The 72,089-nt window shown below is 39.1% G+C and overlaps 5 protein-coding genes across 5 annotated transcripts in view; all 5 read left to right on the forward strand.

Moving 5' to 3' along the window:
- Nucleotides 1–2,705: 2,705 nt before the first annotated feature.
- On the forward strand, nucleotides 2,706–8,100 carry LOC142106571 (cysteine-rich venom protein 1-like). The gene is made up of 4 exons (XM_075189555.1): nucleotides 2,706–2,740; nucleotides 3,359–3,424; nucleotides 4,323–4,367; nucleotides 7,709–8,100. The coding sequence occupies exons 2-4, from the start codon at nucleotides 3,388–3,390 to the stop codon at nucleotides 8,080–8,082; spliced, it is 456 nt and encodes a 151-aa protein (XP_075045656.1). The 5' UTR covers nucleotides 2,706–2,740; nucleotides 3,359–3,387; the 3' UTR covers nucleotides 8,083–8,100.
- A 13,823-nt stretch (nucleotides 8,101–21,923) lies between these two features.
- On the forward strand, nucleotides 21,924–25,435 carry LOC142106879 (serine protease inhibitor swm-1-like). Its single transcript, XM_075189919.1, has 4 exons — nucleotides 21,924–21,989; nucleotides 22,608–22,673; nucleotides 23,537–23,581; nucleotides 25,044–25,435. Exons 2-4 carry the CDS (start codon nucleotides 22,637–22,639, stop codon nucleotides 25,415–25,417), a joined length of 456 nt encoding a protein of 151 aa, XP_075046020.1. The 5' UTR covers nucleotides 21,924–21,989; nucleotides 22,608–22,636; the 3' UTR covers nucleotides 25,418–25,435.
- A 15,105-nt stretch (nucleotides 25,436–40,540) lies between these two features.
- LOC142107845 (serine protease inhibitor swm-1-like) lies at nucleotides 40,541–43,348 on the forward strand. The gene is made up of 4 exons (XM_075191479.1): nucleotides 40,541–40,629; nucleotides 41,249–41,312; nucleotides 42,223–42,267; nucleotides 42,957–43,348. The coding sequence occupies exons 2-4, from the start codon at nucleotides 41,276–41,278 to the stop codon at nucleotides 43,328–43,330; spliced, it is 456 nt and encodes a 151-aa protein (XP_075047580.1). The 5' UTR covers nucleotides 40,541–40,629; nucleotides 41,249–41,275; the 3' UTR covers nucleotides 43,331–43,348.
- A 10,759-nt stretch (nucleotides 43,349–54,107) lies between these two features.
- On the forward strand, nucleotides 54,108–58,951 carry LOC142107843 (cysteine-rich venom protein 1-like). The gene is made up of 4 exons (XM_075191477.1): nucleotides 54,108–54,179; nucleotides 55,177–55,242; nucleotides 57,822–57,866; nucleotides 58,545–58,951. Exons 2-4 carry the CDS (start codon nucleotides 55,206–55,208, stop codon nucleotides 58,931–58,933), a joined length of 471 nt encoding a protein of 156 aa, XP_075047578.1. The 5' UTR covers nucleotides 54,108–54,179; nucleotides 55,177–55,205; the 3' UTR covers nucleotides 58,934–58,951.
- An 8,621-nt stretch (nucleotides 58,952–67,572) lies between these two features.
- LOC142107844 (serine protease inhibitor swm-1-like) overlaps nucleotides 67,573–72,089 on the forward strand; it is a 4,624-nt gene continuing 107 nt past the window's right edge. The window contains exons 1-4 of the mRNA XM_075191478.1: nucleotides 67,573–67,721; nucleotides 68,387–68,450; nucleotides 69,365–69,412; nucleotides 71,796–72,089. The exon at nucleotides 71,796–72,089 is cut by the window's right edge and continues 107 nt beyond it. Coding sequence (XP_075047579.1) covers nucleotides 68,414–68,450; nucleotides 69,365–69,412; nucleotides 71,796–72,089 — 379 coding nt within the window. The 5' untranslated portion in view covers nucleotides 67,573–67,721; nucleotides 68,387–68,413. The remainder of the gene's footprint in view (nucleotides 67,722–68,386; nucleotides 68,451–69,364; nucleotides 69,413–71,795) is intronic.

Here is a 72,089-nt window from a genome sequence, read left to right on the forward strand (position 1 = left end):
TATGAAAGTTTTGCAAACAGGTGTCTCTTGCTTCCTGATTTAAATGCAAAGTACATACTACTGTTCCAAGCGGAGACACATTTGTTCCAAATCCATCAGGTAAATAATTTGTTCCGTATTACAGGTTACAACATTAGGGGGAAGCAGCAGCTGCTGTTGCAAACAGATTATCACTGGATGGGGTCATACATTTAACTGATAGGTGGGAGCTGTTGCACTGATTTTGTAAAGAAAATAATGGGGTAGTCAATTAATTTGATTAGTTTCTGCATTTCTTAGTGAATGACAATTACAATGATATAGCTTGTTTGAAAATAAATTAATTGCAGTGAGTAATTCTTTTAGACATAACCCTTCTCTGCATCTCGCACCCCCATCATACAGTGAGGGGAGAGCCTTATAAATCTTCTCTACACACTAATATTACATGATCTGGTGCTATATGTACCCAATAGCCGCTTGCATGCAATTTCACTTTGAACACTGTGCTGGTGAGCGAAGCACCAAGAATGAAATCATTCAGTGACTGCGTCAATTAACAGTGGCGCGCACTGGAGCGTGCAATGCAAAAGCCTTGGCGGTCTGCTTACTGCACATCTAAGTTGCACGTCTACTGCCCGCTCTTGGAGAAGTAGTCACAAACTGCACCTGCATCTTTGTATGGTGAGAGGTGGAAAAATCTGAGGAGGCTCATTTTGCAAAAGTGTAAATGTCACAGCAAACTCCAACCTCCAAGATTTGTGATTTGAGATTCACAGAGCATGCAGGAGAAGGGGTCATAATTATTTGCTATACATTTAGGGACTCTCCCAGCTACTCCCCGCCTATGCCACCCTGTCTGTTGTTGCTGGTAACCGGCTGGGCTTACTCAGCCACAGTCTCCTTTCGATATTCAGTATATGCCCCTTCTGCCGCAGTGGGAGGAGCCTGCTGCCACCACTGAGCTCCTTTAGGGCCCTCAGAACCACGTTCCTTCTGGGTAACTGACGCTGCTAGCGTACCTCGTTGCTGGTGTACCTGGGCTGGTACTCCTGACCTCTTACTATACTCTTACTGCTTTAGAACATTCCCCAATGTGTATTGTTGGTGTGCACCTCCACTTTCCCATGGCATTGTAGGGTGAAGCCGCGTACCACCACAGTATTTGTTCTGTTACCGCCATCTCAGGGTGCTGATGACTAATCAAATCATTGCTCAGAACACTCCCATTTCCCAGCTACATATTGCTCCGATGCTCCATCTGCCAGACATTTATTTTTAAGAGCCCCCTCCCAGTTGCCCCTCTGCAGCACACTGTCCAATCAGCTAAACCAGTTACTGTCGGTCCTCTTCTGATACTCCTGGTGCCTTCACTTTGCTGACCTGAAGTTCAGAGGTTATTCAGAGTTATGATTGAGTGTTCATTGGTTCTTATTGATCCTGGGCATGATGTACATCAGCCTGGAGAAAATGCCATGAGGTGAAGGCAAATGCTCCAATCCCTCTGCTGAACCTTTGGATCTGAGCATTGAGATCCTAAAAATATGGCCCCATACCTTAGTGGCAGTGTTATAGGCCACTTGTGCACAAAGGAAACATTTTATTACATAGGCCAACAAAATTGTTCCTAGACTGAGTTTTTAGCTTTTAATTAGCACCGTAGAGTAGGGAAAACAGTACATATATAAAACAGAGACATACAAGGTAGACAACATAATTGCAGATATGAAAACAAAGGGTATAAAGGACCCTAGTCATTAGAGAACTTACATTATAAATGGAAGAGGGCACAGTTGAAACAAGAGGAACAAATGTGGTTCAAAGTGGAGGTTGGGACAGTTGTGGGGGTGCATTAGTGTGTATACTATTATCTGGGATAAGGTCACCCCTAAAATAAAATATGGGTTTTCAAAAGCGTCTAAAGATTTGAAGGCTGTAGGAAAGTCTGATTGAGCGTGGTAGGGAATTCCATAAGTGGGGAGCAGCACGAGAGAAGTCTTGTAGGTGAGAGTGAGAGGTGGTTACCAGAGACTAGACAAGGCGCAGGTCAGAGGTAGATCTAAGAGGGTGGGAGGGGAAGTATTTTGATCTCAGATTTGAGATGTATGCAAGGGTAGCGATGTTGATGGTTTGAGGGTAAGGGTGAGTAATTTGAATCTAATTCTGGAGTACACAGGGTGCCCGTGTAGGGATTTACAAAGTGGTGCAGCAGATGTGGAACGGTGAGAGAGGAAGATCCGTCTTGCAGCAGCATTTAGGATGGGTTGAAGTCTGGATATATGAGTGTCAGGAATGCCGGATAGCAGGAGGTTGCAGTAGTCAAGACGGGAGATGATGAGAGAATGGATAAGAGTTTTGGTGGCATGTTTAGTTAGAAATCGGTGTTTTTAATAAAAATAGTATAAAACTATTAATCTTTATCAAATTGTGCATGTTCTGCATTGTGTGGGGTTTAGTTTTTAGGTGCAGAGTTGGCCCCATGAATTGTTATGGTGGTCCTGAGTATAACTGTACAAGTAGTCACTAGTGTAACTATAGAGCTAGTGCGTATTTTTCATTTTTCTGGGTGATGTGATTTATTAATTTCACAACGTGACATAATCATAAAACTGGCACCAGCATCTTTTTTGCAATACACGGAAATACCATCGGCAAGTTACACAGCGGAAACTAAACACAGGACCGAACACATCCTCCTTCCTACATCCTATATAGTTCTGTACACTTAGCAGCAGAAGAACACACAGGATTTATCACACAGGTATGTGCTGCATTGCAGAGCTACAAACTTCATTTATTTCATTTAAACACAAATATTATCAAAAATATTTCTGATAAGTTTGTTTTTAATGATTTATGTTAATGTAAATCAAATGGACCATTAAAATGGATGAATGCTCTAGATGTTTATATTAACACAAGGTTTATTGTTTAAAAACAAATTGTACTTTGCTGCAAACATTTTTATTTCTAGACATACACACAAGTATATTATATATGATTTATATAACAATGACTCCTGTCTTCCTTTACTTCCCAGTTTCCTATTTGTTCATAATTTTCCTGATATTCTCTCCATTGCCTTCTAACAGTATCTGTCTGCTTCCTTAATTAAATAAATTCAATTTACCTAGGTCTTAATGTTTGTTTTATAGCCTTGTGCTGTTTTCAGTTGTATATTTTACGCTATGTCTAATGCTTCTTTGCATTTGGAAACCTGACAAGTGTGCATCTATATACAATGGTGTTATGTCTCCCTCGACTGGTCACTTTGTGGGAGCTCTGTGTCGTTATGATGTCTGGGTGATATTTTCAATATCTAAATACATTTTGCAGTTTCTCAAACACTAACTCTCACAATTTCTCACTCCCTATGCAGTAAACGGATCAAGAAAACATCTTTTAAAGATGGCAATGACATTTATGCACCAACTGATGACTCTTGGTGAGTTCATATGTGTGATAATACCTTTCAGTTATGTGGTTTAAAAGTGGACATTTGAAATAGAGAGAGATTTAGGTGCCTTATTTTCACTTAATGCATATAGTATATATATCTGCCCAATGTCTGTATACACATATATATATATATATATATATATATATATATATATATATATATTACTATTAAGCATTGAGTAGAAGTCTGAAGACGCTGCAAATTAACGGTTGGGAAATGCTGCAGGTAAGTTTGATTTCTATTGATCATAGTAAAATTGATGATTTCGACTTTTCTTTTCTCTACACTGCTCCCTAGTGTCAGCTCACAGGCACTGCATGTCAATTAGCATATTGTTATTATTTGTTTCCGAAAACATTATGCCATCTGGCTATTTTTTAACAGGGGTCTTAAATCTATTACTTGGCTATTAATTTTTACATCAGTGTCTATCCTCCAAGGAAAGCATATTTATGTTTTTACTTTAGCAATGTAATGTTGGAAGTATATCTTTGATAAGAATAATTCTATTTTTTTATAATTTACTGTATTGTATGTGTTATAATAACTTTGATTACATGTTCATGTATTGGGAACGTTGTATATATTATTATTATTGGCCTTCCCTTCTCTATCCTCTCACTGTCTGTGTCCCCTCTATTTTCTCTTTTGTTAAAGCTATTTGTGGCTTTGTATTCCCATGTGGGTGACTGCAGAGTGTGAAGTGTATTGAAGGACGACTAACATTATGCAAAAGAGCCTGAATATTATGTTTGCTGTAGATCACTTTTTATTTCATTGGTGATGGTGGTAGGACTTAATTTTAAATCAGTTATTATAATTAACAGCCTGTTCATTGTCCTCATTCTGTAACCAAATATCTTATAAAATTTATGTTTTGCAGGTGTGACCTTCGTGCTGTTAAATGCAGTAACAGCTAATTCAGAAAGTAAGGATTGTGCCCTATAATGCTACGTTAACGTATTTTCTAGTCTTTGCAATAACATAAAACATGTTAAAATAGTGTTATATTCTTTCACAGACTCTGTATATATTTTTTTAATTATTCAATTTCTATTTGACTCATTTAAATATAACGGGATATATCTATAAACATTTTCTTGTTAGATCTCTCTTCAGTGAGCGGTCCTGTTAATCTTACTGAGTATGGTGATTTTCTCACAATTACAATAACTTGAGGGAGTGATCTAATGACAGAATATTTGTATATAATAATATTTGCAAATTCGATGGTAATTGGGGAAATGGACAGGTCGTGAAATGTTCAATAATGTTCAAGAGAACCTGCAAAGAGGAAGCAGATACAACTTATTAATTTGTCAGAGATAACAAAAAAATATGTCTATCCTATACAGTAGATTCCTCCATACTAGACACATTTAGCAAAGGGAAATTTTAAACCTACAATTCAATTAAGTATGAGATAATTTATCCACCTTTTCAGTAATAAGTGGCATTTGAAACCATAGATAACATAGATATAGTACATGCGTGATGGGAAACAGACAGTTTATAAAATAAAACAGTGATTAGCCTCTCAAGGGTAAATTACCCCAAGATTAAAATTGCTACTTAAACATAAGCTGCACAGCTAGACTTAATATAGATAGAGACAGGCTTATTAAAGGATAAAATCCGTTTTAATTACAGCCTAAATCCATAGAAAGCAATAAAATGCCCGTACATCGGGTAAAATAAAAACAAGCTTATCTGTATAGAAAAGCGTTTGCAGGGGTCCCCTCAGGATAACTCTCTGGAGCTGGCACACAGGAACCTCCTTGCCTCCGCTTCCACCAAAGTACTGGACCTCCTTCCGAACCTCCTTAATGCGTTTCGTCTCAGCCGAGACTTTATCAAAAGGATATAAGTTCATAGGTGGACACTTCAGCCTTTTATAATCCACATTAACATTCATAGACCATCAGTAGCCGTCTCACCGGAAATCACGTGACAGCAAGTATGGGCACGAGCTCCGTATCCGTACTTCCGCCCGTAGCAACCATCCGCATCACTTCCTGTTCACGGAAGGTGACATCACCTCCGCTGTAAGCTCCGAAACAGATACCAGATAGAGAGCTCAACAAGAGTTATACTGTGATGCATATCACTAATACATACACACTACAATAGCAGTATATGCAGACATCAATAAAATTGTACATCTCCGCCCAAAAGATAGGGAGTCAATTAACCGGATGGGACATACCAAAGAAGACCCTTTAAGCATAAATACAAATACCCAATTTAGGCCAATAAGCCACAGGCTAATATATATGCAATAAAGCCCAATATGAGCTATGGAGATTAATAACGGAGATATACAATACAAGCCACTTCCCCAGCAACAGAACATCCCAGCACTCACCCAAGGTAAGTATCTTAACATTACATACATTAATCGAATGGTTCTATAATTAGGAACAATAGACATGACAAAAGTATACAAAACCCCCAGATGAAAAATGGGGACATAGTGCATGACCCAATCAGATAGATACAACATGGGTTCTAGCAACAAAGGCCAGACAGTTAGATTAACATAATAAAGCCAAACATCTTAGGACGCATATAACGCCTCACAAGCGATGAAAGGACATATAGCATAGAAAGAGAGGGAGACAAAAAAAAGGAAAACAAAGAATTAATTAATAAATTCATATAAAAAGGGGCTATTTCAAAAGCCTCATTAAGACCCAGAGGTGCAAGTGTACCTAGTTTAAAGATCCAGCACATTTCTCTACAAGCCAGTTTCCTGGCAAGATCTCCTCCCCTGGATCCTAACACCACGTGTTCTATAGCTTTAAATCTCATACAGCAGGGATCACCATTATGAAAAAGTGCAAAGTGTTTAGAAACTGCATGTATATCCAATTTACTCTTAATTGCCCTCACATGCTCTTGTATCCGAATTTTTAGCATCCTCTTGGTTTTACCAATATATTTCAGCTTACATGGGCATTCTATCATATAAATCACTGAAGTGGTTAGGCAGTTAATTTTCCCTTTTATCTTGTACTCCTTAATGTTAGTGAAGTCAAAAAAGACTCTATTACACGGATCAGTCCATTTACAAACATTACATCTTGCGCATTTCCCAAAACCATTACTAAAATTTGACCAAAAAGTCTCCTCTCTCCCCAGTTCCACCTTATTCACTAATAGACTAGGCGCCAGCATTGTTTTCAGATTCCTCGTCCTTCTAAATACAATATCCGGTTTATCAGCAAGTTCTGCCCCTAAAATCGGGTCCATTTTAATAACATTCCAATGCTTACTCATAATATGTCTAATCCTTTTCTCATCTATACTAAATTCAGTTATAAATGGAACCATGTTTCTCTTATCTGAATCCTTAGGCTTATATAGTAGGATCTCTTCTCTACTTTTTCCCCCAACTTTCTCAGAAGCAACATCCAATAGGTTCTCAGGGTACCCACGTTCCCTGAATCTATTTAGATATATTTCCGATTGCAATTTACAAGTTTCTTCTTTAGAGCAATTTCTCTTTATTCTGGTTAGCTGGGAGACCGGTATATTGTCTTTCCATTTTTTCAGGTGGCAGCTGTCATAATGGACATAGCTATTACTATCCACTTCCTTAATGTGTGTACTTGTTTCAATCACTCCATCCTCAATCTCCAAATCAAGATCCAAAAAATCTATATATTTAGTGTCTGTCTTGTGTGTGAAGTTCAAATTGAGATCATTATCATCTATATATTCAAAGAAGGCATCAAGGCTCTCATTTGAACCCTCCCATATTAGAATGATGTCATCAATATAGTGCTTATAGAAAATTAGGTTGGCCCTGAAAGGATTATTAGAATGTATAACCTCAGACTCCCATTTCCCCATGAACATATTAGCGAAGCTGGGAGCAAAGATTGTACCCATTGCCGTACCGCACAATTGGATATAGAACTCATCCAGAAATTTTAAATAATTATGTTCAAGAATAAATCTCATAAGATGACATATACAAATATATATATATATATATATATATATATATATATATATATATATATATATATAATATTGCCTATGTCATTGTAAATGCTACAATTTAATATCCTTAACAGGTGGTGTGTATATATATATATATATATATATATATATATATATATATATATATATATATATATATATATATATATATATATCTATATCTATATATGTTCTGTTGGTCCCCATTGGAGACAAGCTGAATTTTTGCTCTACAATGCCTTGTTATTTGACTACTGCCCTTTTGCTATTTTATTTTTATAGGCCCAACTAACTGTGGAGAGAACAAAGAATTTAAAGAGTGTGGAAGTGCCTGTCCCACAAACTGTAGCCACTACGACGTACCTCCTGGCTGTACCAAGCAGTGTGTCTGTGGCTGTTTCTGCACGGAGGACTACCTACCGAATGAGTCAGGAGACTGTGTGCTGAAGAAGCTGTGTGAGTCCTGTAAAGGGAACACAGTATACTCAGGCTGTGCCACTGCTTGCCCTACGACATGTGACAATATGTTTGATACCGGAGAGAGAATTTGCATGGAAATGTGCAAAGCAGGCTGTGCCTGTAAGCCAGGGTACGTTCTGAATGGGGAAGAATGTGTGCTTCCTAAGGATTGCCCATGCAGGAAGCCAGAGCAATAAAGAATTTTGAAAAACTGAGTCTGAGGACTGAGTTTTGTTTCTTTCTAATCTCTGTATTCTACTAACACTTTTTCTTATAAAGTGACCTTATAAATGAATAATTATATTGGTTAGGATTTAGAACCATTACTAGTCAGTATTAGAGAGTATTTGCCTATTTCCCAACATCCCAGAAATTGGCATACACTTGCCTGCACCACCAATCTCCCCAGACCAATCAACATGCCACCCAACAAATCCTTATTTTACAAGGGATGCTGGACTGAGTTTAAAAGGAAGGAGTTCCTTACTTTGGTGCATTATGGATGTTACATGAGCCAATAGACCCGAGTACCGGTCTAAAATAAATTCCCAATGAGCATGTTCAGACATCAGCCTACATGAAGTGTAGGGAAAATTTTGTCAATGAAGCCTACAAATTAACAAAAATAAAATCTAACAAAGGTGTTAGAAGTTAGGAACACTGACTTTGTAGAGATGGGAAAATGTGCAAGTGACTCTTTGGCAGAGTGGAGGAACTTGAAAGAAGTGCAGGAGAGGTGGGAACATTAAAAAATGCAATCCTAAAACAAACAGACCTTTGTATCAAAAGGATTAGGAAAAGCACATGGAATAGGAAGCCAGTGTGGTTTGCAAAATAAGCAGCAAGTTTTTTGAAAGCAAAACAGATGGTCTTAAGGAAATATAAGAAGATTCAGAATAATGAAGAAAAGGAGGTGGATATTGTTAGAAGGAGGCTAAGAAGGTAATCAGATGCGCAGAGGCACAAGCTGAAGAGAAAATGGCCCAGTCAGTAGGTAAAGGGGGGAAACTTGTTTTTAGGTATATAAGTGAAAGGAGAAAAACAAAAGGAGGAATTATAAGACTAACGATAGAGAGTGAGAGACATGTTGATTAAGATAATCTTAATAATTATTTTGCTCAGTGTTCACTACAGAAAGAGAGATGAAGGGGCCACAGTTAAGTTGCAAATATACATTTATAAAAATGAGGTAGATACAAGTGTGCTCCCAGGTGAGGTGCAGTGTGATTTAGGGTGGTGTAAGTTGCACCTTACCAAGCCACGGTGAGTATAGACCCTGGTTCGATTCTTGATATCGGAGAGTTAAGGAGGTTTATCCACAACTCACGAATGACAACGGTGTTTTCTAAGAATTATGATTTATTCTGGGGGAAGTTTCCAGGTATGAAGTTGGAGAATTTCAATCTTGTAACAACTACTTAATTAAAGCCTAAACTTAAAAAACAAACAAAAACATTAAAACTATATATAATATATCTGATCACATCAATAACATTTGTATGCAGGAACTGAACATAAAGTCAACATAGAATTATTAAGACAATTATAAACACTGTTTGTAAGAAAATGACTGCTCAGTAAATAATATACTGTTAAACCACTACTGATTGGTTTTAGGACCCTGCAGTACAGGTGGTGCACATGGAAGTTATTTTCTGATTATTCAGTACTGCTGTCTGTTGCCAATACGGAGTTATCAACCAAGGGTGTAAATGTAAAGGTCAGAGTCTGTGAAAAAGGTTTGTTAACTGACCTACTGTACCTCTTTCAGCAAGGAATTCTCCCCTCACTCTCTGCAGACACATGCAGCCTTCATTAGCAAACAGCTACTTGTGCTCTCCTCCTCGTTGCTGATGAAAACGTTTCTCTCTCTGCCGGTCACTTCAGTTCCCAGCAAAAACAAATCGGTTCCTCCTCAGAGACTCCACACTTTTTCCCAGAACAGCTCCTTCCAATGACCTCAGGGGTCATCAGTTCAGTTTTAAACCTCTCCCCTTTTATTTCTATGTACCATTTAGCAGTATGGTCCGGCTCGAATATCACCACTGTATATGTGAAAGGATCAAACGTCACTCAAAAATGTATATGAGCAGTGGCAACACACATCAGTTTCTTTAATGTATACACATATATTTACATAGGCTTACATATAGATATACTCTGGGGTAGTCGGGTTATGGGGTATCACACAAGTACATTTACAGAGGAGAAGGTCCCAACAGAACTCTAAAAACTGACAGTGGATAAATCAATGGGGCAGATGGGAAACATTCAAGGATACTAAAAGAGCTTGAGAATTATTAAACTAGTCACTAGCTATAGGAGTAATTCCAGAGGACTGGAACAGATCGAATATAGTCCCACCATACAAAAGTGGAAGCAAGGAAGAGGCAACTACTGACCAGTGAGCGTTACATCCGTAGTGGGGAAATGGATGGAAAAAGTCTTAAAAGAAAGAGTTGTAGAATATCTAAGTTCCAATAACTTACAGGATCCCATACAGCATGGATTTACTGGGGGGAGGTCGTGTCAAACAAATCTTATTCTCTAAAACCCAAAGGCTAAATATAGCATATGGCACTATAATGGAAACTACTGGGGAGGAAAGGGACCTAGTAGTCACTATTTCAGGTGACTTACAGGCAGGTAAACAATGTAACAAAGCAACGAGGAAGGCAAGTCAGATGCTTGGTTGTATAGGGAGAGGAATCCGTAGCAGAAAGAAGTAATAATACCACTGTATAGGTCATTGGTACGGCCTCATCTAGATACTGTGTTCAGTTCTGGAGGCCATATCTCCAGAAGGATATAAATACATTAGCAACTGTACAAAGAAGGGTAACTAAAATGATGCATGGCCTACAGCACAAAACTTACCCGGAAAGACTAAAAGATCTTATTATGTATAGTTTGGAGAAGAGAAGGGAAAGGGGGACATGATAGAAATTTTCATATATATCATAGGTATAACAAGGTGCAGGAGGGAAACATTCTTCAAAGGAAGAGAAGTATTAGAACACGAGGACATGTACGGACACTGGAGGGAAGTAGGTGCAGAGACAGAAAGGGTAGTGGATAAGTGGAATAGCCTCCCATCAGAGGTGGTAGATAATACAGTAGAGCAATTTAAACATGCTTGGGATAGACATAAGGATATCCTTACAAAGAACAAAGGATCCAATAGGGTTTGAGGTTAACATAGGTGATGACATTGGCAGACTAGATGGGCCAAGTGGTTCTTATCATAAAATTCTATGTATCTATGTTTATTGACATCAAAAAGGCACTTCCCAAATATTTTGGTTTTACCTGCAATATGACATCCTACAGTGTTCATAAGTAAGTGGACTAATGTAAGGAAGAGCATGCTTGACATGTTTCTTATCAGCCTCTACAAAAGTATTGCTGTTCCATTTCTGAAGAGTGTCCTCTAAATTTACATTTGTGATGTTGGTACAGGTACTGCAATTTACAGCTTGTGAATGGTACTGCACCTCATATCATGTTAAAAGCCTTAGATTATTTAAGTGCCAGAGAATGGGATAGACTCACTTTCCTATGTTCAGAAGGTCCCAGAAATATGTAGATTTAAAAATAAAAAAATTACACTATACATTTTAGTAATAATAATAATAGTTGTACTAATAATTAGTGCTAAAGTTGAGCTCCTAGTAACTTAGCAAAATCTTTATACCAATGCTATGAACAACTTCTACTTCTGAGGTGCAAAATAAAAAAGATAAAATAATAAAAACTTTAGAAAAAGTAGAGCAGTTCAATGAAAATACATCAATTAAAAGCAACTGTTCATTTTCTTGGCATATAAATACTACTAAGTTACTGGCTCATAGGAACACTATGTTATGATTTATTATTTGTGATCATTTTGATAACCTGTTGACTCTTGCTATTAAGTATTACTACAACTGTAGGCTTTCCGCCATCTCCTGGATGTCTACACATTTTCTCAAAATCACCATAACTAAAACTGAACTCATTGTTTTCCTTCTTTCTAAATCTTCACCCCACCTTGATTTCTCCATCACCGCTAATAACACCACCATCTCTCCTGTTCCCTAACTCCGCTGCCTGGGTATCACCTCGACTCCTCCCTCTCTTTTGTCACCCACATTCAATCACTTGCCCAATCCTGTCACTTCCAACTACAGAATATGGCCCACATCCAGCCCTTCCATTCTCAGGATACCGCCAAAACCGTTATCCATCCACTCATCATTTCCCATCTCGATTACTGTAACCTTCTCTTCACCAGCCTCCCTCACTCGCATCTTGTCCCTCTTTGCTCTATTCTCATTATGGCTGCGGGGCCAGTTTATTATTAAAGCAGTTCTTATGGTTTTTATTTGGGGAGTAATTCTGGCACACCATGAGCAGAAGGACTTTCGGGATATGTACAGTTGATCCTGCAACCAAGGACACTGTTTAGTCCATTTAAGTCTAACTCTCCCATGTTCTTGGCTCTAACCTGGCCCGGGCCTATGCTAGTGTCACACGCCGCTCACCCACGGCTGCCACCCGGTAACATGAATATCATTCAATCATCATTTCCTGCTTCTTCCCCAGCTGTCAGGCCAGCAATCAGCTCTGCACATGCGCATGTGATCATCTCACCTGTGTTCACCTGTCCCGCTCATCCATTGGTTACCTCTCGTTTATAAGGCTCCTCCCAGCACCTCTCAGTGCTGGTTCTTCTCGTCAGACTCCTGGCCTGGAATCAGCTCTGCTGCTGCAATCACCTATTACCTGCTCCACTCGTTAGTGGTAATTACTGTAGATCATCGCAGTCATCTCTCCAAGTATATTGCTGCAAATCACATATTTCCTGCTCCACTCATTAGTCGTCACTTCTGCAGATCATCGCTATCATCTCTCCAAGTGTTCTGCTGCAAATCACCTACTATCTCTCTGTGGACTATCACTGAACATCACTCATTACTCCTACTCATTTGTGGCTATCTAGTGCCTACATTCTTCTCTGTACTAGGTTCTCTATCAACGCTCATTGGGAACTCCCCTAGAGGGGCAGCGACCTTCAGGGTGGAAGCTGCCAAGCCCAAATTCCCTTGCGGGAACCCCTGGTGAAAACCTTCCACTTTGTTAGATTCCACGCCTCTGGGTAAAATACCACCAATCCCAGGCAGAACAGAAGGAACCCACTCATCCTAGTGAGTTCTGACAGCTAGTTTCTCTCCTGCTGGTGGAATCCCGGTCTTGTATCTTGCCTACCCTGGACTTGGATGTCTGCCACCTGCCTTGTGACCTCTGTCTGGGTCTGGAAGATTCTCCTGTTCTGGTGCCTTGAACTTTGCTTTTAGATTTTTTTCTGTGTTTTTGCCTTGCACTGCAAGTAACTTATGTTCAGTTCAATTTTAGTCATACTCCCTTGCATTGTGAGTCATAATTTACATTGATTTTATTCCGATATATGCAAATAAACACTTTTATTTGGCATTTTGTGTAAAACATTACAAATACATTAAAACAAAACTGCACCAACATTCATCTCCTCCCTTGTCTGAAAAGATCTCCCAACTCAACCCTTCTTCTCTCCCCAAGATCTGCACCTTTCATCCAAACTCATTACTTGCTTCCGTCCATTCCTCCCATTCCTGCTCACTGGTCTTTTTCTGGCTGTACCCAGCATCATACAAGAGATTCCCCATGTCTGCAAACCTTCAAGTTGTCCCTGAAAACTCTCCTCTTTAATAAAGCTTATAAAAGGATATAAAAAGGTCATGAAGAAATCTGGCATCAAGTATGTTGTGGCAGAGGCACTATTGGCATCGGGAATGACTATTTCAAAACATATCGAAAAGTGAAATTGGACGGTAATTTTTAATAGGAAAATAAATTAGCAAGCAAATCACAGAAAGTTCAAGTGTTACTTCTGCCAGGCACTTTGTTTTTTTTAAAAAAAACAATGCACATTCTGTCTGGTGATATTATTGAAACAAAGAAGAGATGCAGAGAGGGTAAAAAACAAAAAACTTAAAGAGAACCATTATCTCCATCTGGGGCATACTGGCTTTATTTACATAACAATCTTCATAAGCATCTACAGGTGCACCTCCCTCGCACCATCCATCTGTCTCCTAATCTGAGCACCTTCAAAGAGGCACTCAAAACCCATCTGTACCTCAAAGCCTACCAGCTAACCTTCTCCATGCTTCTCCTCTTCCCTATTTCCTGTTCGCGCTCTTCTTGAGTTCCTCTCCACTTACTTCTCTCGTGCCTAATGTTAGTTTCCCCTACCTTCGTATGTAAGCTCTTAGAAGGGAAGGGGGCCCTGTTCATGTCTCAATTCAATTTCTTCTTCTCCAACGTCATTGTACTAGCTATGCTTAGAGCTATTGGAGTCTTGGTTCAACTCGTCTTCTTCTGTACTGTTGTACCCTTTATGGTCCACTGTTTGTTTGTATTTTGTATGGGGCTGAGGAAACCTTGTGGGACCATATAAATAAATAATAATAATAATAATAATAATAATAATAATAATATGGCTTTCACTGGTGACCTTTTACTCCTTGGTTTTGAGCTGATCTTTACTTTTTTTTAACCTGACCTTTCCATTCTCTAATATAATCTCCTCTTCACCTTCCTCCTCATCTTCTAAATCAGCAGAAAAGGAGAACCTATTACTTAGGACTTTGTCATCAGCTTTCATTTTTGTTTTAATCTTCATCTTTCTTCCGCCCCACCCCCCTCCCCCACCTTGAACTAATACCCAATCGTCCACGACTGCTGTCTGAACTGGGGTTACAATCTTTTTGTGGACAGATTTGGCCTCTAATGCTGGAGGCTTTGATGTGGGAACCAGCACTGAGGGCTTCGGAACAACTACCTCCTGCTGTAGGTTGGAAGTACTCTGTGCAGCCGAATAACCTGATTGCAATATAGAATCCTCCACTGAATTGCTCACTGTGACGTTTCCTCATCTGATACCTTATTATGTTCTGGGGATGGGCACTTGCTGTAAGGATGATCCTTTTTGACCACAAAGGCTGCATATAATCTGGCTACATTCACCAGCCATATGCCCTGGCTGCTGACACATCGATCCCTTTTTCTCTGTACATGAAATGCTGAGGTGTCTAAATGAACCACATTTGTGACACTGGTGATGCTGTCCTGCACAAAATCATTGTAATCTTGCCCAATATAAGCAGCAGAGACCACGTGGACAGGTCGGGTGTCAAATGGTGAAATCTTACCCAGGATGCCCATGCTTCTGTCCATACCCTTTTTCTCCTCATCTGGCACTTTTGTTAGAGGGGTAACTACATCTGCAAATCTATTTAGCCAATAATTAATATCAACTGGAGACATTAGTTCATTGCTTACCAGCACTGTAACATTTACTAATTTTCTACATTTATTGGTCCTTTAAAAAAAAAAATGTGTGCGGTGGTAGAATTAGTTGTGGCCAAGATTGTAGACCTTGTCCATTATCTCATTTACCCTTAGGCTCATAACAGTTATGAAAGTTTTGCAAACAGGTGTCTCTTGCTTCCTGATTTAAATGCAAAGTACATACTACTGTTCCAAGCGGAGACACATTTGTTCCAAATCCATCAGGTAAATACTTTGTTCCGCATTACAGGTTACAACATTACGGGGAAGCAGCAGCTGCTGTTGCACGCAGATTATCACTGAATGGGGTCATACATTTAACTGATAGGTGGGAGCTGTTGCACTGATTTTGTAAAGAAAATAACGGGGTAGTCAATTAATTCGATTAGTTTCTGCATTTCTTAGTTAATGACAATTACAATGATATAGTCTGTTTGAAAATAAATTCATTGCAGTGAGTAAATCTTTTAGACATAACCCTTCTCTGCATCTCGCACCCCCCCCCATCATACAGTGAGGGGAGAGCCTTATAAATCTTCTCTACACACTAATATTACATGATCTGGTGCTATATGTACCCAATAGGAGCTTGCATACAATTTCATTTTGAACACCGTGCTGGTGAGGAAAGGACCAAGAATGAAATCATTCAGTGACAGCCTGGGTCAATTAACAGTGGCTCGCACTGGAGTGTGCAGTGCAAAAGCCTTGGCGGTCTGCCCACTGCACATCTAAGTTGCACGTCTACTCCCCGCTCTTGGAGACGTAGTCACAAACTGAACCTGCATCTTTGAATGGGGAGAGGTGGAAAAATCTGAGGAGGCTCATTTTGCAAAAGATTAAATGTCATGGCAAACTCCAACCTCCAACATTTGTGATTTGAGATTTACAGAGAATGCAGTAGAAGGGGGCATAATTATTCGCTATACATTTAGGGACTCTCCCAGCTACTCCTCCCTTTCTTTCCTCCAGGATCGTTGAGCGGAAAATTTGCAACTGCCCAATTAGCAGGTGTAACAGGATGGGCCGCGTATGCCACCTTGTCTGTTGTTGATGGGAACCGGCTGGGCTTACTCTGCCGCAGTCTCCTTTAGTTATTCCGAATACGCCCCTCCTGCCGCAGTGGGAGGAGCCTGCTGTCACCTGAACAATGGTACCGTCAACCAGTGTTTCAGCAAATAAACATCACTTGCTTCATAGACCTGTTTGTTAATATCTTTCATGCTGAAATCCTGTGACCTACAGATTAGACCCTGTGAAGGAGCTCCTATATCGCTGCTGATGACGCAGTCGCGGTGGCCGGAGCTTGAGCCGCGTATAATGGCCGCTAGCATTCCACTGCTGTTTACATGTGTAGAACTTATGCGCAGATTAAGATATGAACTAGCTGAAAGCCAGAGCATTTCAACCAAAGAAATTGTCTCATATATGGCTCCACAGTAAGTTAGGTTCAAACAAAGGAAAAACATGTGCTCACAGGACGGGAAGTCATAGCTAAGGAACACAGAGCAGTGAGTCATCATTGTAGGCAGTGTCCAGTTGCGTGGGTGTGACAGAGGTCACAAGCCCCACCTGAAGCAATGCATTCTGGGTAAAGGTTTATAAGCCATTGCTTATAAGTTTATAAGGTTTATAAGGCAATAGAATTCTCTTTTGATCACACCACATACACACTTGGAAGTTGGGGACTTCTGTTCCACCTGGAACCCACAGGACACACACTCTCCACAGTAAGATCTGTCTGTAACTTTTACCTTCTTATATCTTTTTGTATATCTTCTTATTATATGTCCATCTATTTCCATTAACTTTCCTTACCTTATATGCATTTTGCCTGCAACTTTTAATTACTTTGCTTGCACATATATGTAAATTTTTCCATTTAACTCTCTGAATCTTTAAGTAACCTTTTCACACATACTTTACAAAGGCTATCTTCTCGGGAATGCTTGCTATCTACACTACAATGGATTCCCATCCTTCATCTTTCTCTCTAGGCAGCATCACATGGTCACTCTCTCATTTATCTCATATCTTTCTCTCTCTCTCTTGCTTATACATTTAAACATGCACGAACATGTGATTTTTTTCATAGACAAGCTGGCTTTGGCATTTTTTTACTTCATCTACCATTATCTACCTCCAGGTCATCCAAGCCAGCATGATTGCCCCTAAGTTCTCCTACAGAAATTGCTCTGTCTTTTCTCTGTTAAGTGCCAGTTTGCCGAGGAGATTAGAGTAGAAGGATTTAACAACACACAAGATGACCAACCGTTTGCTGTGGAAGACACCCTGCTCGTCATACAATCCTCTCACTCTCTCGTCAAAAGAGTTCCTGCAGTTCTTGTAAGAACCATATTTTCTCTCCAGAACCAAAAACACATATCGGTCATACTGATACTCCAAAGATTTAACTGGGGATATTTCCCCATCATCTGTACCCTCAAAGATCAGGAAACCAAGAGCATTGTAGGCATGACATTTTAATTGTTTTTTTGCTACGAGACACTGGAAACATAGCCCAAGGTTGTCCTCAAGCCTCCCCTGTTTTCGAACCCAGTGATGGTGTTGAAATCGCCTCAAAAGACCACCTGACGGGCTAAAAGAAAGGAAAGACTTCATGTCCCTGAAGACATTTTCTATCTCACTTTGTTTAGAGCCCATAAATATTAATAAGCTGCAGATCTTGCCTGTTTAGTTAGATATCCAAAATCGTACAAATACCAATTTGTATCCCACTGAGTGGTTGCCATTCCAATAAAAATCACTGCCAACTCACCGTTTGACTCAGCCGCAAGATACCAATAGGAGAGACTACTTCTCCACTGACTTTTTGCTTTGTGATGTTTAGCAAAGCGCCCTACCCTAGTCTTCTGCAAAGATGCAAAATCAGCCTCAATGGTGCTGAAAGAAATTGAAGGCCATGTAGCAAGCTCGTTCGGAAAGAACAGATTAATGGTGGCCAATTTAATGGCCTGGGGATCCATCAATCAGAGTGATAGCAGTGGGACCAGTTCATCCCTTCTTTTTTTTTCTGTTTATGGGATTCCTCACCTGAGGAACTTTTCCTTTTTAACGACAATACCGGAACTATCTGAAAGGATTACCTACTCGTAATCTTTCTCTCCCTTACTTAACCTTTTGTCTAGATCTTTGTTTTTGATGCCTGTATCAAGGCTAGCCAAGCTTTTCCCTTCACTATACCTTTAGGGGTTCTCCCAGCTACTCCCCTTTCTTCCCTCCTGCATCGTCGAGAGGCAAATTAACAACTGTCCAATTAGCGGGTATTGCTAAATCTTGTTTTTATGTGATATTAATTTGTGCATCCCCATCTGCCCCCTCCATTTGGGACCCACCTTTTCTACCACTTCCCTTCTCTTCTCAACCACTTCCTACATATCGCCACACCCGCTGCCCCCTTCCCTCTCTCTTCCCTAACTCTCACTGTTTTTGGTGTTTTTTCCCTTACTCTTACCCCTACTGCACTAGACACTATCATTATTTACTATACATTATCCTCGCTCTCATCATTTCCCGTCTTGATTACTGTAACCTTCTCACCAGCCTCACCCCACACCAGAAATCAAGGTTTCTCCCGTGCTGCCCCCCTCTACTGGAACAACCTCCCTCGCACCATTCATCTGTCTCCTATTCTAAGCACATTCAAAGAGACACTCAAAACCCATCTGTTCCTCAAAGCCTACCAGCAACCCAGCTAACCTCCATGCTTCTCCTCCTCCCTATTTCCTGTTCACGCTCCTCTTGAGCTCCCCTCCACTTACTCCTCTTGTGCCTGATGTTAGTTTCCCCTACCTTTAGAATGTAAGCTCTTATGAACAGGGCCCTCTTCCCTTCTGACTCCATTCCATTTCTTCTTCTCCAACGTCATTGTACTAGCTATGCTTGGAGCTATTAGAGTCTTGGTTCTACTTATCTTGTTCTGTACTGTTGTACCATTTTTGGTCCACTGTTCGTTTGTATGGCTTTGAGGAATCCTTGTGGGACCATATAAATTAAGAATTATAATAATAATAATCTGGCTTTCACTTGGGCCCTTTTCCTTCTTGGTTTAGAGCTGATCTTTATTTTTTTTTTTAACCTGACCCTTCCATTCTCTAATATAATCTCTTTACCTTCCTCTTCATCTTCTAAATCAGCTGAAAAGAGGAGCCTATTAGTTAGGACATTGTCATCAGCTTTCACTTTTGTTTTAATCTTCATCGTTCTTCCGCTCCCTCCCCCCTTGCACTAATACCCAATTTTCTGTGACTGCTATCTGATCCAGGGTTTCAAACTTTTTGTGGACGGATTTGGCCTCTAATGCTGGAGGCTTTGATGTGGGAACCAGCACTGAGGGCTTTGGAACAACTACCTCCTGCTGTAGGTTGGCAGTACTCTGTGCAGCCGAATCACCCGATTGCAATATAGAATCCTCCACTGATTTGCTCACTGTGATCACCTCCTCATGTGATACCTTATTATGTTCTGTGAATGTGCACTTGCTGTAAGGGGGACCCTTTTGACCACAAAGGTTGCATATAATCTGGCCACATTCACCAGTCATATGCTGCTGACATCAAACTCTGTATATGTAATGCTGAGGTGTCTAAATCATTTAACTTTAGGCTAATATCCGTTATGAAAGTTTTGCAAACAGATGTCTCCAGCTTCCTGATTTAAATGCAAAGTACATACTACTGTTCCAAGCGGAGATACATTTGTTCCAAATCCATCAGGTAAATAATTTGTTCTGCATTACAGGTTACAACATTACGGGGAAGTATCTGCTGTTGCACGCAAATTATCACTGGATGGGGTCATACATTTAACTGATAGGTGGGAGCTGTTGCACTGATTTTGTAAATAAAATCTGAGGAGGCTCATTTTGCAAAAGTGTAAATGTAACAGCAAACTCCAACCTCTAACATTTGTGATATGAGATTCACAGAGCATGCAGGAGAAGGGGGCATAATTATTTGCTATACATTTAGGGACTCTCCCAGCTACTCCCCAATTTCTTTCCTCCAGGATCGTTGAGAGGAAAATTAGCAACTGCCCAATTAGCGGGTGTGACAGGATGGACCGCCTATGCCACCTTGTCTGTTGTTGCTGGTAAGCAGCTGGGCTTACTCAGCCACAGTCCCCTTTCGATATTCCGAATACACCCCTCCTGCCGCAGTGGGAGGAGCCTGCTGCCACCACTGAGCTCTTTTAGGGCACTCAGAACCACATTTCTTCTGGGTAACTGACGCTGCTAGCGTACCTCGTTGCTGGTGTACCTGGGCTGGTACTCCTGATCTCTTACTATACTCTTACTGCATCAGAACATTCCCCAATGTGTATTGTTGGTGTGCACCTCCACTTTCTCACGCCATTGTAGGGTGAAGCCGTGTACCACCACAGTATTAGTTCTGTTACCGCCAGCTCAGGGTGCTGATGACTGATGAAATCATTGCTCTGAAACCTCCCATTTCCCAGCTACATGTTGCTCCGATACTCCATCTGCCAGACATTTATTTTTAAGAGCCCCCTCCCAGTTGCCCCTCTGCAGCACACTGTCCAATCAGCTAAACCAGTTACTGTCGGTCCCCTTCTGATACTCCTGGTGCCTTCACTTTGCTGACCTGAAGTTCAGAGGTTATTCAGAGTTATGATTGAGTGTTCATTGGTTCTTATTGATCCTGGGCATGATGTACATCAGCCTGGAGAAAATGCCATGAGGTGAAGGCAAATGCTCCAATCCCTCTGCTGAACCTTTGGATCTGAGCATTGAGATCCTAAAAATATGGTTCAAAGTGGAGGTTGGGACAGTTGTGGGGGTGCATTAGTGGGAATACTATTATCTGGGATAAGGTCACCCCTAAAATAATATATGGGTTTTCAAAAGCGTCTAAAGATTTGAAGGCTGTAGGAAAGTCTGATTGAGCGTGGTAGGGAATTCCATAAGTGGGGAGCAGCACGGGAGAAGTCTTGTAGGTGAGAGTGAGAGGTGGTTATCAGAGACTAGACAAGGCGCAGGTCAGAGGTAGATCTAAGAGGGTGGGAGGGGAAGTATTTTGATCTCAGATTTGAGATGTATGCAAGGGTAGCGATGTTGATGGTTTGAGGGTAAGGGTGAGTAATTTGAATCTAATTCTGGAGTACACAGGGTGCCCGTGTAGGGATTTACAAAGTGGTGCAGCAGATGTGGAACGGTGAGAGAGGAAGATCCATCTTGCAGCAGCATTTAGGATGGGTTGAAGTCTGGCTATATGAGTGTCAGGAATGCCGGATAGCAGGAGGTTGCAGTAGTCAAGACGGGAGATGTTGAGAGAATGGATAAGAGTTTTGGTGGCATGTTTAGTTAGAAATCTGTGTTTTTAGTAAAAATAGTATAAAACTATTAATCTTTATCAAATTGTGCATGTTCTGCATTGTGTGGGGTTTAGTTTTTAGGTGCAGAGTTGGCCCCATGAATTGTTATGGTGGTCCTGAGTATAACCGTACAAGTAGTCACTAGTGTAACTATAGAGCTAGTGCGTATTTTTCATATTTCTGGGTGATGTGATTTATTAATTTCACAACGTGACATAATCATAAAATTGGCACCAGCATCTTTTTTGCAATACACGGAAATACCATCGGCAAGTTACACAGCGGTACCTAAACACAGGACCGAACACATCCTCCTTCCTACATCCTATATAATTCTGTACACTTAGCAGCAGAAGAACACACAGGATTTATCACACAGGTATGTGCTGCATTGCAGAACTACTAACTTCATTTATTTAATTTAAATACAAATATTATCAAAAATATTTCTGATAAGTTTGTTTTTAATGATTCATGTTAATGTAAAGCAAATGGACCATTAAAATGGATGAATGCTCTAGATGTTTATATTTACACAAGGTTTATTGTTTAAAAACAAATTGTACTTTGCTGCAAACATTTTTATTTCTAGACATACACACAAGTATATTATATATGATTTATATAACAATGACTCCTGTCTTCCTTTACTTCCCGGTTTCCTATTTGTTCATAATTTTCCTGATATTCTCTCCATTGCCTTCTAACGGTATCTGTCTGCTTCCTTAATTAAATAAATTCAATTTACCTAGGTCTTAATGTTTGTTTTATAGCCTTGTGCTGTTTTCAGTTGTATATTTTACGCTATGTCTAATGCTTCTTTGCATTTGGAAATCTGTTAAGTGTGCATCTATATACAATGGTGTTATGTCTCCCTCGACTGGTCACTTTGTGGGAGCTCTGTGTTGTTATGATGTCTGGGTGATGTTTTCAATATCTAAATACATTGTACAGTTTCTCAAACACTAACTCTTACAATCTCTCACTCCCTATGAAGTAAACGGATCAAGCAAATATCTTTTAAAGATGGCAACGACATTTATGCACCAACTGATGACTCTTGGTGAGTTCATATGTGTGATAATACCTTTCAGTTATGTGGTTTAAAAGGGGACATTTGAAATAGAGAGAGATTTAGGTGCCTTATTTTCACTTAATGCATATAGTATATATATCTGCCCAATGTCTGTATACACACACACACATATATATATATATATATATATATATATATATATATATATATATTACTATTAAGCATTGAGTAGAAGTCTGAAGACGCTGCAAATTAACGGCTGGGAAATGCTGCAGGTAAGTTTGATTTCTATTGATCATAGTAAAATTGATGATTTCGACTTTTCTTTTCTCTACACTGCTCCCTAGTGTCAGCTCACAGGCATTATGCCATCTGGCTATTTTTTTACAGGGGTCTTAAATCTATTACTTGGCTATTAATTTTTACATCAGTGTCTATCCTCCAAGGAAAGCATATTTATGTTTTTACTTTAGCAATGTAATGTTGGAAGTATATCTTTGATAAGAATAATTCTATTTTTTTATAATTTACTGTATTGTATGTGTTGTAATAACTTTGATTACATGTTCATGTATTGGGAACGTTGTATATATTATTATTATTGGCCTTCCCTTCTCTATCCTCTCACTGTCTGCGCCCCCTCTATTTTCTCTTTTGTTAAAGTTATTTGTGGCTTTGTATTCCCATGTGGGTGACTGCACAGGGTGGAGCGTATTGAAGGACGACTAACATTATGCAAAAGAGCCTGAATGTTATGTTTGCTGTAGATCACTTTTTATTTCATTGGTGATGGTGGTAGGACTTAATTTTAAATCAGTTATCATAATTAACAGCCTGTTCATTGTCCTCATTCTGTAACCAAATATCTTATAAAAGTTTCTGTTTTGCAGGTGTGACCTTCGTGCTGTTAAATGCAGTAACAGCTAATTCAGAATGTAAGGATTGTGCCCTATAATGCTACGTTAACGTATTTTCTAGTCTTTGCAATAACATAAAACATTTAAAATAGTGTTATATTCTTTCACAGACTCTGTATATATTTTTGTAATTATTCAATTTCTATTTGACTCATTTAAATACAACGGGATATATCTATAAACATTTTCTTGTTAGATCTCTCTTCTCTGAGCGGTCCTGTTAATCTTACGGAGTATGGTTATTTTCTCACAATTACAATAACTTGAGGGAGTGATCTAATCACAGAAGATTTGCAAATTCGATGGTAATTGGGGAAATAAACAGGTCGTGAAATGTTCAATAATGTACAAGAGAACCTGCAAAGAGGAAGCAGATACAACCTATTAGCTTGTCAGAGATAACAAAAAACTATGTCTATCCTATACAGTAGATTCCTCCATACTAGACACATTTAGCAAAGGGAAATTTTAAACCTACAATTCAATTAAGTATGAGATAATATACATACATATATGTAATATTGCCTATGTCATTGTAAATGTTACAATTTAATATCCTTAACAGGTGGTGTGTAGTGTATTTGTGTATATATATATATATATATATATATACACACACACACACACACACACACAAGTTAACCTGTGCATGATACTCATGCATTCTAGTCAAATCAAGCTACTTAAGGTCTTAAAAAGGTTCTTGTCATGCATTTGGGCCTAGCCCAGGCCTCCTCAGGGGAAGAGCGTTACTTCCCGATGCAAGCGGCCTTTTTAATGTGTGTTCATGAGGTAAAATGACCTCACGAAAATGAGTTTGACCCCTCAACGCGTAAATTTAGCCTTTACTACCCCTCCCACGGGGGGAAGGGGGGAATGATGGACGTTAACTGACTTAACTATTCTAATTTTTTTGTCAAATAATGTCAGTATACCAAATTTCAGGTCAATTGGATGAGTCCTTTCTGAGAAAATAGTTTTTTCCCCACACACACCCACCCACACACACCCACACACACACACACACACACACTAACGCACGCCTCTACACATGTGTGTTCATGAGGTAAAATTACCTCACGAAAATGAGTTTGAGCCCTACCAAATTTCAGCCCTTTTTGAATTTTTTTCCCCACACACACTAAGAATTTAGTAGGTCAGTGTATAACTCCGCCCAGCAGGTGGCGCTGCAACTTGGGTTTTTTTTTCCACACACACACAGACAGACAGACGCCACTAAGCATTTATATATTAGATATTAGATAATGCTAAGAATTTAGTAGGTCAGTGTATAACTCCGCCCAGCAGGAGGCGCTGCAGCTTGTTTTTTTTTTCACACACAGACTAACACACGCCACTAGGCTTTTATATTATAGATATGTGTGTGTGTTCTCTTGGTCCCCATTGGAGAGAAATTGAATTTTTGGTCTACAATGCCTTTTTGTTTGACTACAGCCCTTTTGTTATTTTATTTTTATAGGCCCAATTACGTGTGAAGAGAACAAAGAATATCTTACATGTGGAAGTGGCTGTCCTACAAACTGTAGCCACCACGACGTACCTTCTATCTGTACCGATCAGTGTGTCCCTGGCTGTTTCTGCACGAAGGACTACCTACCGGATGATTCAGGACGGTGTGTGTCGAAGGAGCTGTGTGAGTCCTGTAAAGGAAACACAGTATACTCAGGCTGTGGCACCGCTTGCCCTACGACATGTGACAATATGTTTGATACCGGAGTGAAACCTTGCCCATTAATGTGCAAAATAGGCTGTGTCTGTAAGCCAGGGTACGTTCTGAATGGGGAAGAATGTGTGCTTCCTAAGGATTGCCCATGCAGGAAGCCAGAGCAATAAAGAATTTTGAAAAGCTGAGTCTGGGGACTGAGTTTTTTTTCTTTCTAATCTCTGTATTCTACTAACACTTTTTCTTATAAAGTGACCTTATAAATGAGTAATTTTATTGGTTAGGAATCAGGATTCAGAACCATTACTAGTCAGTATTAGATAGTATTTGCCTATTTCCCAACATCCCCAAAATTGGCATACACTTGCCTGCCCCACCAATCTCCCCAGACCAATCAACATGCCACCCAACAAATCCTTATTTTACAAGGGATGCTAGACTGAGTTTAAAAGGAAGGAATCCTTTAATTTGGTGCATTATGGATGTTACATGGGCCAATAGACCCGAGTACCGATCTAAAATAAATTCCCAATGAGCATGTTCAGAGATCAGCCTACATGAAGTGTAGGGAAAATTTTGTCAATGAAGCCTACAAATTGACAAAAAAAATTTAAAAAAAATCTAACAAAGGTGTTAGAATTTAGGAACACTGACTTTGTTGAGAAGGGAAAAATGTGCAAGTGACTCTTTGGCAGAGTGGAGGAACTTGAAAGGAGTGCAGGAGAGGTGGGAAAATTAAAAAAAATGCAATCCTAAAACAAACAGACCTTTGTATCAAAAGGATTAGGAAAAGGTAAAGCACAAGGAAAAGGAATCCAGTGTGGTTTGCAAAATAAGTAGCAAGTTTTGTGAAAGCAAAACAGATGGTCTTAAGGAAATAGAAGAAGATTCAGAATAATGAAGAAAAGGAGGTGGATCTTGTTAGACAGAAGGAGGCTAAGAAGGTAATCAGATGTGCAGAGGCACAAGCTGAAGAGAAAATGGCCCAGTCAGTAGGTAAAGGGGGGGGGGGGGACTTGTTTTTAGGTATATAAGTGAAAGGAGAAAAACAAAAGGAGGAATTATAAGACTAACGACAGAGAGTGAGAGACATGTTGATTAAGATAATCTTAATAATTATTTTGCTCAGTGTTCACTACAGAAAGAGAGGTGAAGGGGCCACAGTTAAGTTACAAGTATATATATAAAAATGAGGTAGATACAAGTGTGCTCCCAGGTGAGGTGTAGTGTGATTTAGGGTGGTGTAAGTCGCACCTTACCAAGCCACGGTGAGTATCTACACTGGTTCCATTCTTGATATCAGAGAGTTAAGGAGGTTTATCCACAACTCACGAATGACAACGGTATTTTCAAAGAATTATGATTTATTCTGGGGGAAGTTCCCAGGTATGAAGTTGGAGAATTTCAATCTTGTAACAACTACTTAATTAAAGCCTAAACTTAAAAAACAAACAAAAACATTAAAACTATATATAATACATCTGATCACATCAATAACATTTGTATGCAGGAACTGGACATAAAATCAACAAAGACTTATTAAGACAATTGTAAACACTGTTTCTAAGAAAATGACTGCACAGTAAATAATATACTGTTAAACCACTACTGATTGGTTTTAGGACCCTGCAGTACGGGTGGTGCACATGGAAGTTATTTTCTGATTATTCAGTACTGCTGTCTGTTGCCAATACGGAGTTATCAACCAAGGGTGTAAATGTAAAGGTCAGAGTTTGTGAAAAAGGTTTGTTAACTTACCTACTGTACCTCTTTCAGCAAGGATTTCTCCCCTCACTCTCTCACTCTCTGCAGACACATGCAGCCTACATCAGCAAACAGCTACTTGTGCTCTCCTCCTGGTTGCTGAGGAAACGTTTCTCTCTCTGCCGGTCACTTCAGTTCCCAGCAAAAACAAATCAGTTCCTCCTCAGAGACTCCACACTTTCTCCCAGAACAGCTCCTTCCAACTACCTGAGGGGTCATCAGTTCAGTTTTAAACCTCTCCCCTTTTATTTCTATGTATCATTTAGCAGTATGGTCCGGCTCTAATATCACCACTGTATATGTGAAAGGATCAAACGTCACTCAAAAATGTATATGAGCAGTGGCAACACACATCAGTTTCTTTAATGTACACACATATATTTACATAGGCTTACATATAGATATACTCTGGGGTAGTCGGGTTATGGGGTATCACACAAGTACATTTACAGAGGAGAAGGTCCCAACATAACTCTAAAAACTGACAGTGGATAAATCAATGGGGCAGATGGGAAACATTCAAGGATACTAAAAGAGCTTGAAGGGGTGCAGGTAACACCATTAGCAGAATTAGTAAACTAGTCACTAGCTATAGGAGTAATTCCAGAGGACTGGAACAGATCGAATATAGTCCCACCACTCAAAAGTAGAAGTAATGAAGAGGCAACTACAGACCAGCGAGCGTTACATCCGTAGTGGGGAAATGGATGGAAAAAAGTCTTAAAAGAAAGAGTTGTAGAATATCTAAGTTCCAATAACTTTCAGGATCCCCTACAGCATGGATTTACTGGGGGGAGGTCATGTCAAACAAATCTTATTCTCTAAAACCCAAAGGCTAAATATAGCATATGGCACTATAATGGAAACTACTGAGGAGGAAAGGGACCTAGGAGTCACTGTTTCAGGTGACTTATAGGCAGGTAAACAATGTAACAAAGCAACGAGGAAGGCAAGTCAGATGCTTGGTTGTATAGGGAGAGGAATCCGTAGCAGAAAGAAGTAATAATACCACTGTATAGGTCTTTGGTACAGCCCCATCTAGATACTGTGTTCAGTTCTGGAGGCCATATCTCCAGAAGGATATAAATACATTAGCAACTGTACAAAGAAGGGTAACTAAAATGGTGCATGGCCTACAGCACAAAACTTACCCGGAAAGACTAAAAGATCTTATTATGTATAGTTTGGAGAAGAGAAGGGAAAGGGGGACATGATAGAAATTTTCATATATATCATAGGTATAACAAGGTGCAGGAGGGAAACATTCTTCAAAGGAAGAGAAGTATTAGAACACGAGGACATATACGGACACTGGAGGGAAGTAGGTGCAGAGACAGAAAGGGTAGTGGATAAGTGGAATAGCCTCCCATCAGAGGTGGTAGATAATACAGTAGAGCAATTTAAACATGCTTGGGATAGACATAAGGATATCCTTACAAAGAACAAAGGATCCAATAGGGTTTGAGGTTAACATAGGTGATGACATTGGCAGACTAGATGGGCCAAGTGGTTCTTATCATCAAATTCTATGTTTTTATGTTTATTGACATCAAAAAGGCACTTCCCAAATATTTTGGTTTTACCTGCAATATGACATCCTACAGTGTTCATAAGTAAGTGGACTAATGTAAGGAAGAGCATACCTGACATGTTTCTTATCAGCCTCTACAAAAGTATTGCTGTTCCATTTCTGAAGAGTGTCCTCTAAATTTACATTTGTGATGTTGGTACAGGTACTGCAATTTACAGCTTGTGAATGGTACTGCACCTCATATCATGTTAAAAACCTTAGATTATTTAAGTGCCAGAGAATGGGATAGACTCACTTTCCTATGTTCAGAAGGTCCCAGAAATATGTAGATTTAAAAATAAAAAAAATACACTATATATTTTAGTAATAATAATAGTTGTACTAATAATTAGTGCTAAAGTTGAGCTCCTTGTAACTTAGCAAAATCTTTATACCAATGCTATGAACAACTTCTACTTCTGAGGTGCAAAATAAAAAGATAAAATAATAAAAACTTTAGAAAAAGTAGACCAGTTCAATGAAAATACATCAATTAAAAGCAACTGTTCATTTTCTTGGCATATAAATACTACTAAGTTACTGGCTCATAGGAACACTATGTTATGATTTATTATTTGTGATCATTTTGATGACCTGTTATCTTTTGCTATTAAGTATCACGACCACTGTAGGCTTTCCACCATCTCCTGGATGTCTCACGTTTTCTCAAAATCACCATAACTAAAACTGAACTCATTGTTTTCCTTCTTTCTAAATCTTTACCCCACCTTGATTTCTCCATCACTGCTAATAACACCATCTCTCCTGTTCCCTAACTCCACTGCCTGGGTATCACCTCGACTCCTCCCTCTCTTTTGTCACCCACATTCAATCACTTGCCCAATCCTGTTGCTTCCAACTACAGAATATGGCCCACATCCAGCCCTTCCATTCTCAGGATACCACCAAAACCATTATCCATGCACTCATCATTTCCCATCTCGATTACTGTAACCTTCTCTTCACCAGCCTCCCTCACTCGCATCTTGACCCTCTTCGCTCTATTCTCATTATGGCTGCGGGGCCAGTTTATTATTAAAGCAGTTCTTATGGTTTTTATTTGGGGAGTAATTCTGGCACACCATGAGCAGAAGGACTTTCAGGATATGTACAGTTGATCCTGCAACCAAGGACACTGTTTAGTCCATTTTAGTCTAACTCTCCCATGTTCTTGGCTCTACCCTGGCCCGGGCCTATGCTAGTGTCACACGCTGCTCACCCACGGCTGCCACCCGGTAACATTAATATCATTCAATCATCATTTCCTGCTTCTTCCCCAGCTGTCAGGCCAGCAATCAGCTCTGCACATGCGCTTGTGATCATCTCACCTGTGTTCACCTGTCCCGCTCATCCATTGGTTACCTCTCGTTTATAAGGCTCCTCCCAGCACCTCTCAGTGCTGGTTCTTCTCGTCAGACTCCTGGCCTGGAAGCAGCTCTGCTGCTGCAATCACCTATTACCTGCTCCACTCGTTAGTGGTAATTACTGCAGATCATCGCAGTCATCTCTCCAAGTATATTGCTGCAAATCACATATTTCCTGCTCCACTCATTAGTCGTCACTTCTGCAGATCATCGCTATCTCTCTCCAAGTGTTCTGCTGCAAATCACCTACTATCTCTCTGTGGACTATCACTGAACATCACTCATTACTCCTACTCATTTGTGGCTGTCTAGTGCCTACATGCTTCTTTGTAATAGGTTCTCTATCAACACTCATTGGGAACTCCCCTAGAGGGCAGCGACTTTCAGGGTGGAAGCTGCCAAGCCCAAATTCCCTTGCGGGAACCCCTGGTGAAAACCTTCCACTTTGTTAGATTCCACGCCTCTGGGTAAAATACCACCAATCCCAGGCAGAACAGAAGGAACCCACTCATCCTAGTGAGTCCTGACAGCTAGTTTCTCTCCTGCTGGTGGATTCCCGGTCTTGTATCTTGCCTACCCTGGACTTAGATGTCTGCCACCTGCCTTGTGACCTCTGTCTGGGTCTGGAAGATTCTCCTGTTCTGATGCCTTGAACTTTGCTTTTAGATTTTTTTCTGTGTTTTTGCCTTGCACTGCAAGTAACTGTTATGTTCAGTTCAATTTTAGTCATACTCCCTTGCATTGTGAGTCATAATTTACATTGATTTTATTCCGATATATGCAAATAAACACTTTTATTTGGCATTTTGTGTAAAACATTACAAAGACATTAAAACAAAACTGCACCAACATTCATCTCCTCCCTTGTCTGAAAAGATCTCCCAACTCAACCCTTCTTCTCTCCCCAAGATCTGCACCTTTCATCCAAACTCATTACTCCTCTTTAATAAAGCTTATAAAAGGATATAAAAAGGTCATGAAGAAATCTGGCATCAAGTATGTTGTGGCAGAGGCACTATTGGCATCGGGAATGACTATTTCAAAACATATCGAAAAGTGAAATTGGACGGTAATTTTTAATATGAAAATAAATTAGCAAGCAAATCACAGAAAGTTTAAGTGTTACTTCTGCCAGGCACTTTATTTTTTTTAAAAAAAAACAATGCACATTCTGTCTGGTGATATTATTGAAACAAAGAAGAGATGCAGAGAGGGTAAAAAACAAAAAACTTAAAGAGAACCATTATCTCCATCTGGGGCAGACTGGCTTTATTTACATAACAATCTTCATAAGCATCTACAGGTACACCTCTCTCGCACCATCCATCTGTCTCCTAATCTGAGCACCTTCAAAGAGGCACTCAAAACCCATCTGTACCTCAAAGCCTACCAGCTAACCTTCTCCATGCTTCTCCTCTTCCCTATTTCCTGTTCGCGCTCTTCTTGAGTTCCTCTCCACTTACTTCTCTCGTGCCTAATGTTAGTTTCCCCTACCTTCGTATGTAAGCTCTTAGAAGGGAAGGGGGCCCTGTTCATGTCTCAATTCAATTTCTTCTTCTCCAACGTCATTGTACTAGCTATGCTTAGAGCTATTGGAGTCTTGGTACAACTCGTCTTCTTCTGTACTGTTGTACCCTTTATGGTCCACTGTTTGTTTGTATTATGTATGGGGCTGAGGAAACCTTGTGGGACCATATAAATAAATAATAATAATAATAATAATAATAATAATAATAATAATAATAATAATAATAATAATAATATGGCTTTCACTGGTGACCTTTTACTCCTTGGTTTTGAGCTGATCTTTACTTTTTTTTAACCTGACCTTTCCATTCTCTAATATAATCTCCTCTTCACCTTCCTCCTCATCTTCTAAATCAGCAGAAAAGGAGAACCTATGACTTAGGACTTTGTCATCAGCTTTCATTTTTGTTTTAATCTTCATCTTTCTCCCCCCCCCCATTGAACTAATACCCAATCGTCCACGACTGCTGTCTGAACTGGGGTTACAATCTTTTTGTGGACAGATTTGGCCTCTAATGCTGGAGGCTTTGATGTGGGAACCAGCACTGAGGGCTTTGGAACAACTACCTCCTGCTGTAGGTCGGCAGTACTCTGTGCAGCCGAATAACCCGATTGCAATATAGAATCCTCCACTGATTTGCTCACTGTGACGTTTCCTCATCTGATACCTTATTATGTTCTGGGGATGGGCACTTGCTGTAAGGATGATCCTTTTTGACCACAAAGGTTGCATATAATCTGGCTACATTCACCAGCCATATGCCCTGGCTGCTGGCACATCGATCCCTTTTTCTCTGTACATGAAATGCTGAGGTGTCTAAATGAACCACATTTGTGACACTGGTGATGCTGTCCTGCACAAAATCATTGTAATCTTGCCCAATATAAGCAGCAGAGGCCCCGTGGACAGGTCGGGTGTCAAATGGTGAAATCTTAACCAGGATGCCCATGCTTCTGTCCATACCTTTTTCTCTTCATCTGGCACTTTTGTTAGAGGGGTGACTACATCGGCAAATCTATTTAGCCAATAATTAATATCAACTGGGGACATTAGTTCATTGCTTACCAGCACTGTAACATTTACTAATTTTCTACATTTATTGGTCCTTTAAAAAAAAAATGTGTGCGGTGGTAGAATTAGTTGTGGCCAAGATTGTAGACCTTGTCCATTATCTCATTTACCCTTAGGTTCATAACAGTTATGAAAGTTTTGCAAACAGGTGTCTCCAGCTTCCTGATTTAAATGCAAAGTACATACTATTGTTCCAAGCGGAGACACATTTGTTCCAAATCCATCAGGTAAATACTTTGTTCCGCATTACAGGTTACAACATTACGGGGAAGCAGCAGCTGCTGTTGCACGCAGATTATCACTGGATGGGGTCATACATTTAACTGATAGGTGGGAGCTGTTGCACTGATTTTGTAAAGAAAATAACGGGGTAGTCAATTAATTTGATTAGTTTCTGCATTTCTTAGTTAATGACAATTACAATGATATAGTCTGTTGGTCTGCCCACTGCACATCTAACTTGCACGTCTACTCCCCGCTCTTGGAGACGTAGTCACAAACTGAACCTGCATCTTTGTATGGGGAGAGGTGGAAAAATCTGAGGAGGCTCATTTTGCAAAAGATTAAATGTCATGGCAAACTCCAACCTCCAACATTTGTGATTTAAGATTTACAGAGCATGCAGTAGAAGGGGGCATAATTATTCGCTATACATTTAGAGACTCTCCCAGCTACTCCTCCCTTTCTTTCGTCCAGGATCGTTGAGCGGAAAATTTGCAACTGCCCAATTAGCAGGTGTGACAGGATGGGCCGCATATGCCACCTTGTCTGTTGTTGATGGGAACCGGCTGGGCTTACTCTGCCGCAGTCTCCTTTCGTTATTCCGAATACGCCCCTCCTGCCGCAGTGGGAGGAGCCTGCTGTCACCTGAGCAATGGTACCGTCAACCAGTGTTTCAGCAAATAAACATCACTTGCTTCATAGACCTGTTTGTTAATATCTTTCATGCTGAAATCCTGTGACCTACAGATTAGACCCTGTAAAGGAGCTCCTATATCGCCGCTGATGACGCAGTCGCGGTGGGCGGAGCTTGAGCCACGTATAATGGCCGCTAGCATTCCACTGCTGTTTACATGTGTCGAACTTATGCACAGATTAAGATATGAACTAGCTGAAAGCCAGAGCATTTCAACCAAAGAAATTGTCTCATATATGGCTCCACAGTAAGTTAGGTTCAAACAAAGGAAAAACATGTGCTCACAGGACGGGAAGTCATAGCTAAGGAACACAGAGCAGTGAGTCATCATTGTAGGCAGTGTCCAGTTGCATGGGTGTGACAGAGGTCACAAGGCCCACCTGAAGCAATGCATTCTGGGTAAAGGTTTATAAGCCATTGTTTATAAGTTTATAAGGTTTATAAGGCAATAGAATTCTCTTTTGATCACACCACATACACACTTGGAAGTTGGGGACTTCTCTTCCACCTGGAACCCACAGGACACACACTCTCCACAGTAAGATCTGTCTAACTTTTACCTTCTTATATCTTTCTGTATATCTTCTTATTATATGTCCATCTATTTCCATTAACTTTCCTTACCTTAAATGCATTTTGCCTGCAACTTTTAATTACTTTACTTGCACATATATGTAAATTTTTCCATTTAACTCTCTGAATCTTCAAGTAACCTTTTCACACATACTTTACAAAGGCTTTCTTCTCGGGAATGCTTGCTATCTACACTACAATGGATTCCCATCCTCCATCTTTCTCTCTAGGCAGCATCACATGGTCACTCTCTCATTTATCTCATATCTTTCTCTCTCTCTTGCTTATACATTTAAACATGCACGAACATGTGATTTTTTTTCATAGACAAGCTGGCTTTGGCATTTTTTAACTTCATCTACCATTATCTACCTCCAGGTCATCCAAGCCAGCATGATTGCCGCTAAGTTCTCCTACAGAAATTGCTCTGTCTTTGCTCTGTTAAGTGCCAGTTTGCCGAGGAGATCAGAGTAGAAGGATTTAACAACACACAAGATGACCGACCATTTGCTGTGGAAGACACTCTGCTCATCATACCATCCTCTCACTCTCTCGTCAAAAGAGTTCCTGCAGTTCTTGTAAGAACCATATTTTCTCTCCAGAACCAAAAACACATATCGGTCATACTGATACTCCAAAGATTTAACTGGGGATATTTCCCCATCATCTGTACCCTCAAAGATGAGGAAACCAAGTGCATTGTAGGCATGAAATTTTAATTGTTTTTTTGCTACGAGACACTGGAAACATAGCCCAAGGTGGTCCTCAAGCCTCCCCTGTTTTCGGACCCAGTGATGGTGTTGAAATCGACCTCAAAAGACCACCTGACGGGCTAAAAGAAAGGAAAGACTTCATGTCCCTGAAGACATTTTCTATCTCACTTTGTTTAGAGCCCATAAATATTAATAAGCTGCAGATCTTGCCTGTTTAGTTAGATATCCAAAATCGTACAACTACCAATTTGTATCCCACTGAGCGGTTGCCATTCCAATAAAAATCACTGCCAACTCACTGTTTGACTCAGCCGCAAGAGACCAATAGGAGAGACTACTTCTCCACTCACTTTTTGCTTTGCAAAGCGCCCTACCCTAGTCTTCTGCAAAGACGCAAAATCAGCCTCAATGGTGCTGAAAGAAATTGAAGGCCATGTAGCAAGCTCGTTCGGAAAGAACAGATTAATGGTGGCCAATTTAATGGCCTGGGGATCCATCAATCAGAGTGATAGCAGTGGGACCAGTTCATCCCTTCTTTTTTTTTCTGTTTATGGGATTCCTCACCTGAGGAACTTTTCCTTTTTAACCACAATACCGGAACTATCTGAAAGGATTACCTACTCGTAATCTTTCTCTCCCTTACTTAACCTTTTTTCTAGATCTTTGTTTTTGATGCCTGTATCAAGGCTAGCCAAGCTTTTCCCTTCACTATACCTTTAGGGGTTCTCCCAGCTACTCCCCTTTCTTCCCTCCTGCATCGTCGAGAGGCAAATTAACAACTGTCCAATTAGCGGGTATTGCTAAATCTTGTTTTTATGTGATATTAATTTGTGCATCCCCATCTGCCCCCTCCATTTGGGACCCACCTTTTCTACCACTTCCCTCCTCTTCTCAACCACACCCGCTGCCTCCTTCCCTCTCTCTTCCCTAACTCTCACTGTTTTTGGTGTTTTTTCCCTTACTCTTACCCCTACTGCACTAGACACTATCATTATTTACTATACATTATCCTCGCTCTCATCATTTCCCTTCTTGATTACTGTAACCTCCTCACCAGCCTCACCCCACACCAGAAATCAAGGTTTCTCCCGTGCTGCCCTCCTCTACTGGAACAACCTCCCTCGCACCATTCATCTGTCTCCTATTCTAAGCACATTCAAAGAGGCATTCAAAACCCATCTGTTCCTCAAAGCCTACCAGCCACCCAGCTAACCTCCATGCTTCTCCTCCTCCCTATTTCCTGTTCACGCTCCTCTTGAGCTCCCCTTCACTTACTCCTCTTGTGCCTGATGTTAGTTTCCCCTACCTTTAGAATGTAAGCTCTTATGAACAGGGCCCTCTTCCCTTCTGACTCCATTCCATTTCTTCTTCTCCAACGTCATTGTACTAGCTATGCTTGGAGCTATTAGAGTCTTGGTTCTACTTATCTTGTTCTGTACTGTTGTACCATTTTTGGTCCACTGTTCGTTTGTATTTTGTATGGCTTTGAGGAATCCTTGTGGGACCATATAAATTAAGAATTATAATAATAATAATCTGGCTTTCACTTGGGCCCTTTTCCTTCTTGGTTTAGAGCTGATCTTTATTTATTTTTTTAACCTGACCCTTCCATTCTCTAATATAATCTCTTTACCTTCCTCCTCATCTTCTAAATCAGCTGAAAAGAGGAGCCTATTAGTTAGGACATTGTCATCAGCTTTCACTTTTGTTTTAATCTTCATCGTTCTTCCGCTCCCTCCCCCCCTTGCACTAATACCCAATTTTCTGTGACTGCTATCTGATCCAGGGTTTCAAACTTTTTGTGGACGGATTTGGCCTCTAATGCTGGAGGCTTTGATGTGGGAACCAGCACTGAGGGCTTTGGAACAACTACCTCCTGCTGTAGGTTGGCAGTACTCTGTGCAGCCGAATCACCCTTGCTGTAAGGGGGACCCTTTTGACCACAAAGGTTGCATATAATCTGGCCACATTCACCAGTCATATGCTCTAGCTGCTGACATCGAACTCTGTATATGTAATGCTGAGGTGTCTAAATCATTTAACTTTAGGCTAATATCCGTTATGAAAGTTTTGCAAACAGGTGTCTCTTGCTTCCTGATTTAAATGCAAAGTACATACTACTGTTCCAAGCGGAGACACATTTGTTCCAAATCCATCAGGTAAATAATTTGTTCTGCATTACAGGTTACAACATTACGGGGAAGCATCTGCTGTTGCACGCAAATTATCACTGGATGGGGTCATACATTTAACTGATAGGTGGGAGCTGTTGCACTGATTTTGTTAATAAAATCTGAGAAGGCTCATTTTGCAAAAGTGTAAATGTAACAGCAAACTCCAACCTCCAACATTTGTGATATGAGATTCACAGAGCATGCAGGAGAAGGGGGCATAATTATTTGCTATACATTTAGGGACTCTCCCAGCTACTCCCCAATTTCTTTCCTCCAGGATTGTTGAGAGGAAAATTAGCAACTGCCCAATTAGCGGGTGTGACAGGATGGACCGCCTATGCCACCTTGTCTGTTGTTGCTGGTAAGCAGCTGGGCTTAATCAGCCACAGTCCCCTTTCGATATTCCGAATATGCCCCTCCTGCCGCAGTGGGAGGAGCCTGCTGCCACCACTGAGCTCTTTTAGGGCACTCAGAACCACATTCCTTCTGGGTAACTGACGCTGCTAACGTACCTCGTTGCTGGTGTACCTGGGCTGGTACTCCTGATCTCTTACTATACTCTTACTGCATCAGAACATTCCCCAATGTGTATTGTTGGTGTGCACCTCCACTTTCTCACGCCATTGTAGGGTGAAGCCGTGTACCAGCACAGTATTTGTTCTGTTACCGCCAGCTCAGGGTGCTGATGACTGATGAAATCATTGCTCTGAAACCTCCCATTTCCCAGCTACATGTTGCTCCGATACTCCATCTGCCAGACATTTATTTTTAAGAGCCCCCTCCCAGTTGCCCCTCTGCAGCACACTGTCCAATCAGCTAAACCAGTTACTGTCGGTCCCCTTCTGATACTCCTGGTGCCTTCACTTTGCTGACCTGAAGTTCAGAGGTTATTCAGAGTTATGATTGAGTGTTCATTGGTTCTTATTGATCCTGGGCATGATGTACATCAGCCTGGAGAAAATGCCATGAGGTGAAGGCAAATGCTCCAATCCCTCTGCTGAACCTTTGGATCTGAGCATTGAGATCCTAAAAATATGGCCCCATACCTTAGTGGCAATGTTATAGGCCACTTGTGCACAAAGGAAACATTTTATTACATAGGCCAACAAAATTGTTCCTAGACTGAGTTTTTAGCTTTTAATTAGCACCGTAGAGTAGGGAAAACAGTACATATATAAAACAGAGACATACAAGGTAGACAAAATAATTGCAGATATGAAAACAAAGGGTATGAAGGACCCTGGTCATTAGAGAACTTACATTCTAAATGGAAGAGGGCACAGTTGAAACAACAGGAACAAATGTGGTTCAAAGTGGAGGTTGGGACAGTTGTGGGGGTGCATTAGTGGGTATACTATTATCTGGGATAAGGTCACCCCTAAAATAATATATGGGTTTTCAAAAGCGTCTAAAGATTTGAAGGCTGTAGGAAAGTCTGATTGAGCGTGGTAGGGAATTCCATAAGTGGTGAGCAGCACAGGAGAAGTCTTGTAGGCGGGAGTGAGAGGTGGTTACCAGAGACTAGACAAGGTGCAGGTCAGAGGTAGATCTAAGAGGGTGGGAGGGGAAGTATTTTGATCTCAGATTTGAGATGTATGCAAGGGTAGCGATGTTGATGGTTTGAGGGTAAGGGTGAGTAATTTGAATCTAATTCTGGAGTACACAGGGAGCCAGTGTAGGGATTTACAAAGTGGTGCAGCAGATGTGGAACGGTGAGAGAGGAAGATCCATCTTGCAGCAGCATTTAGGATGGGTTGAAGTCTGGATATATGAGTGTCAGGAATGCCGGATAGCAGGAGGTTGCAGTAGTCAAGACGGGAGATGATGAGAGAATGGATAAGAGTTTTGGTGGCATGTTTAGTTAGAAATCGGTGTTTTTAATAAAAATAGTATAAAACTATTAATCTTTATCAAATTGTGCATGTTCTGCATTGTGTGGGGTTTAGTTTTTAGGTGCAGAGTTGGCCCCATGAATTGTTATGGTGGTCCTGAGTATAACCGTACAAGTAGTCACTAGTGTAACTATATGTCACTCACCGGACTGTGAGTGCTACTTCTCGTGTGTTTAGGAACCGTGGCCGTCCACCATCCTGAGGGTCTGCGCATGTGCAGCCCTTTCAAACCTTCAGTTCATGTTCCTTTTAGTTAATTGGCTGATCAGGCAACACTCCCTATTTAAAGCACCTGAGGTCAATACCTCGTTGCCTGATCTTGGAGTCTCATTCCCCATGAGCCTCTGAAGGTGTTCCTGTGTTTCCTCGTGTGTTCAGCTCCTGCTGATTCCTGTTGTTCGTTTGTGGTTTCCAGCTCACTTCAACTCTCCCGTGTTTCATCGTGACTGCACCAGCTGATTCCTATCCGCTGCCTCCGTGTATCTGCAGTTCCCTGCTCATCGCAACCCTCCAGTACTCCTCGCGTCTGCAGCCAGCTGATCCGCTCTCCGTGTTTCTACAGTGTCTCCGCTTGTGTCAACTCGCCTGTCTGTATCGGATCAACGCTCCGCTGCTTCCATCTCGTCTAGACCATCTCTACTCTTCAGTGTTCTCCAGGTGTCCAGTTCTATATACTACTGCTTCCTGAGTATTGTTTCCATCCCTGCTGGTCTACCTACCTGTGCGCTGCACCTACTTGATTACCACTTCCACCCTCCTGGGACTTCGTATCCTGCCGGCCTCCAGCCATTCAGGTATCTCTGCCCTTCTGTCTGACAGCCTGCTCTCCTGAACCACGGTATGCATACTTGTCATTGACTGTGCTGGTGTATTGCATATCTTGCTGGACTGAGTTGTTCTCCTCTGGAGTTGCCTATCCGCTGAGACTATTGCCATCACTTGACTGTGTTACCTTTTAGCCTGGATAGTTCTTGTGACTTTGTATAATTGTGCAGTGCAATTCAGTTATTACTGTTTTGTGCATATCATCGTGGGATCAAGTTCAGTGTGCCCGTGTATACTCTGCATTGCATTTACCTCCCCGTGCTCCTCCTCACATATATATTTCAGTGGTACAACTTGCTAGAGGCAGACCACTGTTCCCTGTTTCCTGAGTCACCTGTTTCCAGTATCCTTTCACATAGCAGTGGTACAACTTGCTAACGCAGACCACTGACTTCCCGGATACCTCCACCTGGATTCCATTCCTTCACCTATACAGCGGTACAACTTGCTATACGCAGACTGCTGACTCTCATCACCTCCTCGTTACTTCTGGACATTCCTCCTCACTATAGCAGTGGTACAACTTGCTATCCGCAGACCACTGACTATCCTCACGTTTCCTTGTCCATCCAGTTCCTCGTGTACAATTATCTATATACTACCAGTGCTGCTAGTCATAGACTTTCCACGAGCATTCTCTTACCATCTGCTGTCTCCTGTTCCGTTATCACCCCGCTACCAGAGTACCATATTACCACCTATACTGCTCTGGTAAGTCCATCATCTGGTGATACCTGGGTAAAGACTCCTAGTGCCCGTGACACTATAGAGCTAGTGCGTATTTTTCATTTTTCTGGGTGATGTGATTTATTAATTTCACAACGTGACATAATCATAAAACTGGCACCAGCATCTTTTTTGCAATACACGGAAATACAATCGGCAAGTTACAGAGCGGAAACTAAACACGGGACTGAACACATCCTCCTTCCTACATCCTATATAGATCTGTACACTTAGCAGCAGAAGAACACACAGGATTTATCACACAGGTATGTGCTGCATTGCAGAACTACTAACTTCATTTATTTAATTTAAACACAAATATTATCAAAAATATTTCTGATAAGTTTGCTTTTAATGATTCATGTTAATGTAAAGCAAATGGACCATTAAAATGGATGAATGCTCTAGATGTTTATATTTACACAAGGTTTATTGTTTAAAAACAAATTGTACTTTGCTGCAAACATTTTTATTTCTAGACATACACACAAGTATATTATTTATGATGTATATAACAATGACTCCTGTCTTCCTTTACTTCCCAGTTTCCTATTTGTTCATAATTTTCCTGATATTCTCTCCATTGCCTTCTAACAGTATCTGTCTGCTTCCTTAATCAAATATAATTCAACTTACCTAGGTCTTACTGTTTGTTTTATAGCCTTGTGCTGTTTTCAGTTACATGTTTTACGCTATGTCTAATGCTTCTTTGCATTTGGAAATCTGACAAGCGTGCATCTATATACTATGGTGTTATGTCTCCCTCTACTGGTCACTTTGTGGGAGCTCTGTGTCGTTATGATGTCTGGGTGATGTCGTCAATATATAAATACATTTTGCAGTTTCTCAAACACTAACTCTCACAATCTCTCATTCCCAATGCAGTAAACGGATCAAGCAAATCTTTTAAAGATGGCAACGACATTTATGCACCAACTGATGACTCTTGGTGAGTTCATATGCGTGATAATACCTTTTAGTTATGTGGTTTAAAAGGGGACATTTCAAATAGGTAGAGATTTACAGCAGGTGCCTTATTTTCACTTAATGCGTATATATATATATATATATATATATATATATATACATACACACACACATACACACACAGATATATATATATATATATATATATATATATATATATTACTATTAAGCATTGAGTAGAAGCCTGAAGATGCTGCAAGCTAACGGCTGGGAAATGCTGCAGGTAAGTTTCTATTGACCATAGTAAAATTGATGATTTTGACAATTCTTTACACTGCTCCCTAGTGTCAGCTCACAGGCACTGCATGTCAATTAGCATATTCTTATTATTTGTTTCCGCCGAAAACATTATGCCATCTGGCTATTATTTAACAGGGGTCTTAAATCTATTACTTGGCTAATGATTTTTACATCAGTGTCTATCCTCCAAGGAAAGAATATTTATGTTTTTACTTTAGCAATGCAATGTTGGAAGTATATCTTTGATAAGAATAATTCCATTTTTTTATAATTTACTGTATTGTATGTGTTGTAATAACTTTGATTACATGTTCATGTATTGGGAACGTTGTATATATTTTTATTGTTGGCCTTCACGCCTCTATCCTCTCACTGTCTGCGCTCCCTCTATTTTCTCTTTTGTTAAAGTTATTTATGTCTTTGTATTCCCATGTGGGTGACTGCACAGTGTGAAGTGTATTGATAGACGCCTAACATTATACAAAAGAGCCTGAATGTTATACTTGCTGTAGATCACTTTTTATTTCATTGGTGATGGTAGGACTTCATTTTAAATCAGTTATCATAATTAACAGCCTGTTTATTATCCTCTTTCTGTAACCAAATATCTTATAAAAGTTTCTGTTTTGCAGGTGTGATCTTCGTGCTGTTAAATGCAGTAACAGCTAATTCAGAATGTAAGGATTGTGCACTATAATGCTACATTAACTGATTTTCTAGTCTTTGCAATAACATAAAACATGTTAAAATAGTGTTATATTCTTTCAGAGACTCTAAATGTATATATTTTTTTAATGTTTCAATTTCTATTTGACTCATTTAAATATAACGGGATATATCTATAAAAATATTCTTTTTAGATCTTTCTTCTCTAAGCGGTCCTGTTAATCTTACTGAGTATGGTTGTTTTCTCAGAATTACAATAGCTTGAGGGAGTGATCTAATGACAGAATATGTGCAAATTCGATTGTAATTGGGGAAATGGACAGGTCGTGAAATGTTCAATAATGTACAAGAGAACCTGCAAAGAGGAAGCAGATACAACCTATTAGCTTGTCAGAGATAACAAAAAAATATGTCTATCCAATACAGTAGATTCCTCCATACTAGACACATTTAGCAAAGGGAAATTTTAAACCTACAATTCAATTAAGTATGAGATAATATACATATATATATATGTAATATTGCCTATGTCATTGTAAATGTTACAATTTAATATCCTTAACAGATGGTGTGTATTTGTGTATTTGTATATATATGTGTGTGTGTGTGTTCTGTTGTTCCCCATTGGAGACAAACTGAATTTTTGGTCTACAATGCCTTTTTGTTTGACTACTGCCCTTTTACTATTTTATTTTTATAGGCCCAATTAAGTGTGACGAGAACAAAGAATATATTGCATGTGGAAGTGCCTGTCCCACAAACTGTAGCCACTACGACGTACCTCCTGCCTGTACCAAGCAGTGTGTCCCTGGCTGTTTCTGCACGGAGGACTACCTACCGAATGAGTCAGGAGACTGTGTGCTGAAGAAGCTGTGTGAGTCCTGTAAAGGGAACACAGTATACTCAGGCTGTGCCACCGCTTGCCCTACGACATGTGACAATATGTTTGATAACGGAAAGAGAATTTGCCATGCAATGTGCAAAGCAGGCTGTGCCTGTAAGCCAGGGTACGTTCTGAATGGGGAAGAATGTGTGCTTCCTAAGGATTGCCCATGCAGGAAGCCAGAGCAATAAAGAATTTTGAAAAGCTGAGTCTGGGGACTGAGTTTTTTTTCTTTCTAATCTCTGTATTCTACTAACACTTTTTCTTATAAAGTGACCTTATAAATGAATAATTATATTGGTTAGGATTTAGAACCATTACTTGCCAGTATTAGAGAGTATTTGCCTATCTCCCAACATCCCCGAAATTGGCATACACTTGCCTGCACCACCAATCTCCCCAGACCAATCAACATGCCACCCAACAAATCCTTATTTTACAAGGGATGCTGGACTGAGTTTAAAAGGAAGGAATTCCTTAATTTGGTGCATTATGGATGTTACATGAGCCAATAGACCCGAATACCGGTCTAAAAAAAATTCCCAATGAGCATGTTCAGAGATCAGCCTACATGAAGTGTAGGGAAAATTTTGTGAATGAAGCCTACAAATTGACAAAAAAAAAATCTAACAAAGGTGTTAGAATTTAGGAACACTGACTTTGTTGAGATAGGAAAATGTGCAAGTGACTCTTTGGCAGAGTGGAGATAGAAAGGAGTGCAGGAGAGGTGGGAAAAATTGAAAAGTGCAATACTAAAAGCAACAGACCGTTGTATCAAAAGGGTTAGGAAAAGCACAAGGAAAAGGAATCCAGTGTGGTTTGCAAAATAAGTAGCAAGTTTTGTGAAAGCAAAACAGATGGTCTTAAGGAAATATAAGCGGACTCAGAATAATGAAGAAAAGGAGGTGGATCTTGTTAGACAGAAGGAGGCTAAGAAGGTAATCAGATGCGCAGAGGGACAAGCTGAAGAGAAAATAGCCCAGTCATTAGGTAAAGGGGGCAAAACTTGTTTTTAGGTATATAAGTGAAAGGAGAAAAACAAAAGGAGGAATTATAAGACTAACGATAGAGAGTGAGAGACATGTTGATTAAGATAATCTTAATAAATATTTTGCTCAGTGTTCACTACAGAAAGAGAGATGAAGGGGCCACAGTTAAGTTGCAAATATATATTTATAAAAATTAGGTAGATACAAGTGTCCTCCCAGGTGAGGTGCAGTGTGATTTAGGGTGGTGTAAGTTGCACCTTACCAAGCCACGGTGAGTATCTACACTGGTTCCATTCTTGATATCGGAGAGTTAAGGAGGTTTATCCACAACTCACGAATGACAACGGTGTTTTCAAAGAATTATGATTTATTCTGGGGGAAGTTCCCAGGTATGAAGTTGGAGAATTTCAATCTTGTAACAACTACTTAATTAAAGCCTAAACTTAAAAAACAAACAAAAACATTAAAGCTATATATAATATATCTGATCACATCAATAACATTTGTATGCAGGAACTGAACATAAAGTCAACATAGAATTATTAAGACAATTATAAACACTGTTTGTAAGAAAACGACTGCACAGTAAATAATATACTGTTAAACCATTGGTTTTAGGACCCCGCAGTACAGGTGGTGCACATGGAAGTTATTTTCTGATTATTCAGTACTGCTGTCTGTTGCCAATATGGAGTTATCAACCAAGGGTGTAAATGTAAAGCTCAGAGTCTGTGAAAAAGGTTTGTTAACTGACCTACTGTACCTCTTTCAGCAAGGATTTCTCCTCTCACTCTCTGCAGACACATGCAGCCTACATTAGCAAACAGCTACTTGTGCTCTCCTCCTCGTTGCTGATGAAACGTTTCTCTCTCTGCCGGTCACTTCAGTTCCCAGCAAAAACAAATTGGTTCCTCCTCAGAAACTCCACACTTTCTCCCAGAACAGCTCCTTCAAACTACCTTAGGGGTCATCAGTTCAGTTTTAAACCTCTCCCCTTTTATTTCTATGTATCATTTAGCAGTATGGTCCGGCTCTAATATCACCACTGTATATGTGAAAGGATCAAACATCACTCAAAAATGTATATGAGCAGTGGCAAAACACATCAGTTTCTTTAATGTACACACATATATTTACATAGGCTTACATATAGATATACTCTGGGGTAGTCGGGTTATGGGATATTACACAAGTACATTTACAGAGGAGAAGGTCCTAACAGAGCTCTAAAAACTGAAAGTGGATAAATCAATGGGGCAGATGGGAAACATTCAAGGATACTAAAAGAGCTTGAGAATTATTAAACTAGTCACTAGCTATAGGAGTAATTCCAGAGGACTGGAACAGATCGAATATAGTCCCACCATACAAAAGTGGAAGCAAGGAAGAGGCAACTACTGACCAGTGAGCGTTACATCCATAGTGGGGAAATGGATGGAAACACTCTTAAAAGAAAGAGTTGTAGAATATCTAACTTCCAATAACTTACAGGATCCCATACAGCATGGATTTACTGGGGGGAGGTCATGTCAAACAAATCTTATTCTCTAAAACCCAAAAGGCTAAATATAGTATTAATGGCACTATAATGGAAACTACTGGGGAAGAAAGGGACCTAGGAGTCACTATTTCAGGTTACTTACAGGCAGGTAAAAAATGTAACAAAGCAACGAGGAAGGCAAGTCAGATGCTTGGTTGTATAGGGGAGGAATCAGTAGCAGAAAGAAAGAGGTAATAATACCACTGTATAGGTTATTGGTACGGCCCCATCTAGAATACTGTGTTCAGTTCTGGAGGCCATATCTCCAGAAGGGTATAAATACATTAGAGACTGTACAAAGACAGGCAAATAAAATGGTGCATGGCCTACAGCACAAAACCTTTTTTATTTGGGGAGTAATTCTGGAACGCCATGGGCAAAAGGTTTTTCAGGATATCTACAGTTGATTCTGCAACCAAGGACATTGTTTAGTCCAGTTACGTCTGAGTCTCCCATGTTCTTGGCTCTACCCTGGCCTGGACCTATGCTAGTTTCTCTCCTGGTGGATTCCCGGTCTTGTATCTTGCCTGAACTGACAGAGTGGATCAGCAGTAAAAGAACATATTGCAAGGAAAGTTTGTCCAACAGCTACATTCATAATATATTATAGGGCTGAAAGTGTGGCCAGGGAAAGATCATTATGAAGCAAATTGTAAATGTGTTAAATTATGATTGTGTGAATGAAAGTTTTTGCAGTGTCTCCTTGTAACAATTCTAATGCTCGCACAGCACAAAATTCAAAATAAAAGTGTTTATTTGCACATATCGGAATAATAGGGCTGTATTTTTTTTTACCACATTCACATTAAACTAAATAGATACAATTTTTTACTGTGACAAGTTATGAATTGTTTTATGTGATAGGTTTGATCGTTTGAAATAGATGTGAAATTACTAATTTTCATATCCTTCCTTTTACAAAATCGGCAAAGCTGTACAGGAGTCACATCTATAAAAGCCATTTGACTTTACATGACCCTCTTTCTCTTTCTGGCTGTCTATTATATTGTATAGCAAAAGCAGTATTCAATATTTTTTTGTTACACAATATTGTAGAGTATTTTTTGTAGTTTTTGCATCTTGCAAGGTTTTCTTCTCCATAAGAGGTTAATATATTTTCTTTAGAAATTGTTTTTCATATCTTTCCCATTAGCTGTAAACACTGCCTCATCTGTGCAGTTTCTACTAATTATCTTAAACTATCTATTGGGGATACCTTTCAACCAGTTTTTATGATGACTACTATTATCATCAATGTAGGAGTTGCAGTCACTTGGTTTAATATAATTCTGGGTTAAGAGCTTTCCTGCTTCCATATAGATGTCCAAGACATTGACCATAACTTGACTGATTGAATAGGTCAATGTAATGTTTAAAGAATTGTTAATTAATCAATGTCAAAATTTTTCCAAGTCAGGCTTGCTTCCATGTCAAATAAGCAAAATGTTGTTTACATATCGGGGCCATGACACCAAGTTTACCATATTATTATTGTTACCCCAAATGGTTAATTCCTCCCACTGACCCATAGCTAAATAAGCATAGCTAGGGGCGAACTTGGTGCCCATCGCAGTTCCAGTTTTTTTGTAAATAATCTGTATCTTTAAAGTGAAAATATTTATTCTTGAGTATAAAGGCTGTCCCTTCTTGATACAGTTTTTAGGATTATCGTTATATGTTCCTTGATCTAAAATATGACTGACAGCTAATAGTCCTGCCTCGGGATAATTATAGTATACAGTGAGCCTAGGTCAGCTGTAACCAAATAATAATCTTCCTGCCATATAATATCCTCCAGGCTGCTAGATACATCTGAAGTATCTTTCAGATAGAATCTCACTCGTGTTACATAAGGCTGGAGGTGAAAATAATTAAATTGTGAGAGGTTTACCGTCACTTAATCCACCACAGCCCCTATGAGTCTACCCGGAGGAACTTAAGCATCCTTGTGTACCTTCAGTTGAATGCTGGTATTATCGGAGGTGTAAAGTTCAGGAACTGTTTTTCCTCTACCTTCTTAGCTACTTCCTTATAATGTTTCTCAGGGAGAGTAGATTGGTATTTATCTTTTAATTTTCTATATGTATTGTTATCATTAAGCAATTTATAGACCTTCTCCTGGTTCTATATCCAGTATAACGACTCCCCACGCCTTTATCGACAGATTTAATAATAATGTTGGTATTAGATTTTAAAGATTTTAGTGCTTTCCTCTCTTTAAAAGCGAGATTGGAATTTTGTTTTTTTTTCTTTATTAAAGAACTTAAATCATCTAACACTAATTTCCCAAAAGTTCCAAGGAACCATTCTCTGAATGAACGGGGTTAAAAGTGGATTTATTTTTAACCTCATTATTTTTAAATCTCCCGTCCATGCTTATCCCTTCCATAATCTCTATGTGTGAATTATTTACTTTAGTGACAAAAATTGGGATCAATTGTGGGATCAAATTTTAAACCTTTTTTTTTTAAACTGACTTATTTGTGAGGATATGTAAGCTTAAATTATATATTTTAGTATTATTGACTATTTCATCCTATTTTATTTTCAAGTGTTGTTTTGTTCTTATATTTTTGTTTCTGTAACAGTCCACCCCTTTTCCCTCTTTTAATTTTGCGATATCTCTTTTCTATCTCCCTCTGTGTCTCTCTGATTGTATTTCCCTAAATGTGTCAATTAGCCTAAGAAATTAACTTGTTCTTCATCCAGAATTTCAAACCGATTCTGGGATGAAACTGTTGTTTTATACTTACTAGAGATCCCTCTTTGTAAGCTTTTTTGAGAGTGTCTAGGGTATATCTTAGTTTTCAAGTTTACGTCTTCACTCTCTCTCCTTTCTAAAGAATATTGTCTTTTTCTATTCATATAAAGTTGTGGATTTTTTTGTCTGTGATGGAATATTTTCTTATATGTTTCTACCACTTCCCACTTGCTTTTTTGAACCAGACGGTCTTTGACTTGTAGTGTCTCTATTTATATCTCTAAATTTTACATTTTTGTTGGAGATGTTTTTGTTAGATGAACTATTATGTGTAATGACATCTCTATTTGCAGGGCCGGCACCACCATTAGGCAGCTGCCTAGGGCGCCGGCCACTGAGGGGCTGCACTGAGGCCGGGGAAACAATAATTGTTAATATTATTAATAATTACTTAAATGAATGCGGACGGTGCGATCGCCCAGGGCAGATCGCCCGTCCGCAATAACGCTCTCCTGCAGAACTATGCGGTGCTGTTACAGTACAGCACCGCATTTTAAAATGTGCCTGGCGCCCAACTCATGGCTGCGTCGTGACGTCACGACGCTGCCAGTGTAGAGGAGCCGACAGAAGTCAGGCAGAGACAGAAGAAAGCAGCAAGAAGCAAGAAACTAGAGGCGGGCAAGATGAGAAAGGAAACAAAAGTCAAGGTGAGAACAGAAAAGAGGAGGCTATAGAAAAGGGGGAGAATGGAGGCTATACAAAGGGGGAATGAATGCTATACAAAGGGGGGGGGTGAATTCTATAGAAAGGGGTGGTGGATGCTATAGAAAGGGCATCACAAAGGTTCTTCACTGCTGTAGTGTAATGGGAAGGATCAAGGTGATTTTAGTTAAATGTACAGGACAACATGCAATCTCCACCAGCTCAGAGGCCGTGTAAAATGAAGTAATTTTGTGGAGTGGAAATGGCCGTGCTCCTCTTCCCAACATTGAAGAACGTCCATAAACATGTACCCTATCCACACCTTTATGTTATTTCAAGAGTCTTGTTCCGTAGATTGAAACCTTTTTTTTTTTTGCACTGCTCCGCAAAACTAGGCTTACATGAGCACATACTTCATATTTCATAAGGACTACCCTCACTCCGCTCAACTCCCTCCATGAAATGGTGCAAACACCTGCTCCTTCTCTGGCCCAAGATTCCAGGACCCAGACAAACACAAACTTGACCTACGACAGTAGCGGGCTGTGAAAGCTGCAAAGAACATCACTGTCTGACACCTGTCCTGATTCTGTTGTACAGTTCCATATTTGGGGGACTGTTCCAAGCTATCAGAGAGATTGGAGGGAGGAATGTTCGGGCCGATCTGTGGTCCTCATACAATTCCACTGGAAGTAATGCCAACAAGATGCGTGGCCCACATGGGGGATCCTGGGTAGCTGGAAACCCCCTTAAATGCATTCCTGATCTCAGTAAATTAAACTAGTTAGTTGTTGTCTCAGCTTAGCAAGGAAAAGCAAGAGAGTAATCTGCTCTCATCCGGTGATTTGAAGACCTGAAGACATTTCCCTGTTGTGCAATGTTTTTAACAGTGCAAATGTCATAAGGTTTATTTGCTGACTTAATTACATCCATTATAAACAACAAGGAAAGATTTAATGGGTGAATTAATTGCAATGCAAATTAGGACATGAGATTGATGAACAATGATTGTCCTGTATGTTATGTCATTAACTGGTTTAATGCTGAAACATTTTATCTTGTTGCTCTTCCAACTGTTGTGAACACTGTAACACCAGCAATTGAAGCAGATCGATAGAGAGGAAAGTATGTACATAAATTATATTTTACTATTAATTTCATTCTAGCCCCAAATAGCAGTACAGATAAATATAAAAATTATTAACGGGCGGGTCCGGTTCCCCGAGAACCAAACCCACCCGAACTTTGGGTATCCGAGTACCGAGCTGAGTAGCTCGGTACTCTCCCGCCCGCTCCGAATCCAAATCGAGGCCGAACGTCATTGTGACGTCGTCGGATCTCGTGGCTCGGTTCTCGCGATACTTCAAGATTATAAATACACGCCTCCACAGCAATACATCGCCAATTGACAGAGGGAGAGAGCAGGGTGTAGTCACAGGCTGATTAGAGCAGGGATATAGAATACAATATTCTTATTCCTAGAGAAGAGAGGAGGATAGAGGTTTATTTTATTTTTTTAATATTTGGCACTCCTCAGTGCTTTTGGGGAGTCCCCCATAATTGTGCATAAATATTTCTGGCTGTCAAAAGTCATATCTGTCAGCAGTATCTACCAACTAATTTTTAGCACTCCCCAGTGCTTTTGGGGTGTCCCCCCTAATTGTGCATAAATATTTCTGGCTGTCAAAAGTCATATCTGTCAGCAGTATCTACCAACTAATGTTTAGCACTCCCCAGTGCTTTTGGGGAGTCCCCCATAATTGTGCATAAATATTTCAAAAATAGCAAACCAAAACCAAAACCAAAACACGCAGGGGGCAGTTTTGCAAAACCAAAACCAAAACACAAAGGTAATCCAGGTCCAAAACCAAATACAAAACCAAAACACGGGGGTCAGTGACCATCTCTAATAAAAATATAATAAATGGGCTTTTTTTTTTTTACTGACTACACATCTTAAAACATTACTGTATTATAAGATGTGTAGTCTCAGATCATTTAACCATTCTCTGAGAACATCTTAAAGTTAATGCGCTGTATGTTTATATCAGTAGGGGTAACGATAACTTGAATATACCATAGTAAGTTTGAGTGCAAGTAATACTGTATTTGTGGTTGAGTTCATCCAAAACTTACCATTCCTTTCAAACCTATGGAGCTGTATTTACCCTATAGACACAATGCCCATATGTATTATGACATTATGTAGTAATTCCCTTCCTCTTTCCAACAGGTTTCTGATCTATTGAGTCAATGTGTTCTGGCAATATGACAGCTGTAGCCCTCGGTGAGTCAATAACACTGGGAAAGTCTATTATGTCCCAACCAAGTCAATTATGTTAGAACTGAATGACATTGTATGGGAACCATGTTGCACCAAAAATGTATTAGTAGTCTGTATATGGGTCATTACAATTGCAACATATATTTGCGGGATATCATAAACAGTATACTGTTAGATACATCAGGTCATATCTCTCCAACTAGGAGACCAAACGCCACAAGTGACCAGTCAGGCTGATACACTGTATCCATCTGTTCTGTTGGATCCTTTACAAAGTACTGTAGGTTATGTAGAGAAGATGGAAAACATGGTTCTAAGCAGTTTGGGGTGATTAACTAACGTAGTGCAAAACATTTCATACTAATGACATCACTCAGACTTTCAGGATGCGCAGTGTCAACTATCTTAATTTCTATCTGGTTATTAGAACTTATACGAACACGTTACTTGGTGCCTTGTCATATAAGAGCACATTACAAATTAGGTTTATTAACCAAGTAAACAATGCATGTTAGAGATACTAAGCTGACTTGTATTTTTGTGTGCAATTATTAAAAAATGTTTTGCCTCCTTCCGAGACCCCACTAGGGAGTATCTCATAACTCCCTGCACTGGCTGAAATCTAAGAAGTAGCAGCTCTCAAATATTATGGTGCAATTGTGCAGGTTCCTTTCCAAGTTGCAAGAACTTTCTGCTGTACCTCATGTGAGTAAAGCCGGATGGTGTTCTCCGCTTTACGTACACAGTGGTGAAATAATTGTTCAAAAATAAAGCATATGTCGCACATTGAAAGACCCTCACGGTGTTCTCCCTGAAGTCTGTAAATGAGACTCTATCCTCTGTATCCGAGAAGACACGTCCCATTCAACCAATGTTATTAGTATAATTTCTATTGAGCTTCCATTGCTATTTGCACTGATTTCTTGCAGTAAACTATCTGCTTCATTCAGCAGAGTACTCTGCAGTCAAAGACCTACTAGTAACAAAAATGTGTCACAATCTTAGTAGAAGTAATTCTATTTGAGATAATGGAGAGGCATCTACTATGCACAGCAAACTGGACAACTTACTGTTGTCTGTAAAACTACAGAAAACTCAACAAGGTCGTTTATGGAGTCTGCACCGTAAAATGCGTTGGTTCTCCAGTGGTGGTCCACTCGGCACACATCGATGAGACCCCTCCAGAAATTCTTATCTCACTGATGCTGCTGTTGGTGTCACTGTGCTCTAATGTGCCCCTTTCAGAGAAGAAGCCAAGACGGGCCCAACTCTTGCCACTTACAGTTCTACACACACAACTGATTAAACTCAGTAATCAGTCTCTAGCTCTCTCTCATCTACATATACTAGGCTAAGTGAAAGCTGGCCCATTGTTGGTAATCTCTGATGCAGTCTCTAGTAAATTATATAGCCACAGTCAGGGGCAAATTTATTACAGGACGAAAAGTCCTATTGCCAGGGAAACTCTTTTCCGCGCTTTACCCTAAAGGTTACCATCGGAGACAGCACCTCTGCTTTCCCATGTCTTTGTGAAGTCTTGTACAACCTCAATATTTGTTCTGTTACCGCTATCTCAGGGTGGTGATCATCATCTATATAGCACCACTAATTATGCAGCGCTGTACAGAGAACTCACTCACATCAGTCCCTGCCCTTTTGGAGCTTACGGTCTAAATTCCCTATTATACTCAGAGACAAAGAGAGAGTGACTAGGGTTCATTTGATAACAATCAATTAACCTACCAGTATGTTTTTGAAGTGTGAGAGGAAACCGGAGCACCCAGAGGAAACTCACACAACCACGGGAAGAACATACAAACTGCACACAGATAAGGCCATTGTCGGGAATTAAACTCATGACCCCAGTGTTGTGAAGCAGAAGTGCTAAACACTGAGCCACAGTGCTGCCCCAGCACATATTACATTTTAATGATGACTGATGAAATCATTGCACCTCCTATTTGCCAGCTACATTTTTCTTCGATACTCCATCTAGCGGACACTTAATATTAAGGGACCCCCTCCTAATTACCAGTCGCCCATCTCCAGCTCTCTGTCCATCAGCTAACCAGTTATTGTCGGTCCCCTACTGAGACTCCTGGAGCCTTTACATTGCTGACCCGAAGTTCAGGGGTCATTCAGAGCTTTGATTGAGCGTTAATTGGTTCTTATTGATCTCAGAAGTGATGTACATCATCCTGGAGAAAATTCCAGAATTTGAAGACAAATACAGTCATCACCTCTGCCCAACATTTGGATTTGAGCATTGGGATCTGAAAATTATGGCCACACACCTTAGTGGGAATGTTACAGACACTTGTGCACTAAAGGTAACGGTTTCTTAAATAGGCTCCATTGACTTATTGTATTAAGTTCAATACACCGACAAAATTGTTCTAAGACTGAGTTCTTCGTTTTTAATAAAAATTATATAAAAATGTTATGATTTCTAACACTGCACATATTCTGCATCGTGTGGGGTTTAGTTGTTAGGTGCAAAGATGGCCCCATGTTTGTTATGATGGTTCTGAGTATAACCGTACAAGTAGTCACTAGTATAACTGTACGGCTAGAGCATATTATGCATTTCTATGGGTGATGTCATTGATTAATTTCACAATGTGGCAATCATGAAACTAACACTATAATTGTTTTTGTAATTGATTAGTAACACAGGGAAATTCCTTCAGCAATTTACAAACCAGAAACTAAATGCAGACGTATACACAGGACTCGCCTATTCCCCAGTACACGCCCTCACACCTATATACTATATAATTCTGTACACTTAGTAGCATCAGAAGAACACACTGGATATATCACAGGTATGTACTGCATGCAGCTTTAAATCAGACAGGTATGTACTGCATGCAGCTTTATATAACAAAGGTATGTACTGCATGCAGCTTTATATCAGACAGGTATGTACTGCATGCAGCTTTATATCAGACAGGTATGTACTGCACGCAGCTTTATATAACAAAGGTATGTACTGCATGCAGCTTTATATCAGACAGGTATGTACTGCATGCATCATTATATCAGACAGGAATGTACTGCATGCAGCATTATATCACACAGGTATGTACTGCATGTAGCATTATATAAGACAGGTATGTACTGCATGCAGCATTATATCAGACAGGTATGTACTGCATGCAGCATTATATCACACAGGTATGTACTGCATGCAGCATTATATCACACAGGTATGTACTGCATGCAGCATTACTCGCTTCATTAATTTCATATAGAAACAAATATTATGAAAATTATTTAAGATAAGTTTTTAATGGTCTATGATAATGAATAGCAAATATATTCCATCAATAATGCATGAATGCTCTAGATGTTTATATTTACACAAGGGTTTTTATTTAAAAACAAATTGTACTTTACTGCAAACATTTTTATTTCTACACATGCACACAAGTTTATTATATATGATTTATATAACAATGACTTCTGATTCCTTTACTTCCCAGTTTCCTATTTGTTCATAATTTTCTGGATATTCTCTCCATTGCCTTCTAAAAGTATCTGTCTGCTTCCTTAATTAAATATAATTCAAATACCTTGGTTTTACTGTTTGTTTTATAGCCTTGTGCTGTTTTCAGTTACATGTTTTACGCTATGTCTAATGCTTCTTTGCATTTGGAAATCTGACAAGCGTGTATCTATATACTATGGTGTTGTGTCTCCCTCTACTGGTCACTTTGTGGAAGCTCTGTGTCGTTATGATGTCTGGGTGATGTCTTCATTATATAAATACATTTTACAGTTTCTCAAACACTAACTCTCGCAATCTCTCACTCCCTATGCAGTAGCGGATTAAGCAAATCTTTTAAACATGGCAACGACATCAATGCACCAACTGATGACTATTGGTGAGTTCATATGTGTGACAATACCTTTTATTTATGTGGTCTAGAAGGGGACATCTCAAATAGGGAGAGATTTACAGCAGGTGCCTTATTTTCACCTAATGTATATAGTATCCATATCTGATATATATATATATATATATATATATATATATATATATATATATATATATAATGTATATACTATTTAGCATTGGCCATAGTAGAATTGATGATTTCGACTTTTCTTTTCTTCTTTACTCTATACTGCTCCCTGCTGTCAGCAACCAGGCACTGCATGTCAGTTATCATACTGTCATTATTTGTCTCTGGAAACTTTATGCCAACTGGCTACATTTTAACAGGGGACATCAATTTCTTACTTGATAATTAATTTGTACATCAGTGTATATCTTGCAAGGAAAGGATATTTATGTTTTTACTTGTACCAATGTAATGTTGGAAGTATATCTTTTGTTGGAAGAATTCTAATTTTTTTCTAATTTACTGTATTGTATGTGTTGTAATAAATTTGATTACATATTCATGTATTGGGAATGTGGTATATATTTTTATTTTTGGCCTTCTCTTCTCTATCCTCTCACTGTCTGCACCCCCTCTATTTTCTTTTTTGTTAAAGCTATTTGTGGCTTTGCATTCCCATGTGGGTGACTGCAGAGTGTGAAGCGTATTAAAGGATGCCTAATGTTCAGGGCCCGATCAAGGATACCAGCCGCCCTAGGCTATTACCGCCGCAGCGCCCCCCCCCCAATATAAGCGTATAGGAATACTCCTGAATATGTATATTCAGGAGAATTCGCCAGCATTCAAAATTAGACAGTACATTCTCTGTTCCCTGTTCTTGCAGCTTTGTTGTCTTCTAGCTGCTTCTGGAAAGTCTGGGTCCTGTTTTGAAAATATGCAGCAATTGTATTATGATGCTAAATGTCAACAAATCCTGAATGATTAGGCTCCAAAACACAACAGTCCATTGTGGCCAGATAAAACTACCCCATAGCACAGGGATATGTAGGCAATAAAATATATGAAAATTGTTGTCAAAGAGCTATAATCAAATATAAACCTCTATCAGCCCCATCTGACTAATATTTAGCATTCTAATGACCCTAGAACCACAGAGACCATCCTCATAATCGCCACATAATACAAAGATTATGTCCCCCCAAAGCTGCTCTAGTTTTTTAAATAGTCCTCTTAACCATTTCATCAGCCCCGATCAGCCCCTTTAGCACTATCTGCCCCCATTAGCATTGTTATCTGCCCCACTAGCCTTTTCACCTGCTCCCTTAGCACTATCTGCCCCCATTAGCCTCATCACCTGCCCCCTTAGCATTGTTATCTGCCCCATTAGCCTCTTCACCTGCCCCCTTAGCATTGTTATCTGCCCCATTAGCCTCTTCACCTGCCCCTTTAGCACTATCTGCCCCATTAGCCTCTTCATCTGCCCCTTTAGCACTATCTTCCCCATTAGCCTCTTCACCTGCCCCCTTAGCATTGTTATCTGCCCCCATTAGCCTCTTCACCTGCCCCTTTAGCACTATCTGCCCCCATTAGCCTCTTCACCTGCCCCCTTAGCAATGTTATCTGCCCCATTAGCCTCTTCATCTGCCCCCTTAGCATTGTTATCTGCCCCATTAGCCTCTTCATCTGCCGCCTTAGCATTGTTATCTGCCCCCATTGTTCTATTCACCTGCCCCTTTAGCATTGTTATCTGCCCCATTAGCCTCTTCATCTGCCCCCTTAGCATTGTTATCTGCCCCCATTAGTTTCTTCACCTGCACCCTTAGCATTGTTATCTGCCCCCATTAGCCTCTTCATCTGCCCCCTTAGCATTATCTTCCCCCATTAGTCTCTTCACCTGCCCCCTTAGCATTATCTGCCCCCATTAGCCTCTTCATCTGCCCCCTTAGCATTATCTGCCCCCATTAGTCTCTTCATCTGCCCCCTTAGCATTGTTATCTGCCCCATTAGCCTCTTCACCTGCCCCCTTTAGCATTGTTACCAGCCCCTCCGCCCCCAGACATAAGGACTTACCTGTTCTTCCTGCACAGCAGTCTTCTCTCCAGCGCTATACATGACAGGCAGTCTGGCAGCGATCGCTGCTAGCTGCCTGTCAGGACGGCCACGGGCGCTTCTTACTGTGGTCACGTGAGATGCGGAAGTCCTGATCTCACGTGACCACAGTAAGAAGCTCCCGCGGCCGTCCTGACAGGCATCTAGCAGCGATCACTGCCAGACTGCATGTCATGTAGTAGTGACAGTCGGGCTGCCCCCTTTACACCAGGGGCGATCCCGATGATGCAGGCCCGGCGCTTACTAAATTAAAAAAATAAAAGGCAGTGAAAAAAAAATGAATCTCCGTGACGCTGGGCGCCCCAGGCTGCAGCCTGGTCAGCCTATTGGCTGATCAGGCCCTGCTAATGTTACACAAAAGACCCTGAATGTTATGTTTGCTGTAGATCACTTTTAATTTCATAAATGTTGGTGATGGTGGTGGGACTTCATTTTAAATCAGTTATCATAATTAACAGCTTGTACATTGTCCTCATTCTGTAACCAAATATCTTATTTCTGTTTTGCAGGTGTAACCTTCCTGCTATTAAATGCACTAACAGCTAATTCAAAAAGTAAGGAATGTGCACTATAATGCTACTTTAGATTCCTTTTAAGTCATTGCAATAGCATAACACATGTTAAAATAGTGTATATTCCTTGAGACTCTAAATCTATATAGTTTTTATTTTTCTATTTCTAATTGACTCAATTAAATATTATGGAATATATCTATAAAAATAGTTTTGTTAGATTACTTTGCCTAGTTTCTTTGATGGCGCTTGTAAATATGCTTTCTTAGTTTTCCAATCAGAAAAGATGTCATTGTTTCTATTCTATTGACCAAAATCCCTCTCTCTTCTCTGAGCGGTCCTGTTAATCTTACTGAGTATGGTTATTTTCTCACAATTACAATAGCTTGAGGGAGTGATCTCTTGACAGAATATTTGCAAATTCGATTGTAATTGGGGAAATGGACAGGTCGTGAAATGTTCAAAAATGTAACAGAGAACATGCAAAGAGAAAGCAGATACAGCCTACTAATTTACTGAGAGATAACATAAAACTATGTCTATCATAAACAGTAAATTCCTCCATACTAGACACAATTAACCAAAGTACATTTTACATCTACAGTCCCTTTAAGTATGAGGGGATATATATCATCTTGGAATGTTATGGTGGTCAAATTTAATTTTTGGTCTACAATGCCTTTTATTAACTACTGCCATAATGCTATTTTATTTTTACAGCCACACCTACTAAGTGTGGAGAGAACAAAGAATTTAAAGAGTGTGGAAGTGCCTGTCCTACAAACTGTAGCCAATGGGATGCACCTCCTGCCTGTACCAAGCAGTGTGTCCGAGGCTGTTTCTGCACGGAGGACTACCTACCGAATGACTCAGGACACTGTGTGCTGAAGAAGCTGTGCGAGTCTTGTAAAGGTAAAGGGAACACAACGTACACAGGCTGTGGATCCAGTTGTCCCATGACATGCAGCAAGTTACGTGATACCGAAGAAAGAGCTTGCATAACAGTATGCGTAAAAGGCTGTTTCTGTAAGCCAGGATACGTGTTTCTGGATGGGAAAGAGTCCTGTGTGCTTCCTGAGGATTGCCCACACAAGAATTCAGGGCAATAAAGAATCGTGAAAAACTGAGTCTGTGGCCTGTATTTTTTTTTCTAATCTCTGTATTCTACTAACAGTTTTTCTTACCAACTGACCATATAACTCAATAATCATATTGGTTAGGACTCAGAACCATTACAATCCAGTGTTAGAGAGTATTTACCTATCTCCCAATATTCCAAAATTACACTACAATTGCCTGCACCACCAAACCTCCCAGACCAAGAAACATTCCAGCCAACAAATCCTCATCTCTTAATTTGGTGATGTGTGTGACCTGGGGGCAATAGAACCGAGTACTGGTCTAAAATGAATTCCCAATGAGGTTGTTCAGAGATCAGTCTACATGAAGTGTAGGGAATTTTTTTTTAATGAAGCCTATCTATTAATCACAATCAATCATGACATTCAGCGCTAATTGGTACTCATGAATAAAAAGAGCATATTCAATATCTGTGATAACACATATTCATAAGTGTCCATAAAACACAGTCTCAAATGATGTGGATAACAAAAGGAGCGGTTGCTCCACTACATAAGTAGTTGATTCAAAATGGTAAGCACCTCACCATCATCTTCGTGAATATTCAATAGATTGGGTTCCTACCAGATGAATGAGTAACACAGGCATTCAGAAAAAGTTGGAGACTCTTCCCAAGTTGCAGACTTTCGGAAATAAAATTCAGATCCTTCACTTCACATGCAGCATGGATCATATAATTGAAAGAAAATAGACAAAATCTAGCTTGATATTGTCTTATACTCCAAATTTATTAAAATTCACATTTAAGAAGCATAAAATACATAAACACAAATGATGTGTGAATGCTCATACCAGAAATCGAACTGTCAGTGCATGTAGTAAAGATTTAGATATAAACAATCCCGGGATAGTAGTACATGTCTTTGCTGTCAATAGGATAACCAGTGTAGCGTCCCACACTCTGCAATGGATCAGTCTTATCACCCCGATGCGTTTCGATCATATGGCGGTCTTTGTCAAGGAGATAAGACTGATCACAGACTCATGGCTCTTTATACTGAATGTGTCCAATCAAAAATGATGATAATAAAAATGTTGAACAGTGCATCCAAACATAGACAAAATGTATACAGAGAAAGTCGCAATATCGATATCTATAAACATTAATTTAAATACCTGTAATAAAACATATTCCGAACTGTTTTTAGTTTCATAATGAACAAACCGGATATGACGTATCGTTATAATCCTAAACCGGCCAGTCAAATCTATGCGTTACAAACCTCATAACAAGTGGAACACAAAGCCCAGTATCAAAAATAAAAAATAAAATAAGATTCTAATAATTATCAGAACTGGTTACATCATAAATACTGAAAGATGTGATCTTCAATGCAGAAAAGGGGCCATAGCAATTATTGTTATTATTAAAATATTCCTCAGTCCTATGTACGAAGGACCGGATATGACATATTATTGCCTGGCATAATATACAGGAAGTAACCAATCAAATCTATGCGTTCCAAAGCATACAATACCATGAACCACAAAGTATATAAAACGGAATATGACAAATAACATGAATAAAGAAACACATAAATAAAAAACACATGAATAAATAATGCATAATAAATAATAAGTGATAAATAAAAGACAAAGGAATGTCTAAAGAAAACATTTAATCTCGAAATCTTTATTGACACCATTAGGAATTAAACTGTTTAGACGGAATATCCACCTCATTTCCGTCTGGGACAATTTAGTATCAATATTCCTATATCTCCAGGTAGGTTTAATGGAATCAATGCCTAGAAAACTAACCATATCTTTCTCATTACATGAGTGGTTTGTTTTAAAGTGGGCAGATAAAGAATGAGTTTCCAAGCCTTTTTTGATATTATCATAATGTTCGCTCATCCTTTTTTTTAAAGTTCTAGAAGTCTTGCCCACTTAAACTAAACCCCATTTACATGTGATCAGATAAATAACATTTACCAAATTACATGTAATGAAATCCCGTATTGCAAAGGCTTGTCCCTTGACTGTAAATTCTGTGATTTTACTTTTAGGGTTATTCTTAGACGTGGATTTGCACGCCTGGCAGATCCCACACCTATAGAAACCTTTATTCTTTATAGTGCTTACTTGTGATATTTCATTTGAATGTGTACCTCTTAGAAGATGATCCTTAAGGTTAGAGGATCTTCTATATACAAATTTGGGCATTTTAGGAAGGATTGCTGTTAAAATATTACCCTTTAATAAAACATTCCAATGTTTACGAATTATACTTTCTATTCTTCTATAGTCCTTGTTAAATTTAGTGATAAAGAATAAATCCTTATTATTATTAGGCACTTGGACTTTATTGTCATTTTTATCAGAATATATCAATTTATTCCTAGTGGTTTATAAAACTTTAGTTTGAGCAGTTTCTAAAAATGTTATATTGTACCCTCTTGACAAGAAGTCCTGTTTCATTTTTTCTGAATGATGGATAAAAACGTCCTGTTCCGTACAATTCCTTTTAAGTCTCAAAAACTGGCTGTATGGAACTCCATCAATTCCTGTGATTTTGGCTATCCCTATATATGTAAGAATTAATATCCGTGGGATTCTTATAACATCTGGTGTTAATGTTTTCTTGATTTATGTAAATCTCTAAGTCCAAAAAGCATACTGAACATGCATTACTATTAAAGGTGAATACGATATTCCAATCATTATCTTTAAGGTTGGTATAAAAGGAATTGAGGGAGTCTGGACTCCCCTTCCATATAAAGAGGATATCGTCAATATATCTCTGCCAGGATACCAGGTCTGCCCCAAGTTGGATATAGATGTGTTCCCAATAAGCCATAAATAAATTAGCATAACTAGGGGCAAACCTTGTACCCATGGCTGTACCCTTCTTCTGGAGGTATAAGTCACCCTGAAAGTAAAAATAGTTATTTTGTAAAATAAACAAAATACCCTGGGTAATGAAAGATTTCAAATTGTCTGAATAATCCGAAGTATTCTGAAAAAATTCTTTAGCTTCCACTCCCTTTTTGTGGTCGATAATAGTGTACAAAGATGTAATGTCGGCTGTTATCAATAGCCACCCATCTTGCCATCTAATAGTGTCAAGATGTTTCAAGACATCTTTGGTGTCTTTAAGAAACGAAGGATTTTTGATAACTAAAGTCTGTAAATAATAATCAATAATTGCAGAAATATTCGATTTGTGATACTGTTGACCCCAGAAATAATAGTCTGCCGGGCGGATTAACAATACTTTTTTTTGGGGTAAAACATAAATATAGGGAGTAGTAGATTCCTTAACTGTGAGAAACTTAAACTGATCTTCATCTAATGTATCTTTTGAGAATTCCTCTAGGAAACGTTCAAAATCATTCTTGATTCGAAACGTATGGTCATTATTCAGTTTTGTACAGGTATTCTTATCACCAAATTGTCTTATAATTTCTGATGTATAGTCATCATAATTCATGATAACTAGACCCCCTCCCTTATCCGCAGGCTTAATGATAATACTCCTATCCATTTTGAAGATCTTTAAGTGATTTTCTCTCTTTATTGGAGATATTATGAGAGGAGTATTTCTTATTTCCACTATTATGTGTAATCTTCCTGAGGTCATCTATCACTAATCTGCCAAAGGTCTCTAAATATGGACCCTTGACATGGGTAGGATAGAACTCTGATCAACTCTTAAAGACTTTTCTATTTGCATCCTGGGATATTTCCAGCAGACATTTCTGTACAGGATAAAACATCTCTTTCATATTAATGTTTTTTTTTTAAAGAAAGTTTCCTCAAATTTTTTTGTGTATCAATAAAGACCTCAAAATCATCGACTTTAGATGTAGGGGTAAATTTTAAACCTCGTTTTATTAGAGACATTTCACTTTCAGATAAAACTTTTGAGCTGAGATTAAATATCTCCATTTGTCCAGAACAGTTTATTTTTTTAAATTCGTCAATCTTATTTAGTTTTTAAGATGTTTTTTATTTAATACTTTATTAGTCCTCCTCCTTTTATTAACACCTTTTTTTTTACCCCTTTTGATCTTAGTATTTCTCTTAGATGCAATATTGGTTAGGACTCAGAACCATTACAATCCAGTATTAGAGAGTATTTACCTATCTCCCAATATTCCAAAATTACACTACAATTGTCTGCACCACCAAACCTCCCAGACCAAGAAACATTCCAGCCAACAAATCCTCATCTCTTAATTTGGTGATGTATGTGACTTGGGGGGAATAGACCCGATTACTAAAATGAATGCGGACGGTGCGATTGCTCAGGGCAGATCGCCCCCTGCCGGCAATAACGCTCTCCTGCAGAACTATCTGGTGATCTACAGTACAGCACCTTATTTTAAAATGTGCCTGGATCCCGGCTGCGTCGTGACGCTGCCAGTGTAGAGGCGCCGACAGGAGTCAGGCAGAGACAGAAGAAAGCAGCAAGAAGCAAGAAACTAGAGGCGGGCAAGAAGAGAAAGGAAACAAAAGTCAAGGTGAGTACAGGAAAAAGGAGGCTATAGAAAGGGGGGAGAATGGAGTCTATACAAAGGGGGAAGAATGGATGCTATAGAAAGGGCATCACAAATGTTATTCGCTGCTGTAGTGTAATGGGAAGGAGTAAGTTGATTTGAGTTAAATGTACAGGACAAGACACAATCTCCATGAGCTCAGAGATGGTGCAAAAATGAAGTTATTTTGTGGAGTGGAAATGGTCGTGCGCCTCTTGCCAACAGCAAAGAACATCGAAAAACATGTCCTATCCACACCTGTTATTTCAATAATCTTGTTCCGTAGATTGAAACCTAATTTTTGCACTGCTCCGCAAAGCTAGGCTTACATGTGCACATACTTCATATTTTGTAAGGACGACCCTCACTCCTCTCAACTCACTCCATGAAATGGTGCAAACACCTGCACCTTCTCTGGCCCAAGATTCCAGGATCCAGACAAACAGAAACTTGACCTACGACAGTAGCGGGTTGTGAAAGCTGTAAAGTATGGGAGAACATCACTGTCTGACACCTGTCCTGATTCTTTTGTACAGTTCCTTATTTGGGGGACTGTTCCAAACTATCAGAGAGATTGGAGGGAGGATCTGTGCTCCCCATTCAATTCCACTGGAAGCAATGCCAACAAGATGTGTGGCCCACAGGGGTGTGCCAGGCAGCTGGAAACCCCCTTAAATGCTATCCTGATCTCAGTAAATTAAACTAGTTAGTTGTTGTCTCATTTAAACAAGGAAAAGCAAGAGATTAATCTGCTCTCAGAGTCTCATTTGGTGATTTGAAGACCTGAAGACATTTCCCTGTTGTGCAATGTTTTTAACAGTACAAATGTCATAAGGTTTATTTGCTGACTTAATTACATCCATTATAAACAACAAGGAAAGATTTAATGGGTGAATTAATTGCAATGCAAATTAGGACATGAGATTGATGAACAATGATTGTCCTGTATGTTATGTCATTAACTGGTATAATGCTGAAACATTTTATCTTGTTGCTCTTCCAACTGTTTTGAACACTGTAACACCAGCAATTGAAGCAGATCAATAGAGAGGAAAGTATGTACATAAATTATATTTTACTATTAATTTCATTCAAGCCCCAAATAGCAGTCCAGATAAATATAAAAATATAATAAATGGGCTTTTTTTTCCTACTGACTACACATCTTATAACACAGTAGTGTTTTAAGATGCGTGGTCTCAGATCATTTAACCATTCTCTGAGAACATCTTAAAGTTAATGCGCTATATGTTTATATCAGTAGGGGTAACGATAACTTGAATATACCATAGTAACTTTGAATGCAAGTAATACTGTATTTGTGGTTGAGTTCATCCAAAACTTGCCATTCCTTTCAAACCCATGGAGCTGTATTTACCCTATAGACACAATGCCCATATGTATTATGACATTATGTAGTAATTCCCTTCCTCTTTCCAACAGGTTTTTGATCTATTGAGTCAATGTGTTCTGGCAATATGACAGCTGTAGCCCTTGGTGAGTCAATAACACTGGGAAAGTCTATTATATCCAAACCAAGTCAATTATGTTAGAACTGGGTGACATTGTATGGAAACCATGTTGCACCAAAAATGTATTAGTAATCTGTATATGGGTTATTACAATTACAACATATATTTGCAGAATCTCATAAACAGTATACTGTTAGATACATCAGGTCATATCTCTCCAACTTGGAGACCAAACGCCACAAGTGACCAGTCAGGCTGATACACTGTATCCATCTGTTCTGTTTGATCCTTTACAAAGTACTGTAGGTCATGTGGACTTTGATACCTGAGAAGATGGAAAACATGGTTCTAAGCAGTTTGGGGTGATGACCTAACGTAGTGGAAAACATTTCATACTAATGGCATCACTCAGGGTTTTAGGATGCGCAGTGTCAACTATCTTAATTTCTGTCTTGTTATTAGAACTTATATGTACACGTTACTTGGTGCCTTCTTATATCAGAGCACATTACACTTTTGACCAAGTAAACAATGCATGTTAGAGACAGTAAGCTCACTTGTATTTTTGTATACAATTATTAAAAAAATGTTTTGCCTCCTTCTGAGACCCCACTAGGGAGTATCTCATAACTCCCTGCACTGGCTGAAATCTAAGAAGTAGCAGCTCTCCAATATCATGGTGCAATTGTGCAGGTTCCTTTCCAAGTTGCAAGAACTTTCTGCTGTACCTCGTGTGAGTAAAGCCGGATGGTGTTCTCCGCTTTACGTACACGGTGGTGAAATAATTGTTCAAAAATAAAGCATATGTCGCACATTGAAAGACCCTCACGGTGTTCTCCCTGAAGTCTGTAAATGAGACTCTATCCTCTGTATCCGAGAAGACACGTCCCATTCAACCAATGTCATTAGTATAATTTCTATTGAGCTTCCATCGCTATTTGCACTGAAGTGCAGGAGGGGACTCTGCAGTCAAAGACCTACTAGTAACAAAAATGTGTCACAATCTTAGTAGAAGTAATTCTATTTGAGATAATGGAGAGGCATCTACTATGCACAGCAGACTTACTATTGTCTGTAAAACTACAGAAAACACAACAAGGTCATTTATGGAGTCTGCACATAAAATGCATTGGTTCTCCAGTTGTGGTCCACTCGGCACACATCGATGAGACCCCTCCAGAAATTCTTATCTCACTGATGCTGCTATTGGTGTCACTGTGCTCTAATGTGCCCCTTTCAGAGAAGAAGCCAAGACGGGCCCATCTCTTGCCACTTACAGTTCTACACACACAACTGATTAAACTCAATAATCAGTCTCCAGCTCTCTCTTATCTACATATACTAGGCTAAATGAAAGCTGTCCCATTGTTGGTGTTCTCTGATGCAATCTCTAGTAAATTATATAGCCACAATCAGGGGCAAATTTATTACAGGAGGTAAAGTCCTATTGCCAGTGAAAGTCTTTCTCTCGCTTTACCCTAAAGGTTACCATCGGAGACAGCGCCTCTGCTTTCCCATGTCTTTGTGAAGTCTTTTACAACCTCAATATTTGTTCTGTTACCGCTATCTCAGTGTGGTGATCATCATCTATATAGCGCCACTAATTACACAGCACTGTATAGAGAACGCCCTCACATCAGTCCCTGTTCTGTTGGAGCTTACAGTCTAATCTCCCTAAAATACACAGAGAGAGAGAGACTAGGCTCCAATTGATAACAGTCAATTAACCTACCAGTATGATTATGAAGTGTGGGAGGAAACTGGAGCACCCGGAGGAAACGCACGCAAACACGGGGAGAACATACAAATGCCACACATACAAAGGCCATGGTCGGGAATTGAACTCATGACCCCAGTGCTGTGAGGCAGAAGTGCTAACACTGAGCCACCATGCTGCCCCACCACATTTTTTATTTTCCTGATGACTGATGAATTCATTGCACCTCCTATTTGCCAGCTACATTCTGCTCCTATACTCCCTCTTCCGGACACTTAATATTAAGGGACCCCCTCCTAATTACCAGTCGCCCCTCTGCAGCACTCTGTCCATCAGCTGCCCAGTTACTGTCGGTCCCCTTCTGATACTCCTGGAGTCTTTATATTGCTGACCTGAAGTTCAGGGGTCACTCAGAGCTTTGAACGAGCGTTCATTGGTTCTTATTGATCCCGGAAGTGATGTACATCAGCCTGGAGAAAATGCCAGGAAGTGAAGCAAATACGGCCATCACCTCTGCCCAACCTTTGGATCTGAGCATTGGGATCCGAAAACTACGGCCACACACCTTAGTGAGAATGTTACTGACACTAAAGTTAACGTTTTGTTAAATAGACTCCATTGGCTTATTGTATTAAATTCAATACACAAACAAAATTGTTTTAAGACTGAGTTCTTAGTTTTTAAAAAAAATTATATAAAAATGTTACACACACTGCGTATGTTCTGCATCGTGTGGGCTTAAGTTGTTAGGTGCAGAGTTGGCCCCATGTTTGTTATGATGGCTCAGAGTATAACCGTACGAGTAGTCATTAGTATAACTGTACGGCTAGAGCATATTATGCATTTCTATGGGTGATGTCATTGATTAATTTCACAATGTGGCAATCACAAGACTAACACTATAATTGTTTTTGTCATTGATTTGTAACACAGGGAAATTCCCTCAGCAATTTACAAACCAGAAACTAAATGCAGATGTATACACAGGACTCGCCTATTCCCCAGTACACGCCCTCACACCTATATACTATATAATTCTGTACACTTAGTAGCAGCATCAGAAGAACACACTGGATATATCATACAGGTATGTACTGCATGCAGCTTTATATCAGACAGGTATGTACTGCATGCAGCATTATATCACACAGGTATGTACTGCATGCAGCAGTATATCAGGTATGTACTGCATTCAGCATTATATCACACAGGTATGTACTGCATGCAGCATTATATCAGACAGGTATGTACTGCATGCATCATTAATCGCTTCATTGATTTCATATAGAAACAAATATTATGACAATTATTTCTGATAAGTTTTTAATGGTCTTTGCAAATATTTTCATTTTTACACATACACACAAGTATATTATATATGATTTATATCACAATGACTCCTGCCTTCCTTTACTTCCCGTTTTCCTATTTGTTCATAATTTTCTCTCCATTGCCTTCTAACAGTATCTGTCTGCTTCCTTAAACAAATATAATTCCATTTACCTAGGTTTTACTGTTTGTTTTATAGCCATGTGCTGTTTTCAGCTACATGTTTTACGCTATGTCTAACGCTTCTTTGCATTTGGAAATCTGACAAGCGTGCATCTTTATACAATGGTGTTATGTCTCCCTCTATTGCTCACTTTGTGGGAGCTCTGTGTCGTTATGATGTCTGGGTGATGTCGTCAATATATAAATACATTTTACAGTCACTCAAACACTAACTCTCACAATCTCTCACTTCTTATACAGGAAACGGATCAAGCAAATCTTTTAAACATGGCAACGACATCTATGCACCAACTGATGACTATTGGTGAGTTCATATGTGTGATAATACTTTTCAGTTATGTGGTTTAAAAGGGGACATCTCAAATAGGGAGAGATTTACAGCAGGGGCCTTATTTTCACTTAATGTATATAGCATATATACCTGCCCTATATATATATATATATATATATATATATATATATATATATATATATATATTTTACTGTTAAGCATATGAGTAGAATTCTGAAGACGCTGCAAATTAACGGCTGGGAAATTCTGCAGGTAAGTTTGATTTCTATTGACCATAGTAAAATTGATTATTTCGACTTTTCATTACTCTATACCGCTCCCTGGTGTCAGCTCACAGGCACTGCATCCCAGTTAGCATTTTGTTAATATTTGTTTCTGAAAACTTTATGCCGACCGGATACTTTTTAACAGGGGACTTAAATCTATTACTTGACTATTAATTTTTACATCAGTGTCTATCCTCCAAGGAAAGGATATTTATGTTTTTACTTTAGCAATGTAATGTTGGAAGTATATCTTTGATAAGAATAAATTCAATTTTTTATAATTTACTGTATTGTATGTGTTGTAATAAATTTGATTACATGTTTATATACTGGGAACGTTGTATATATTTTTATTGTTGGCCTTCCCTTCTCTATCCTCTCACTGTCTGTATCCCGTCTATTTTCTCTTTTGTTAATTTTTTTTGTGGGTTTGTATTCCCATGCGGGTGACTGCAGAGTGTGGAGCGTATTGAAGGACGCCTAATGTTACACAAAAGAGTCTGAATGTTATGTTTGCTGTAGATCACTTTTTATTTCATTGGTGGTGGTGGTAGGGCTTCATTTTAAATCACTTATCATAATGAACATTATATCATATCAGATCATATTCATTATCCTCATTCTGTAACCAAATATCTTATAAATGTTTCTGTTTTGCAGGTGTGACCTTCGTGCTGTTAAATGCACTGACAACAACTAATTCAGAAAGTAAGGATTGTGCCCTATAATGCTATGTTAACGTATTTTCTAGTATTTGCAATAACATAAAACATGTTAAATTAGTGTTATATTCTTTCAGAGACTAAATGTATATAGTTTTTGTAATTTTTCAATTTATATTTGACTCATTTAAATATAACGAAATATAATTATAAACATTTTCTTGTTAGATCTCTCTTCTCTGAGCGGTCCTGTTAATCTTACTGAGTATGGTTATTTTCTCACAATTACAATAGCTTGAGGGAGTGATCTAATGACTGAATATTTGCAAAATTCGATTGTAATTGGGGAAACAGGTAGTGAAATGTTCAAAAATGTACAAGAGAACCTGCAAAGAGGAAGCAGTTACAACCTATTAGTTTCAATACTACCCAAAAAAAGAAACGTGTGTTCAGACGCACTCAAATGGTCATTATCCTTTAAAACTTAGAATTTTATTAATTATTAAAATTTATAACCACAAATTAAATCCATCAAAGGACTTGTAGCGAAATGTTAAAAGTTGAGTATGAGATATATTTGCATAGAAATTTATAAACTGTTAAGATAGGTAGAGAAAAGCTACCTAGCTATGGATACGTTTATCCTTAGTCAACACTCAGATGATAGGCAGATAAGACCACATGATTAGCGTGGTTGCTGACAATGTTACCATGTATGACACTAACAAGAATAAGAGGAACTATAATATTACAGAACGATCCTGTCATAGATGAGAATTTATCTTAACAACAAGCCACCCATATAATTGACAATAGGAAAGCCTTATTTAGGCGGAATAATCCTATAAATATAAACGATCACTGTCAATACTGTTCAAACTTACGGAAGTGTCTATCCTTAGTCAACAACTTAGATGATAGGCAGACATGACCATGTGACCTATACGGTTGCTAACAACGTTGCTATGTGACGCTATCGAACGTGGGAGGTTCTCTCCCTTTATAAGACCAATTAACATTTACTTTGGCTTGCCTTATAGCGAAACGCGTGTCGGCGGACGCTGCGCTCGCTGCTCTCAATGATTCAGACCTATTAATATTCATAGAGCAGTTATTCAGAGAATGTAATTTTAGGCAGTGATGGAATGATTTTTTACCAAATAAGCCTCATTCTCCTTAAAGGTCCTGTAAGATTAGGGACTTACATGACTATATTTAAGCCACAGTACACCAGCCCTGTGTGAATGTCATCTATTCAGTTAGACGAGTGAATATGTATCCCACGTCATACCAATTACTAAAGGAAAAAAGGAATTGAATAGGGGATAATAAAGTCCCATAATTAATGATTGGGATAAATAAATGGACCTAATAGGAATCTAGACACTATCTATAGAATTGATAGGATGATCATTATCTGCAGAATACTATATCTATATATGTGGATTACTAAAAACAACACACTGTTAGGGTATACTCTAAATTGTTTACAGGGAACTAGTTTACTGGTCTTTATTTGCAAGTTAGGTCTGCTCAATGATTAAAGTTGATATTATAATATATATTGAGCAGTTTCGCAGCTAGGTAGCTTTTCTCTACCTATCTTAACAGTTTATAAATTTCTATGCAAATATATCTCATACTCAACTTTTAACATTTCGCTACAAGTCCTTTGATGGATTTAATTTTTGGTTATAAATTTTAATAATTATTAATAAAATTCTAAGTTTTAAAGGTTAATGACCATTTGAGTGCCTCTGAACACACTTTTCTTTCTTTTGGGTAGTATTGATTCCAATATAGTGTGTGAGCTTACCTTCCATTAAACATTATAGGATAATATCTGTTAACTATAAATATGAAGGGAGTATTATTGGTCTACTTGGTGCGGTGCAATACAACTATCTAAGCAACCTATTCGTTTGTCAGAGATAACAAAAAACTATGTCTATCCTATACAGTAGATTCCTCCATACTAGACACATTTAACAAAGGGAAATTTTAAACCTACAATTCCATTAATTATGATATATATATATATATATATATATATATATATATATATATATATATATATGTATATATATATATATATATATATATGTGTATATATATATATATATATGTATATATATATATATATATATATATATATGTGTATATATATATGTATATGTGTATATATATATGTATATGTGTATATATATATGTATATGTGTATATATATATGTATATGTGTATATATATATGTATATGTGTATATATATATATATATATATATATATATATATATATATATATATATATATATATATATATATATATATATATATATGTGATTTGTTGGTCATCATTAGAGACAAATTTAATTTTTGGTCTACAATGCCTTTTTGTTTGACTACTGCCCTTTTGCTATTTTATTTTTATAGGCCCAATTATGTGTGAAGAGAACAAAGAATTTCTTGAGTGTGGAAGTGCCTGTCCTACAAACTGTAGCCACTACGACGTACCTCCTGGCTGTACCAAGCAGTGTGTCCGTGGCTGTTTCTGCATGGAGGACTACCTACCGAATGAATCAGGAGTCTGTGTACTGAAGAAGCTGTGTGAGTCCTGTAAAGGGAACACAGTATACTCAGGCTGTGGCACTGCTTGCCCTACGACGTGTGACAATATGTTTGATACCGGAGAGAAAGATTGTCTTGCAGTATGCAAAATAGGCTGTG

Source organism: Mixophyes fleayi, chromosome 11 (assembly GCF_038048845.1).
Source record: "Mixophyes fleayi isolate aMixFle1 chromosome 11, aMixFle1.hap1, whole genome shotgun sequence".
NCBI lineage: Eukaryota > Metazoa > Chordata > Amphibia > Anura > Limnodynastidae > Mixophyes > Mixophyes fleayi.

Excerpts from the sequence above, each read along its gene's own strand:
- LOC142107845 (XM_075191479.1), top strand. The coding sequence starts at position 41,276 with ATGGCAACGACATTTATGCACCAACTGATGACTCTTG. Across the intron at positions 41,313-42,222 it reads GCACCAACTGATGACTCTTG|GTGTGATCTTCGTGCTGTTA; the intron begins GTGAGTTCATAT and ends TCTGTTTTGCAG. Across the intron at positions 42,268-42,956 it reads AGTAACAGCTAATTCAGAAT|GCCCAATTAAGTGTGACGAG; the intron begins GTAAGGATTGTG and ends TTATTTTTATAG.
- LOC142106879 (XM_075189919.1), top strand. The coding sequence starts at position 22,637 with ATGGCAACGACATTTATGCACCAACTGATGACTCTTG. Across the intron at positions 22,674-23,536 it reads GCACCAACTGATGACTCTTG|GTGTGACCTTCGTGCTGTTA; the intron begins GTGAGTTCATAT and ends TCTGTTTTGCAG. Across the intron at positions 23,582-25,043 it reads AGTAACAGCTAATTCAGAAT|GCCCAATTACGTGTGAAGAG; the intron begins GTAAGGATTGTG and ends TTATTTTTATAG.
- LOC142107843 (XM_075191477.1), top strand. The coding sequence starts at position 55,206 with ATGGCAACGACATCAATGCACCAACTGATGACTATTG. Across the intron at positions 55,243-57,821 it reads GCACCAACTGATGACTATTG|GTGTAACCTTCCTGCTATTA; the intron begins GTGAGTTCATAT and ends TCTGTTTTGCAG. Across the intron at positions 57,867-58,544 it reads ACTAACAGCTAATTCAAAAA|CCACACCTACTAAGTGTGGA; the intron begins GTAAGGAATGTG and ends TTATTTTTACAG.
- LOC142106571 (XM_075189555.1), top strand. The coding sequence starts at position 3,388 with ATGGCAATGACATTTATGCACCAACTGATGACTCTTG. Across the intron at positions 3,425-4,322 it reads GCACCAACTGATGACTCTTG|GTGTGACCTTCGTGCTGTTA; the intron begins GTGAGTTCATAT and ends TATGTTTTGCAG. Across the intron at positions 4,368-7,708 it reads AGTAACAGCTAATTCAGAAA|GCCCAACTAACTGTGGAGAG; the intron begins GTAAGGATTGTG and ends TTATTTTTATAG.